At 44.0% G+C, this 69497-nt stretch overlaps 1 protein-coding gene, 2 long non-coding RNA genes and 1 pseudogene across 3 annotated transcripts; 1 reads left to right on the plus strand and 3 right to left on the minus strand.

Moving 5' to 3' along the window:
• Positions 1–948: 948 nt before the first annotated feature.
• Positions 949–8057, minus strand: LOC121133024. Its single transcript, XR_005869754.1, has 3 exons — positions 7786–8057; positions 7165–7302; positions 949–1276 (listed from the first exon to the last, which is right to left on the minus strand). It is a non-coding gene; the product is annotated as an uncharacterized LOC121133024 (long non-coding RNA).
• Positions 8058–9550: 1493 nt separating this feature from the next.
• Positions 9551–12093, minus strand: LOC121133025. Its single transcript, XR_005869755.1, has 2 exons — positions 12038–12093; positions 9551–9960 (listed from the first exon to the last, which is right to left on the minus strand). It is a non-coding gene; the product is annotated as an uncharacterized LOC121133025 (long non-coding RNA).
• A 2922-nt stretch (positions 12094–15015) lies between these two features.
• LOC121133023 lies at positions 15016–16108 on the plus strand (annotated as a pseudogene).
• An 11799-nt stretch (positions 16109–27907) lies between these two features.
• Positions 27908–58975, minus strand: Ttc26 (tetratricopeptide repeat domain 26). Its single transcript, XM_040728469.1, has 12 exons — positions 58850–58975; positions 58228–58365; positions 54404–54499; positions 52687–52782; positions 51018–51127; positions 46877–47121; positions 46730–46827; positions 45335–45404; positions 37747–37853; positions 33209–33342; positions 29233–31374; positions 27908–28029 (listed from the first exon to the last, which is right to left on the minus strand). Exons 1-11 carry the CDS (start codon positions 58850–58852, stop codon positions 31362–31364), a joined length of 1110 nt encoding a protein of 369 aa, XP_040584403.1. The 5' UTR covers positions 58853–58975; the 3' UTR covers positions 27908–28029; positions 29233–31361.
• Positions 58976–69497: the final 10522 nt, after the last annotated feature.

Below are 69497 nucleotides of genomic sequence, written 5' to 3' on the forward strand. Positions count from 1 at the left end.
TTGTACCTGGTTCACATACAGGCATGCAGCCAAAGCACTCCTATCCATAAAGTAAAGTAAGTAACTCTAAAAACATTTAGAAGAAATATGAAATGCAGAGGCATAGCTCAGGGACAGAATGCTCACCGGACATGCAGGGGCCCTGGGCTCAGCCTTGCGCTATTACTAACGTGCTACAGACGCTCTAGTTCACATACCAACGTGCTACAGACACTCTAATTACATACTAACGTGCTACAGACACTCTAGTTACATAGAACTGAAGGGCAAGTAAGATCCAGACGCACATGCCAGTCCACACATGAAAATTCTCCCCATTCTCATAGTTACTTTTTGGGTTCTATTTAAACATTTCATAATAATAACTTCCATTATACAGAAATAATCCTAACAAATATATTAAATATTCAACCATATTGGAAGGCTATTACACATGCTCTTTGTTGTATGGGTTTTTTGTTTGTTTGTTTGTTTTATAGGTTTTATACAAGTATTTTAGCTTATATGTTATAAGCAAAGTGTGAAACTGAGCACAATATTTGTCTCATTATTTAACTAACTTACAAGCTAGCAGATTTCCCGAAAGCATTTCCATTGGCTCCCCCACCTCTTCCTCTAGCCTATGTCCTGACTTCCCACTGCATACCTCTGTAAACACGCCCCCCTTCATGTATCTCCCCATCCACTTCATATTCAAGTAGAATGAGGAAGAAAAGACCATTCCAATATTTACTAAAAGCATGGCTAGTGCTGCTATCTGCCACTCATGACGTCACCCGCACAGCTGGGATCATGGGCTGCAGCCCATCACTGACCGTCCCTGCAGTGTCTATAAAATCTTACAGCAAGTATGAAATGAAGACACAAACTGGACCTGCGATGAAAGTCTTCCAGAAGCTTTCTGGATTCAGCCCACCAGTGGCATCTCCTGTCTTCCACAGTGCTTATTACAGAGAGATCCCCACAATATTACAGGTGTGCTGTCACCATTCCCCACCGCTCTCTGAATCAGCACATTAAGAAGGGTCAGTGGGGCCTTCATTAAAAGACGTAGGATTGGGGAAGACAGAGCAATTTCTTTCTTTGTACTTTGTTTTCATCTGCATTATTTCCTTCTGCTGTTACCATGAGTGCGTGCCATATAGCGTCATTTTAAACACCATGTGATTCCTTTTTCACTAACCTCCAAAGCGCTCTTGTAGTCACCCAGGTGAAAAGCACAGTATCCAATCCACAAATTAGTATCCTCTTCTTGCTCCCCAACATGGCACTTGAACTTCTCATTAAAGGTAATGAAAAAAACATGAAAAAAGATTTTAATTGTAAATATTTTTAATCATTTATTTACTTTTAAGTGCATTGGTGTTTTGTCTGCATGTATGTCTGTGTGAGTGCCAGATCTTGGAGTTACAGAAATCTGTCATTAGCTGTCTTGTAGATGCTAGGATTTGAACCCACTCCTCTGGAAGAGCAGCCCATGATCTTAACCGATAATCACTAAGCCATCTCTCCAGCTCTGTTATTTGTTTTATTTTTTTAAGCTATGCTGAGTGACTGATAAATTTCTGAATAATAGAAGTCAAACAATGTGCAGTTCAATGAAGCCTCCACTGACAGGAGTCAGCAGTCACCTAATGTCACATGCTGGATTTGTTTTTCTGTGTTTGCTAGCACCTTATTCCACAAAGTATGTGAGTTATTTAGTAACTCTGGATGATGTGCAAGAATTATGTAAAACATTTGAAGCCAGTCATGTGGTGGTGGCGCACACCTTTAATCCCAGCACTTGGGAGGCAGAGGCAGGAGGATCTCTGTGAGTTCGAGACCAGCCTGATCTACAGAGATAGTTCCACGACAGCCAGGGCTACACAGAGAGACCCTGTCTCAAAAACAAAAAATATTTAAAGCTAAATGACGGAAGGGTAGGGGCCACGCAATGGTTCTGAGATCACACGGTCAGTCCCTGTCGCTGTCGGAATAGGGATTAAAGTCACGTCTGCCTCCAAAGTCTAGGATCCCACCACTGGGTTTTGCTGCATTTAATATTACACTTAACTTTTATCCCGTTACCACACATGCATATTAATAGTTCATTACCCTCCTCTGAAGACATTCATTCTATTATCCCATGAGGCTAGCTTAAAGACTAACTGAGTTAAAGGTGTACAGAAGATAGTCTAGTTTGTGTCCACTACAAAAACTTAGGAATTCCTCGCCTGACAAAAGATAAGTTTTACTTGCGAGGAAGGATTGAGAAGGATTCTCAATTACCACTCATTCTAGTTTCATTTCCACTGTTCTGATAAATACCTGAGCAAAACAATTTAGGGAGCTGGGCATAGCGGTACATTCTTAGCTGGTTGACAACCTTAATCCCAGCACTCAGGAGGCAGAAGCAGGTGGAACTCTGTGAATGCAAGACCAGTCTGCTGTGGTGGCATCATGTTCTGCACCCAGCCTGCTCTACTGTTTAGGGCCAGCCTGGTCTACATAGAGACCTTGTCTCAGACAAATAAACCAACATACAGTGCCTCTTTGGTTGAAAAGCAAATTCCTTAGACAGAGGTAATACTGTATAGAATTGTAAGCAGGTCTGCCTTCAGATTTCTGCGCTCCCTTCCCTCAGTATGGACAGTCACTTGGAATTATGAGCTGAAAAAACCCTTTCTCCCTAAGCTTTTTTGTTTTGTATTGTTTTGATTTTGCTTTGTTTTCATCAGCCCAGGTATTTTATTTTATTTTGGTTTTTCAAGACAGGGTTTCTCTGTATTGTTTTGGAGGCTGTCCTGGAACTCGCTCTGTAGACCAGGCTGGCCTCGAACTCACAGAGATTCACCTGCCTCTGCCTCCCGAGTGCTAGGATTAAAGACGTGCGCAACCACCCAAAGAACTCTACCAGGGAACTCTTACAGCTGATTAACACCTTCAGCAAAGTGGCAGGTTACAAGATCAACTCAAGAAAGTCAGTAGCCCTACTATATACAGATGATAAAAGGGCTGAAAGAGAAATCAGAGAAACATCACCCTTTACAATTGCCACAAACAACATAAAATACCTTGGGGTAACGCTAACCAAACAAGTGAAAGACCTGTATCGTAAGAACTTTGAATCTTTAAAGAAAGAAATTAAAGAAGCCCTCAGAAAATGGAAAGATCTCCCATGCTCTTGGATAGGCAGGATCAATGTAGTAAAAACGGCAATCCTGCCAAAAGCAATCTACAGATTCAATGCTATCCCCATTAAAATCCCAGCACAATTCTTCACAGACCTTGAAAGAACAATAATCAATTTTGTATGGAAAAACAAAAGACCCAGGATAGCCAAAACAACCCTGTTCAACAAGGCAACGTCCGGAGGCATCACTATCCCTGACCTCAAGCTCTATTATAGAGCTATAGTCCTGAAAACAGCTTGGTATTGGCACAAAAATAGACAGGTAGACCAATGGAATCAAATTGAAAATCCGGGTATTAACCCACACACGTACGAACATCTGATCTTTGACAAAGAAGCTAAAAATATACAATGGAATAAAGAAAGCATCTTCAACAAATGGTGCTGGCATAATTGGAGACTGGCATGTAGAAGAATGCGGATCGATCCATGTTTATCGCCATGCACAAAACTTAAGTCCAAATGGATCAAAGACCTCAACATAAATCCAGCCACACTGAACCTCTTAGAAGAGAAAGTGGGTGGTACCCTTGAACGAATTGGTACAGGAGACAGCTTCCTGAACATAACACCAGTAGCACAGACAGTGAGATCAACAATTAATAAATGGGACCTACTGAAACTGAGAAGCTTCTGTAAGGCAAAGGACACAGTCAGCAAGACAAAAAGGCAGCCCACAGAATGGGAAAAAATATTCACTAATCCCACATCTGACAGAGGGTTGATCTCCAAAATTTACAAAGAACTCAAGAAGCAAGTCTCCAAAACAGCAAAGGACCCAATTAAGAAGTGGGCTGCAGAACTAAATAGAGAGTTTTCAATAGAGGAGTCTAAAATGGCTGAGAGGCACTTGAGAAAGTGCTCAACATCCTTAGCCATCCGGGAAATGCAAATCAAAGCAACTCTGAGATACCATCTCACTCCTGTCAGAATGGCTAAAATCAAAAACACCAATGACAATTTATGCTGGAGAGGATGCGGTGAAAGGGGGACACTCCTCCATTGCTGGTGGGAGTGCCAACTGGTTCAGCCACTTTGGAAAGCAGTATGGAGATTCCTCAGAAAAATGGGAATAAACCTACCACAAGACCCAGCAACTGCACTCTTAGGCATATATCCAAAAGATGCCCATTCATATAACAAAGATGTCTGTTCCACTATGTTCATAGCAGCTTTATTTGTAATAGCCAGAACTTGGAAGCAACCTAGATGTCCCTCACCCGAAGAGTGGATAGAGAAAATGTGGTACATCTACACAATGGAGTACTATTCAGCAGAAAAAAATAATGGAATCATGAGATTCGCAGGCAAATGGATGACACTAGAAGAAACCATCCTGAGTGAGGTAACCCAGTCACAAAAAGAGAAACATGGCATGTACTCTCTCATATATGGATTTTAGTCATAGATCTGGGGAGTGCCAGCCTACAATCCTATGGCCAGAGAGTCTGGGAAACAGAAACTTCATTTACTGGCTGGTTAAGTACTGAGCTGAACTCAAGAAAGCCAGTATCAGAGAGGGAGGACTGATGATCAAAGGGATTAAGACTGGGCTGGTTGAACCCCCAGAAACAGCTGACCAGACAAAGGTTAACTCTTGAATCCCAGGCATCAGCCTGGGAATCCAGCATGGGACTGATCAAGACCCCCTGAATCTGGGTGTCAGTGAGGAGGCCTAGGTAATCTATTGAGCCTTGGACAGCAGATCAGTACCCATCCCAAGTATACACACGGTCTCTGGACTCCCATAGAACAATGTGAGGTGCACTCTCACCCTGAACTCTTGGGGAAGGGTCTAGGCCCTGCCCTATATGAAATGACAGACTATGGACACCCCCATGGAGGGCCTCACCCTCCCTGGGGGAATGAGGGGATAACGGGGGGGGATGGGGGGAGGGCACGGGAGGAGGGGAGGGAAAGGGAGAGGGACCTCGTACTGACTTGTGAAGCAACCTTGTTTCTTATCTAAATTTAAAATGGAAAAAAATATTAATAAAAAGAAAAAGAAAAGAAAAAAACTATTTCTTAAAAGTTAAAAAAAAAAAAGACGTGCACAACCAACACCCGGCTGGTATTTTATTTTTGATTATGTGTACATGTGCTTTTGCTGCTGCTCTTCTAGAGGACCCGAGTGCAGTTCCCGAAACCCTCATAAGGCAGCACACGACTTCCTGTCACCCTAGCTGCAGGGGGTCCAGTTCTTATGGCACCTGCATCCAGGCCCACATACCCACATGCAGACACAACTCCACACGTCATTTTATGAACCCTTTTCAAAACACAGACACGTAGTCAAGTAGGTGATGCACACCTTTAATTCCAGTATTTGGGAGGCAGAGGCAGGTGGATTTCTGAGTTTGAGACCAGCCTGTCTTAAAAAACAATAGAAATGTATATGATATTCAGTCCTCTGATTTTCACTGCTAGAAGTCAACTCTCCTACTGCAAGAGATGAGTTGACACAGCAAAGCCAAACAATTGGACTCAATATCAAAGCACTAGCGAGACACTCAGGATTGGGGGGGGGCATGGAATACTGAGAAACATACATAAAGCTAATCAAAGCAACTATTATCGCCAGTTTCAGAGATGTGTAACTATAGATTTGCATTAAAGGGCGAGTGGAAAACGCAATACTGTAACAGGCTGCAGCACAGCACAACCAGACCGTGCTGTCGGGGCTCTATTCTCTGGGGCACCCTTCACAACCCCTCCCATCCGCTTTTCACGCCAGATTCCCCAAGCCCAGTCTCCCAGGGCAGCTCCTGCCAGAAGCACTCCTGACACCACCCACCCGAAATGCGCCCGCCCTCCCGAACGCCACAGCAGACCTAGGGAATTCACATAGGTAAACCACCAGCCTGGGAATACAAACATCTGAGCGTCTATCCTGGCACTCCAATAGTAAGAGGTGAGCTCTACACGCTGCGGCTGAGCTGGGGTGTAGATCTGCGGCATAATTGCTTCCTTGAGGCCCTGAGTTTGACCCCTAGCATTGGTTGTAGAAAGAGATGACCCTGACACGCAGAGCTGAAAAGCTCTACGGGTTTACAACATTTTAAAAATAAACACGGTACAATCACTTAATTTTTCAAGCAAAATACCATAAATAGAAAGAAGTTATAAATCACTCAGGAATTATGACAATGTGTGAACTGACATTTATCATGTGTAATGCTGTATTTTTAGGTTAGATCCACCATCTGTGGGACTAGAAAAAAAAGCTAGTTTTAAGTGTATGAGTGTTTTGTCTTCATCTATCTTTTTGTTTTGTTTTGTTTTTTGAGACAGGGTTTCTCTGTGTAGCTTTGGAGCCTATCCTGGAACTCACTCTGCAGACCAGGCTGGTCTTAAACTCACAGAGATCCACCTGAGTGCTGGGATTAAAGGCATGCACTATAATAATAATAATAATAATAATAATAATAATAATAATAATAAGGCATGCACTACCACCATCTGGCATCTTCATTTATTTCTATGCACCATGTGTGTTCCTGGTGTTGAAGGTGGTCAGAAGACCTTGGACCCCCTGGCACTGGAGTTACTAACGATTGTGAGCAGACATATAGGTGTTGGGAATTGAGATCATTGGGAAGAGCAGCTTTTGTTTGGGTTTGTTTTTTTGTGTTTTGTTTTTTTCAAGACAGGGTTTCTCTGTGTAACAGCTCTGGCCATCCTGCAACTCGCTTTGTAGACCAGGCTAGCCTCGAACTCGCTGAGATCCGCCTGTCTCTGCTTCCCAAGTGCTGGGATTAAAGGCATGTACACCGTCCGGCTGAGCCAGTGCTCTTAACTGTCGAGCCGTCTCTCCAGTCCAAATTTTTAAAATATTTTATCAGGTTTATAGTTAACTTGCAATCTGGAATATGTGTCTGGCTATATTTACACGGATTCCCCAGAATGTACCCATCTATACCAATAGCATAGTAACCAGCATTCACCCCGACATTCACCAGACTTAAAAGGAATCCTTCTTTGGACATTACCTCCAATAGGGTAATGGCGCCGGTGAAATCTCTTTGCGAAAGCAGATCCTCTAGTTTTGGAATTTTCCTACCTTTCTTCTTTCTTTTGTCGGTGTGCGGTGACTCGCCGCCCACGGCGGGTTTGGCCCTTGAAAGCATCTGTAAAACAAACGGCAAAGACGGTTCAACTCAAAAGTCTTTTTTTTTAATCGAGAGTAACAGCTCTGTGATCCACAAGCCAATTCCTTATCAACGAATACTAGTAAGTCTGTTCAGATACTTTTTAAAGACGCATTTTATCAAAAGGGCCATCGCCTCTGAAGGAGAACCAAATAGCTACTTCCAACTACTTGTCCACAAGACACGCACAATTTCCACAGCTCCTACCATCTCATCCTTCCCTGGCTCTTTTTACCAGTCCACAAGCGGATCTGGTGTCGGGAAATGGAGAAGCAGGAGGGAAGGGAGCATCGAGGCATTTTTCTCTGCATCCCTCGCTAGCCCCGGTGGAAACACTGGAGGAATAAGGGGATCGCCCTCTGCAGACACACTTAGGTTCTATCCAGTAGTGTGCTGGGAACTCTAAGCCCGGGGAAAAACCTATCCGAAGCCCCCCATCCCTTAATATTCAGAGCCACTAACCATATTGGCGTCGGTCCTGTGAGCCCCTGCCGCAGATAGTCCGCAAAGGCTGTGCCCGGGCGAGTTGCCACATCCACACAGCGAGCTCCGTCTCCACGGCAACGCCGCCAGGCGGCTGGTCCTCTGGTGACAAGAGCCCGGCAGAGAATCAGAGCCCTCAGCTACGTGGTTCCGTGCGTTTCCGAGGCTGGAAGAAGAGATGTTCCTCTAAATGGAGCAGATCCTCGTTTGTGCTGAGGATGAAAATGTGGTTGTGTCTCTGCTTAGGAATGCCGTTTAGGAAAAGGCGACTTAAAATTACTATTGCAATTTGGAAGTGTATTTCAGATGCAAGTTTCTTGGGACCACTTCCGTCTTGTCTAACTTGAATTCCGCAGTCCCCCGCTGTCTGGCAGTTTTCCCTCTGTTTTCTGCTGATATCCGCTGAACAGACGGATAGTTTGGAGGCAGAAGTGATACAAAAACATTTTCTCAAGACACTGTTATTCCCAAAGATGGGAGGAGAAAGACCACAGATCCAAATCATCTCGGCCAAAATAGTTAGCTCAAGCAATTAATTAAAGCAAGTTTATTCGTGTACACGGGCTATCTCTCCCTAAGGCGGGCTTCCAGAGGTCAGCATTAGATGTGAAGAAGACATATTTTTCATAGAGCTCTGGCCTATGGGTTTCCAAATGGAGGATTTGGCAGGCAAAATAGACGTGGTTACAGAAGCAGAATGTAAGCATAAAAAGTAATAACAGGTTGGTTTTACGTCCTCCTGAAACAGACATGGTTACAAGGTGGGCATAATACCAGGTAGTCATAACAAGGTGATCATATAACATTTTGAAACAAAGGTAGGATTGCAAAACAATTATAAACAACTTTTTGAAACAAAGACATGATTGCCATTCGTGGAACAGGAAGCACAAAACTTTGTAGTTAAGGTTACAAGTGGGGAATAGCCCAATCTTTGAGAAACAGAGGTATACTGACAAATCTACAATCTACTGGAGACTGAGTTTGTCTTTACTATAGGTTAGCAGGTTGGTCCTTCAACACACACACACTTAGAAACTGTAAAACTAGTCGGGCGTTGGTGGTGCACGCCTTTAATCCCAGCACTCGGGAGGCAGAGGCAGGCGGATCTCTGTGAGTTCGAGGCCAGCCAGTTCTACAGAGTGAGTTCCAGGACAGCCTCCAAAACGGATACAGAGAAACCCTGTTTCAAAAACAAACAAACAAGACCTAAATACTTATTAATAATTTGGGTGAAGTAGCATAGTCATAGCTGAATTCCTTTGCATACCACCCTGAACAGCCCTAAAGACTCACGTATAGCATGACTTCTTAGATCCCTTTGCATGGTCCTTTTGATCCAGCCTTACTTTCTGCTCTCACATCTACAACCTATTGGAGACTGAGATTGTTGTGGGAATTCCTTCCTCCAATAGCTTTGGGGGACCGGCCTTAGGGTGTGGCCTTCGGTGCTACTTGAGAACTGAAAAAGCTGGGGTAGGAAGTAAACTCGCACTTGCTCTGGCATAGTCAGCAGGATTTAAAAATGTAATGTATACTTAAGAAATACAGATTAATAGTTATCTATAATAGTCAAACAGGCAGCAGCTGAATAGTGAGCTCCAGGTTCAGGGAAAGACCCTTGTTCCAGAAAATAAGGTAGAGGATGATGGAGGAAAACACCCAACATTCACTTCTTACACACACACACACACACACACACACACACACACACAGACTATGGTTATACAAACCAAGGACTGTGTTGCTCATGATGAAAACTTGTTGAGGTAGCTGTCATTCAGGCTTAAAAACATAGTTATGTTAGTGTGCCCTCAACTGCGCTTACATTGTGTGTACGTTTATTTACTTGTAGCCAAGGGCAGTCTAAACATATGAACCTGATAACCGAGGAAATTGGTAACTCAGGAGTTTTCACATGTTGCACCTTTGTGGCTAGCTTCATGAAACAGTGTTTTGTCCATTCTCATCTGGGAATATGGGTTTATTCCTCTGTCCAGGGTTTCCATGTTGTGTCTGCTACTTCCTCTTTAGTCATTTATTTGCTGTTATGTGTTTGAGTGGTCACTTTGAGTGGTCCTATCAGACATCACATGCCTTATCACAATGTCTCTGTCACTTCTTCTCATCACATAGGCATATAATTTCACCCTCCTGTAAGAAGGAAAAGGGTTGGTTTTGTAAAATAATGTATTTTGACACAGACAGCACATTCACATAAACTTCCCTCTAGAATATTGCTGTGAGTGTCCTATTTCATTGTCAGTTAGTATTATATTACCATGTGTTATATTTGAGGAAATACAGTGTCTATTGGATTTTTTTTAAACTGGAAGTAGAGCATGGTTAGGTTTTTTGTTTTTGTTTTTGTTTTATGAAATAGGGAGAGGTAAACATTAGAAAGAAAATAATACAATATTCCCCTCATCTATCCTTCTATTCCAGCATGAGATCGTGATAACATTTACTTTTTTCTTCCTCAAATGTATATATGAACTATAACAAGTAACTCTTTATGCGTCTCCTAATAAAACACATTTTCTATTTGATTTACTTCTTATTAATTTATAGGGGTAAATTTCTTACCAAATTATAACAAAAGATACAAGATCCTACTGCAAAATAAAATTTTAATGATGATGTAGATAAATGAGGTTCCTAGTGCAGTTGAACTTAGGGCAGTCCATGTGACACTGACTTTGAAGAATTTGAATCCAATACTGGTCTTAGCCTGAAGGAGTTTGCTATATGAGACCAACTGAAGACAAATCCCACGAACTATCTTTATTTCCATCCCAAGTCCCCTCAAGTCCCATTCTTCTACAGGAGGGTTCTCTGATGCATGTGGCCCTTTAACACTTCACTTCCATGGTGGCAGTATTCCTTATCTGTGACTCGTGAATAATTCATTACCAGGATGACATCTGATATGAATGAATCTTCAAGCAACTCTTACTTTCCATTTGCTGTGATTAAACACTTGAGATCTAAACCATGCTGTTCCATAGGAAGCATTAAAAGTTGTGACTCCAAGCACCAAAACAAAGATAGCAAAGATGACGCGCACATTCTCAGAATGAAGTGGAATGCATATGTGGTGTAAACTCCAAGAGTGAGAGAATCGGGCTCCCGAAGGTATTTACTGGTATTGCAGGATCGTACATGCAATTACTTTGATAGCTGATACATATTTATGTCAACACCACATGTATTTCTTCTGTTTTACTGAGCTAGGACATCACTCTGGAGCCCAGGGTGACCTGCAGCTCGCTTTGAATTTCAGGCTCGCCGTGAACTTGGGCAATCACCTTACGTTAGTCAGCCTCTGAGTATTGAGCTTAAGTATGTGAACATCTGTGGCCAACATTGTCTCCCCTTTCCCTCTTCCTCCCCATCTTCTTGTCCTCCATCCTCTGTCTTCCTCCTTCTCTCTTCTCACCTTTCCCTTTTTCCTCTTTAATCCCTCCTGCTCCTCTTTTGATTTTTTGAGACAGTGGTTTCACTCTGTAGACCAAGTTGACCAATTGGCTTTATATTAGTAAGTTGACCTATAAGTTTTTCATTAATTATTTCTTCGTTGTTAGAGAGTTAACCCTGTTCTGGTATGTATGCATATATATATTGTTTAAATTAGAAAAAAGCTTGATTCACATGTCAATCTCAGCTCCCTCTCCCTCCCCTACTCCCTTGCCCCTCCATCAGCTCCCCAGCCCCCCACCCAATCCCCATACCGTTCCCCAGGGATGGTGAGGCCTTCCATGGGGGATCTCCAGAGTCTGTCATTTCATCCAGTGCAGGGCCTAATCCCTTCCCCGTGTATTCAGGCTTAGAGAGCATACCTCCATGTGAAATGGGCTCCCAAAGTCCATTCAAACGCCATGGTAAACACTGATCTACTACTCAAGGCCCCAGAGATTGCTGAGGCCTCCTCATTGACACTGCATTCAGGGGGTCTGGATCAGTCCCATGCTGGCCTCTCAACCATCAGTTGGAGTCCAATAGCTCCCCCTTGTCAGGTCAGCTGCCTCTGTGGATTTCGCCAGCAAGGTCTTGACCCCTTTACTCATCACTCCTCCCTCTCTGTCACTGGGTTTCAGGAGTTCAATTCAGTGTTTAGCTGTGGGTGTCTGCCTCTGCTTCCATCAGTAGCTGGATGAAGGTTTGACTGTGGCATTGTAGGCTGGGACTCCCCTGATCCATATCTAAAATCCATAGATGAGTGAGTACATACCATATTCGTCTTTTTGTGACTGGGTTACCTCACTCAGGATGGTTTCTTGATACAGGAGATTCCTTCCTGAACATAACACCAGTAGCACAGACACTGAGATTGACAAGTAATAAATGGGACCTCCTGAAACTGAGAAGCTTCTGTAAGGCAAAGGACAGTCAACAAGAGCAAAAGGCAGCCCGCAGAATAGGAAAAAATATTCACTAACCCCAGAGGGCTGATCTCCAAAATTTATAAATGACCTAAGAAGCAAGTCTCCAAAACACCAAAAAATCCAATTAAAAAGTGGGGTACAGAACTAAATAGAGAATTCTCTATGGAGTATCCTAAAATGGCTGATAGACACTTGAGAAAGTGCGGAACATCCTTAGCCATTAGAGAAATGCAAATCAAAGCAACTCTGAGATATCATCTTACTCCTTTCAGAATGGCTAAAATCAAAAACGACAAGGACAGTTTATGCTGGAGAGGATGTGGAGAGAGGGGAACACTCCTCCACTGCCGGTGGGAGTGCCAGTTGTACAGCCACTTTGGAAATCAGTACAAAGATTCCTCAGGAAAATGGGACTTAGTCTACCACAAGACCCAGCAATCCCACTCTTAAGGCATATATCCAAAAGATGCACATTCATACAACAAGGACGTCTGTTCCACTATGTGCATAGCAGCATTATTTGTAATAGCCAGATCCTTCATGCAACCTACATGCCCCACAACTGAAGAGTGGATAGAGAATATGTGGTGCATTTACCCAATGGAGTACTACTCAGCAGAAAAAAAAAAACAATGGAACCCTCTACTGGTTTTATAGGCTAAAACTCGAGAACACTTTCATTCTGTCTTTGCCACATTGCTCTAAGTAATATTTTAATAAAATAATGAAGGATACTGAATAGGTAGTGAGAACATCTAAATTCTATTCAATCACATATAAATACTATATTAGAAAAACATAGGCTTATGTATTATTAAACTCAATGTTTACTCATTCTATACCTGAGTAATACTGACTTGTAATATATATGTGGTCGGAGTAGTTTTCAGTTATTTAATTATGTCTGGGTTGGAATTCTCCAATACCATGCAGCTCTTGTTAAGAATTATAAGTTATCCTTCTTGCAAACTGAATTCTTCAGCCATTAAAAAAAAAGGTGGGCCAGGCAGTGTTGGCACAAGGCAGTGTTGGCACATGTCTTTAATCCCAACACTCAGGAGGCAGTTCTTGCTCATAGAAGAATGCTTCCCATATTTATACTTCTAGCTTGGTGCAGATCATAAGTTCACCTGTAGTAAAACCTCTGCTTTCCCATGAGCAAGGAAACCCAATGGCACATTGTACTAGGATGACCCTGCCTCACTCCAGCCAGTTACTTAGATGTTTGAAACTAAAACATAGGTGGGAGAGTTAACCATGGAAATGGTCATGCAAGGAGAGTTATCCTGAGTTTCCTGAGTCAAAGTGTCTTACCAGTTCCCACAAGGACCTGACTTTACTTCCTGTCCAGTTTGGGTTCCAGAAAAGAATGGAAGGCCTTGAGAAGTGCACATATGGAACTATAGCCAAAAGTAAGAAAAACCAAGGTCATAAAGTAATAAAGAATGGGAGTCACTGTTCTTTATCCCACCTGTTTTGGTCATACATTCAGGTAAGATCAACAACAAAAAGGCCATTGCTGTTTGTTCCCCATGTCTCCAAATCTCTTATGTCCAAGCCACTGTTGTTTTCATGTACACACATGTTCATATTCATGCACATGTGCTCACATGTGTGCACCCACCTGCACACATGCACACAGAGGCACACGCATGCTTGCAAACACACACATGCATACACACACGCTCACATGCATGTGAACACACAAGTGCATGCACACACACACACACACACACACACTCCACTGTGACACTCTCCTCCACACAATGTGGGGAAATGTGACACCAACATGCATCCAGAGTTCCAAGGGCCGAAACTAAACAATGATAAAGTTTCTCTTTCTCCCCTCATCTCCTCTCAACTGTCCCCAAAACAGAAAGAAAAGAAATAGAAGAGCAATCCTAAATTTACTATTTCTTACAGAACACCCCAGAACACCAAGGGAGAGACAGAGTAAAAGGAGTAAAACAGGTTTTAATGGGTTTGTTTTCTGTGATCCTGAGAATTGAGCTCTGAGCTCACACCTGCTGGATGGACACTCCACTATGAGCCACACCCTCAGCTTCCACAAATGACAGATTCTTAGGAGGCTATAGTGCACTTAGTATTCATTGGGACTCATAAGCCAGTACCATATCCTCAGTCCTTCTATGCTGGCGACTTGAGCTCTTGGCTTCCTGGGGTCCCTCCAGCACACCTGGCAAAGAGGTGGCCTTTCTAGTTTGTCTACTTCTAAGTGATCCTAACCATCTTCTCTTCCACTTTCTTCAGCAGCCCACTCCATATCATTTCCCAGACTTAACTGTCACCATCCCTCATCTCATTTCCCAGTGCCCACTTTGCCTCCTAGGTACCCAGCTGGCTCTGAGTGAGTGGCTGCAGCTCTTCCACCTGAAATAACCTCTGGGGGGGACATATGCTGAGCACATTGACACAGCGTGTCTGGAACTCTGGGGGTAAAAGCTGTGACTCTGTTTTGTCATTCATGACTTCTCATCTCTGCCGTCTTCTAAACTCACACTTATTTCACAACCAGGTTACCTGGGATCTGCCCTGAGCATTCTCCAGGGGCAATCACAGGGACCTTCTCTTCAGAAATGACATAATTGTTGTGGTCCAGATGGAACAGAGCCTCTCCCTCCTGTGGCAATCCCACCCCGTGCCTGTGTGTTCTAGGATGGGCTCACAACAGGAACTTAATAAAGGACAAGAACCACCTAAAATTCTAGGCAAGCAGTTGGGAACATTTGAATGACACCCATTTTTCTGGGAACGAGGAGCTCTCTGCAAGGACCCACGACATCCCAGTCTGAAGAATTGCTAAGTGAGGCACAAACTTTCTCTCGCACATGGGAACGGGGAAGCCTACCAGTTGAGGATGCTCATTGTGGGCAAATCTGGCTGTGGGAAAAGCGCCACAGGGAACAGCATCCTCTGCCGACAAGCATTCGAGTCCAGACTTGGAGCCCAGTCAGTGACCAGGACCAGCCAGGCAGAGATGGGCACATGGAAGGGAAGGAGTTTCCTAGTGGTAGACACGCCACCCATCTTTGAGTCAAAGGCCCAGAACCAAGAAAGGACATTGGAGACTGCTACCTGCTGTGTGTGCCAGGACCCCATGTACTGTTACTGGTGACCCAGCTGGGACGCTTCACAGCCCAGGACGCCATAGCCCTGAGGAGAGTGAAAGAAATGATTGGGGCAGGAGTCATGAGGCACATGATCGTCCTCTTAACCCACAAGGAAGACCTGGCAAATGAGACCTTGCATGAGTTTGTGACCCACACTGACAACCACAGCCTGAGCAGCCTGGTCCCTTATCCTTTACCACAGCATCTTAAAAACATGGTCAGAAAACCATGACATTCTGCTATGAGGATAAACCACTGTGCAAGTGTCATGGTGGTCATGTCCAGGAACAGTCTTCAGTTCTTATAACTTCATTCTGGTTTCTTTGACTGATTTTTAATGTATTACTTTATCTAAAGTACAAAAAGCAAATGCTTTATGTGAAACGATCAACCTGAGTGGTACCCTGACATCCATCTCCACCTTTAAAATGAAAGCCATTTCCCTCCCATCCAGCACTGTGAATAGAAAAAGGAAAATAATGGGAAAGAAATATGATTAAAACTCTAGGGGATGGGGACATTGGACAGCCTGTCCAGCCAATTGGTGAGCACCAGATTCAGTGAGACTTTGTTTTAATACATACTATAGAGAGACTGGGGAGATGTCTCTTAGTCACACCTGAGGAGTAGAGTTTGTATTCTCAGAACCCACGCCAGAAATGAGTATGAATGGGTTCATCTATAACCCTGGCACTGGAGGGGTGAAGTGGCAGAGAGGCAGGCAAATCCCTGGAGGTCATCTAGATCCCTCTAGCCAATCTAACCCGTTGGCGAGTGCAGTCAACCAAGTGAGATTCTGTGTCCAAAACTCAGGCGAGAGTGATAGAAGAAGACTTGAGATGTCCCCTTGCTCTCCTACAGTGATAGAGGAAGATATGAGATGTCCCTTTGCTCTCCTACAGTGATAGAAGAAGATATGAGATGTCCCCTTGCTCTTCTACAGTGATAGAGGAAGATATGAGATGTCCCTTTGCTCTCCTGCAATGATAGAGGAAGATATGAGATTTTCCTTTGCTCTCCTACAGTGATAGAGGAAGATATGCGATGTCCCCTTGCTCTCCTACAGTGATAGAGGAAGATATGAGATGTCCCTTTGCTCTCCTACAGTGATAGAAGATATGAGATGTCCCCTTGCTCTCCTACAGTGATAGAGGAAGATATGAGATGTCCCTTTGCTCTCCTGCAATGATAGAGGAAGATATGAGATTTTCCTTTGCTCTCCTACAGTGATAGAGGAAGATATGAGATGTCCCCTTGCTCTCCTACAGTGATAGAGGAAGATATGAGATGTCCCTTTGCTCTCCTACAGTGATAGAGGAAGATATGAGATGTCCCTTTGCTCTCCTGCAGTGAGGACCCAAAGCTATGGATTCAGGGCAGTTCTTACACACGGATGGGCTACTGAACCTGACTGGAGGCTGGGGTTCCTTCTGGATGACCGGTAGTGTGGACTTCAAATCACTGATGAGGTCAGTGCTTCATCTTTCTGCGCCAACACTAATTTCTCAGGCCACAGGAAGTATGGAAACCCCACTCAGAAGAGTGACTTCCCTCCAGCTGGTTCCTCTCTAGCCTCCAGACACGTAACACAGTCTGACTGGGACAGTCATGGGCAAATTTCTTTAGAAAGTTTGCCCATTCCTCTTCCTTGGAAACTCCTGGCAGGAAACAGAATCCCTAAGGGTTCCTCTTCCCCCGAGTCCCAAGTGTGGTATTAGGTTTGTCAGCTTAAGACATCAAGAGTTAATCTCTTCCTGAAAATGCAAGAGCTATGAGAGGAGAAAACAGCTCACAAAATCTGTCTGCCAGGGTAGGAAGATGGTGTTCCCGGGGGCACAGGAGAGATGTGTACAGAAAATAGTACTCAAAGGGCAACTGAGGAGCACAGCAAGAGGAAGAGGTTGATTTAAAAAAAAAAAACGCAACCAGTTCTCTTTCCTGCCCCTACCTCACTGCCTGCACTACTGAGATGATTTAGTGAAGAATGCGTTCTCTACAAGACTAAGATCCTAGAGAACTCCTGAGGCTCGGCGTCCCAAGCCTTTAGCTTCTCCCCTCTGGTCAGACAGACAGCATGTATCTATTTTCCCAGCCCCCACTATTCCAAGTGACTAAAGTGTCTCTCCAGGGCCCGCTGGGCAAACCAAGGGGCGTCATGCTTGAGACAGGTGATGGTACCCTGGCTTCTGGGGAGAATGTGGGAGGCCAATTCTTAGATTTTTCCCTCTGGGCTGGTCTCATCTCTCCAGAACCCATGGAGCTATCTACCCAAGTAATGATCTGACTTAGGCAAAACAACAAGTACCTAAAGAATCCCAGGCCCCCTCTCCTTCTGCATGTTGCCCTGCCGGGCTCAGGATTGCAAAGGGGTGGGCCAGGGCTCCTCTCTGGAGAGCCTTTCAGGTGCCCCATTTCCTTGCATGCTTGAGTTCAGATAATTGTTTTTATTCATTTGTTTCTATTTTCTGTGTATGAGAGATTTGCCTACATGTTTGCAAGTGCCCTTTACACGTGTCTAGTGCTTGTGGAAGCCGGAGAAGCTTCGGGATCCTCTGGAACTGGAGTTAACAATAGAGGAAGGCCATCCCTCGGGGCCCAAGTTTAGATAATTTAAGAAATTCTAAGCAGGAAAGTGAGACATGAGTGACTCAGGACCCCATCTGATTTTGGAGAGCAGGGTGCTCCAGTGCAGTAACACATAAAAGTAGCATTTTGCATTGAAAGTCAGTCTTGACTTCCACAAACCTTCCATAATACAACTTTAAAATTTGAGGTACTAGTGGTATTACATTGAGTGAGGTGGGGCCTTTGAACCAATACAAGGCATTTCTCCTTTTAGCTATTGAAGTGTTTATCTAACTAATCTTTATCAATAAACACTCTGGAGTTGGATATCAGGGTAAGAGCCTCAGTGATAAGAGAAGTGGCTGTGGAGTGACCAGTGACCTCTCTCCTTCTTTCCTTGATCCAAAGAGCCTAGACTCTCCTAAGTAAGCCCCTCCCTACTACTTCCTGTGTCTCTCTATATGTCCTTTGTCCTCCAAAACCTCTATGGCTAATTTTGGTCAGGTTGTAGTTAGCTCTGCCCTCTGATTCTAAGAAAACTTTATTGCCAATCTCAAGGAGTGTCATCACAGTGAGATCAGAATAACCCACAACAAGCTTCAGAACATCTTCTAGTCTCTTAATTTTGCCAATCAATAGAGATCAACTCTACAATAGTAATGATATACATGGGTGTATGTTCCCACCTGAGGACAACTTTCAAAACTGCATCTGCAGGTATTTTATAAATACTCCATACACAAGAAAGAATAGCTGCTGAAGGTTTTGGAGCTTCCACTGGGTCTCCACAGAGAAAATTCAGCAGTCTTGACACCTACAGGCTAATCCTTATGTGTCCGAGCCACAGACAGAAGCCCATGCAGCATTAGCCACAGCTGTCTGTACATTAGGGAAAAGGCACCCTGAAGGAAGCACAATAGAGCTGTCTTGAGTGCGGGCCTTCACTGCTCTCAGTACACACAGGAAATGACATCTGTTTGGAGCAGATAAATGGATACCTTTCCTATAGCATGCTCGTGTTCATAGCTTTTCCCCCCCATTGAATTACAGGTATTTTCTGGTTGGTTCCTGAAAGCCCTATGTTTTATGGGTGTAAATATCATCTGCCCCAGATCCTGCCCATCCAGTCTTCTACAGCTCCCTGTCTTCCTCTCAGTCAGAGCCTGTGGCTGTTTGCAACTCTTGGTCAGTGTTCACTGCAGAATTCTGGTGCTGGCCTTCAAAGCAAAGATATATTCTGCTGCAAAGGAGCTGTCTACAGTGTGGAACCCAAACCAGGCCCCAGCAGTCACAGGGAAAAAACAGCACAAATCTCTTCTATGAGAGCCTGGAGCTCAAAACTGTAGCTCTATGCCATGGAAACAGTCCTTGCCCCCAACCACGCTGTTGTAGGTGTTTCTTTGGCAATGTGTCCTTACATGTTTAACATAAGATTTCTAGACAAATTCCATGGGAACTGATGATTTATCCCCCTTACCATATACACATGCCTGAGAAATAATAAAGAAACATTGGATCTGGGAGATGTTGTAGTGGTTAAGAAGGCTTGCTGCTCTTCCAGAGGACCTGAAGACAGTTCCAGGAACTCCAGTACTTGCTTCTAGCCTCTTGTAACTGCACATGTTACTCAGATATATATGCATCACATACACATCACAACACACACACACACACACTCTCTCTCTCTCTCTCTCTCTCTCTCTCTCTCTCTCTCTCTGACACACACGGAGGAAGGTAGGAAGAGAGGGGGAGGGAGAGAGAATTTCAAAAACAATTAAATATAGTGAAGGAATTAAACAATTGGAAACTACTTTGTAACTGTTGTCCATGTTGTGCAAACACTGCCCCCTGCTGGTTAGCTCTTGAGTTTTCTGTGTTGCTTCCCCAGTCTGGAAAGGTTAAGCAATGTTTTGGGAGTTTTGCTTGATTTTGGTGTGTGTGTGTGTGTGTGTGTGTGTGTGTGTGTGTGGTGTGTCAGTGTGCCCATGTGCACTTATGTGCTTCTGAGTGACCACAGGGAGGGCAGAAGGCTGCTTGAAGGCAGCTTCTACCACTCTTCAACCCTTTGCTCTTGAAACAGGGTCTCTCACTGAATTGCTCTCTGTGAGATTGGCTTCCAGGAGTTCCAGGATCTGTCAGTCTTTGCTTCCTGGTGCTGGGACACAAGTGGTCTCACCAGATTTTTATTTGGGTGTTGAAGATTCAAACTCAGGTCTCCATGCTTGCACAGCAAATGTTCTTACCCATTGAGAGCTAATACCCATCTCCCCAGCTCAACATATTTATGACATGGTATTCTAGAGAGCCCCCTTTTCTCATCCCTTGCTTAATAACATGTTACTGTGCCTACACAAGAATCCAAACACAAACATCTATGTCAGTTTTGTTCACAATGTGCAAATGCAGAGGCAGCACAGGTACCTTTCAGTAAGTGGATGGATGACTGGATAAAGTGACACATCCGGACAATGGAAACTAAAAAGAGATGAGTTGTCCAGACACACAGAGCCCCAGAGGAAACCTATACTTATCCTCCTGACTTAGTCGTCTGTGTGTGGGATTGTGTGTTATGGTCTTGGCTCTGCAAACCATTTTTGACATTGTCTATAGTGTGATAGGGTGAGATAAAACCCACAGCAATTGTCCCTTTGGAATACACCATGAACCTGGGGACACTATCTCTCTGTGTGTGATCCAGGTACCCCCATACTCTCTGAAGAAGAAGGGATCAGTCAGAAACCCTGAAGTCTACAGGCTGTAATAAAAATGTTCTTCCAGTTCTCAGGTACCCCAAGCACACACACCAGTGGCTCAAGTTCCCATGGCACATCTCTATAATATGGATCTGTACCTGTGTTTAGACTCCATGCATGGAATCTCACTGGCCGTCCATTCATCTTCATGTGGACACTGCTGGAAAACACTTTCAAGATGCCTTGTGCCCTATGAGCCGCACTAAATTGTTCCTCCCCCATATCCTAAAATTTCTAAAAATTGGTGCGAATCTGATTTGGGTACTAGGAGAGATTGGCAGCTGTACTTCCAATATAGAAATTTTTTTCTCTGTGATTTTATGACTGGGTGAGGGTTCTGGCTACTACGACCCTTGGTTTAGATTTCCTTGGGAGATTCCAACTAAAGGTAAATATACAAACCGTGGTCAGAGGTGGGCTGATCATCTTGAGGTCTGAGCATATAAATACATTGCCATACACTTGAAGACAACAGGGAAGAAAGAGATGTGCTAGGTATCTATCTACATCACAGCCTGTTCTCAAGTTCATTTCAGAGATTGAAAAACAGTCAAAAATAGAGGGAAACACTCAAAATAAGGATTTATGGATAAGCCATGGAGGAAGATTGTGGGAGTTTAAATGCTATTAGTCCCCAAATTTCATAGCGAGTGTTATGAGGAGTGGCTTTGCTGGAGTGGGTATGGCCTTGTTGGAAGAAGTGTGTCACTGTGGAGGTGGACGTTAAGGTTTCCTATGCTCAGGATCCCACCCAGTTGTCAGTGGACTTCCTGTTTCCTGAAAGCTATAGGACTCTCTGCAACTCCCCCAGCACCGTGTCTGCCTGCATGCTGCCATGTTCCCTGCCATGATGGTAATGGACTGAACCTCTGAACCTGTAAGCAAGTCACCCCAATAAATGTTTTCATTTATAAGAGTTGCCATCGCCATGGTGTCTCTTCACAGCAATTGAAACGCTAGGACACAATTAAACCTTATATTTATTGAAGACTATATACATAATGGTAGGGCAGGAGATACTTGACAAAGAATATTGTAAGATGACACTGTGTTAGGTACATAAGATAAAGGCAGAGATCTATAGAAATCAGGGTATAAGTCTTGCTTCTTCTAGGTAGGCTCTGGTGACACTAAGGAGACATAAGAAACTATGTCTAGTTTCCACCAGAGTGTCAATTTCAGTGTTTTCTACTAGACATCCATATTAAAATTGTGTCTGTACTCCAGGGTCATCACATTGTTAAGTTACTTGATGTTTTTAATCATATCAAATTGAAGGTCAAGGTCAATGGAGTGGCCAAGTTGAGGGTCAAGGTCAACAGAGTGGCTAGGTCTTGAAGCCTGTGTTGGTCCTTGTGGTGGTTCCAGTTTCCTCTGAGGTGTTGGTGTTGCTAACACACATGAGATCTTCTTGTCCTGGATATCTTGAAGACCAGGTAGCAGTTGGGCAAACAATAACTCCAGGGTGCGGCCCACACACCCATCATGCCAGTGTCTGCCTGTATTGTTTCTCTTGTGTGGCCCAGATATCCAGATGGCCATGGCTTGTGCTCCTGATCCTCCAACGTAAGAAATCTCCTGGGTGTGATGAAGAGAGAATGATGCCTACAACTGTCAAAGTTAAACTTGACTCAGGCTTCTTGGTGTTAAGTTAGCCCCCAGCCCACACTGATTTTGATTGTCCTTCAGTCATCAGCTGCAGAAGCCATGTTTAAGAATCCAAGGTTTTTGATGGATGGAATGGTTGGGGCTGGGTTTCAGGTGAATCACAATGAGACCCTGTGCTATCTAATTCTTCTTGATACTATGGAGAGTGGTTCCTTGTTCCATTATAGGTCATTGCATAGTCCTTGCTCCGTTGTTGTGAGTGTAGCACTGGGTCATATGGAGACAGGGTACGGCCCACATACCCTTAAATTCTAGACCCAGGCAGTAGAAGGTACTCAGAGTATGTCATTCTTCAGACAACCCACTTATGGTGTTAAAGTGTGTTCAACCTTCTTGGAGCAGTAGGTGTGGCCTAGGTCAGACTTCACATCAGCTTCTTATCTTTGCTCTCTTAAAGTCCTCATACAGGAAGACCTGGACACAGAGGATTTGCAGGGTGCGGCCCACACACCCTTGATCCCGAGCTGTGCTATTGTTATTTGATGTTTATGTGAGGCTCAGATTACTAGAGAGCAATGAGGTCTTAATCCATCTGCTGTGAGATTGTTTGTTGGATGTGTTGGAAGAATATCAGGTACATCCCACAAACTACAGTGGTACCGCAAAGAAGAATCTAGATTAGCATCGATGACAGTTCATGGTCTATGATGTTATGTCAAACATCAGTACAATAATGGTTGTGGTTGAGTCCAAATTTCTAAGTAAAATAGCATGGATTGGTCACAAATGAGGCTATGATTTGTCCAACAAAATAAATTGATGGGAGAAAATGACTGACCTCTGGCCAGGTCAGCGTCATGGGTATGTCCATTTCCTCTGGTCATTAAAGTGAGCTTTGACCTGGGTCACAAATGAGGCTATGATTTGTCCCAAAAAAATTGAAGTGAGATAATGCCTGACCTCAGAACAGGTCGCCGGCATGGGTATGTCCATTTCCTTTGGTCATTAAGGTGATACATTGTCCCTTTAAAGACTCCCTCCTTTGTGGTGGGATCTTGTCCTGGGTTGACTAGAGGGTGTGGTCCACACACCATTTAATATTAGTCCAGTCTACTTAGGGTTCAAGGTGGTGCTGGGTTTCCTTTCAGGTCTGCTTATGGCCTTGAACCTGTGTCAATAATCATGTCATTATCAAGTTACCCTTCTTGGAGGGGATAATGCATCCAGATTTCTGTTAATCAGATCAAGTTCTGGGTTTGCCCAAGATTCTAGGTGAGCAGTCTATGGCTAGAGTCCAGTATGGGAAATTTTCTGTAAAAAAAGTCAGTCAAGATAAGGTGCAGGGTGCATTGTAACACCCTTTTTGATAAGATGCATCCATGTTACTGGATTATTGAGGTGAGCCCTTGGCACTTTATGTCAATGTTGTCATCCTTTTGAGCGTGTTGATGTCGGATTGAATGAAGTGTGTGTGTGAGAGCCACATGTCTGGTACTCAGAATGTCACTTATATCAATCATTATAGGAAGTATAGAGGGTTAGTCCAAGGCTATCCGTGACAAGCTGGCATTTGTGTGTACTCATGTCTTGGTTAGGTGTAAAATATGAACTGAAATTAAGGCCTTGATCAGAGAACCTTATGGTACATATTGCATCCACGGTATTGTTTCACTTTAGATTGGCCATGGGTTCAAGCCTCTTTGGGAGGGGATTAATCTGTGCTGATATGACATTAGTTTTCATGCCAAAATTTCCTCAGTGTTAGTGTCAGGATTGGCCTGGGCACACTTATTTAATTGGTCTGGCCTATGCCTATTTGTTTTGATTGGCCCAGGACTAATTCTCTGGAAAGCTGGGCTCAGGCTATCTTAGGATCAGGGGTTAGCCCAGGCCCACATCTCTTCTTGCTTTGGGCCCGGGCTTTTTCAGGGTCAGGATTTGCCTGGGCACACTCATTTTCTTGGTCTGGCCCAGGCCTCTCTTTTTGACTGGCCCAGGCAGAATTATCTGGTAATTGTGCTCAGGCTTCTTAAGAGTCAGGGGTTAGCACAGGCCCACATCTCTTCTTGCTTTGGGCCCGGGCTTTTTCAGGGTCAGGATTGGCCTGGGCACACTCATTTTCTTGGTCTGGCCCAGGCCTTTTTCTTTTGATTGGCCCAGGCCTAATACTCTGGATAATTGGGCTCAGGTTCCTTTAGGGTCAGGGATTAGCCCAGGCCCACATCTCTTCTTGCTTTGGGCCCGGGCTTTTTCAGGGTCAGGATTGGCCTGGGCACACTCATTTTCTTGGTCTGGCCCAGGCCTCTTTTTTTGACTGGCCCAGGCCAACTTCTCTGGATAATTCTGCTCAGGCTCCTTTAGGGTCAGCTGTTAGCCCAGGCCCACATCTCTTCTTGCTTTGGGCCCGGGCTTTTTCAGGGACAGGATTGGCCTGGGCACACTCATTTTCTTGGTCTGGCCCAGGCCTTTTTCTTTTGATTGGCCCAGGCCTAATACTCTGGATAATTGGGCTCAGGTTTTTTAGGGTCAGGGGTTAGCCCAGGCCCACATCTCTTCTTGCTTTGGGCCCGGGCTTTTTCAGGGTCAGGATTGGCCTGGGCACAATCATTTTCTTGGTCTGGCCCAGGCCTCTTTTTTTGACTGGCCCAGGCCGACTTCTCTGGATAATTGTGCTCAGGCTCCTTTAGGGTCAGGGGTTAGCCCAGGCCCACATCTCTTCTTGCTTTGGGCCCGGGCTTTTTCAGGGTCAGGATTGGCCTGGGCACACTCGTTTTCTTGGTCTGGCCCAGGCCTCTTTTTTTGACTGGCCCAGGCCAACATCTCTGGATAATTGTGCTCAGGCTCCTTTAGGGTAGGGATTGGCCCAGGCCCACATCTCTTCTTGCTTTGGGCCCGGGCTTTTTCAGGGTCAGGATTGGCCTGGGCACAATCATTTTCTTGGTCTGGCCCAGGCCTTTTTCTTTTGATTGGCCCAGGCCGAATTCTCTGGATAATTGTGCTCAGGCTTCTTAAGGGTCAGGGGTTAGCCCAGGCCCACATCTCTTCTTGTGTTTGGGCCCGGGCTGTTTCAGGGTCAGGATTGGCCTGGGCACACTCATTTTCTTGGTCTGGCCCAGGCCTCTCTTTTTGATTGTCCCAGGCAGAATTCTCTGGAAAATTGTGCTCAGGCTCCTTTAGGGTCAGGGGTTAGCCCAGGCCCACATCTCTTCTAGTGTTTGGGCCCGGGCTGTTTCAGGGTCAGGATTGGCCTGGTCACACCCATTTTCTTGGTCTGGCCCGGGCCTCTTTTTTTGACTGGCCCAGGCCGAATTCTCTGGATAATTGTGCTCAGGCTTCTTGAGGGTCAGGGGTTAGCCCAGGCCCACATCTCTTCTTGCTTTGGGCCTGGGCTTTTTCAGGGTCAGGATTGGCCTGGGCACACTCTTTTTCTTGGTCTGGCCCAGGCCTCTTTTTTTGACTGGCCCAGGCCAAATTCCCTGGATAATTGTGCTCAGGCTCCTTTAGGGTCAGGGGTTAGCCCAGGCCCATGTCTCTTCTTGCTTTGGGCCCGGGCTTTTTCAGGTCAGGATTGGCCTGATCACACTCATTTTCTTGGTCTGGCCCAGGCCTCTCTTTTTGATTGGCCCAGGCTGAATTCTCTGGATACTTGTCCTCAGGATTCTTAAGGGTCAGGTGTTAGCCCAGGCCCACATCTCTTCTTGCTTTGGGCCCGGGCTTTTTCAGGGTCAGGATTTGCCTGGGCACACTCATTTTCTTGGTCTGGCCCAGGCCTCTCTTTTTGACTGGCCCAGGCAGAATTATCTGGTAATTGTGCTCAGGCTTCTTAAGAGTCAGGGGTTAGCACAGGCCCACATCTCTTCTTGCTTTGGGCCCGGGCTTTTTCAGGGACAGGATTGGCCTGGGCACACTCATTTTCTTGGTCTGGCCCAGGCCTTTTTCTTTTGATTGGCCCAGGCCTAATACTCTGGATAATTGGGCTCAGGTTCCTTTAGGGTCAGGGATTAGCCCAGGCCCACATCTCTTCTTGCTTTGGGCCCGGGCTTTTTCAGGGTCAGGATTGGCCTGGGCACACTCATTTTCTTGGTCTGGCCCAGGCCTCTTTTTTTGACTGGCCCAGGCCAACTTCTCTGGATAATTCTGCTCAGGCTCCTTTAGGGTCAGCTGTTAGCCCAGGCCCACATCTCTTCTTGCTTTGGGCCCGGGCTTTTTCAGGGACAGGATTGGCCTGGGCACACTCATTTTCTTGGTCTGGCCCAGGCCTTTTTCTTTTGATTGGCCCAGGCCTAATACTCTGGATAATTGGGCTCAGGTTTTTTAGGGTCAGGGGTTAGCCCAGGCCCACATCTCTTCTTGCTTTGGGCCCGGGCTTTTTCAGGGTCAGGATTGGCCTGGGCACAATCATTTTCTTGGTCTGGCCCAGGCCTCTTTTTTTGACTGGCCCAGGCCGACTTCTCTGGATAATTGTGCTCAGGCTCCTTTAGGGTCAGGGGTTAGCCCAGGCCCACATCTCTTCTTGCTTTGGGCCCGGGCTTTTTCAGGGTCAGGATTGGCCTGGGCACACTCGTTTTCTTGGTCTGGCCCAGGCCTCTTTTTTTGACTGGCCCAGGCCAACATCTCTGGATAATTGTGCTCAGGCTCCTTTAGGGTAAGGGATTGGCCCAGGCCCACATCTCTTCTTGCTTTGGGCCCGGGCTTTTTCAGGGTCAGGATTGGCCTGGGCACAATCATTTTCTTGGTCTGGCCCAGGCCTTTTTCTTTTGATTGGCCCAGGCCGAATACTCTGGATAATTGTGCTCAGGCTTCTTAAGGGTCAGGGGTTAGCCCAGGCCCACATCTCTTCTTGTGTTTGGGCCCGGGCTGTTTCAGGGTCAGGATTGGCCTGGGCACACTCATTTTCTTGGTCTGGCCCAGGCCTCTCTTTTTGATTGTCCCAGGCAGAATTCTCTGGAAAATTGTGCTCAGGCTCCTTTAGGGTCAGGGGTTAGCCCAGGCCCACATCTCTTCTAGTGTTTGGGCCCGGGCTGTTTCAGGGTCAGGATTGGCCTGGTCACACCCAATTTCTTGGTCTGGCCCGGGCCTCTTTTTTTGACTGGCCCAGGCCGAATTCTCTGGATAATTGTGCTCAGGCTTCTTGAGGGTCAGGGGTTAGCCCAGGCCCACATCTCTTCTTGCTTTGGGCCTGGGCTTTTTCAGGGTCAGGATTGGCCTGGGCACACTCTTTTTCTTGGTCTGGCCCAGGCCTCTTTTTTTGACTGGCCCAGGCCAAATTCCCTGGATAATTGTGCTCAGGCTCCTTTAGGGTCAGGGGTTAGCCCAGGCCCATGTCTCTTCTTGCTTTGGGCCCGGGCTTTTTCAGGTCAGGATTGGCCTGATCACACTCATTTTCTTGGTCTGGCCCAGGCCTCTCTTTTTGATTGGCCCAGGCTGAATTCTCTGGATACTTGTCCTCAGGATTCTTAAGGGTCAGGTGTTAGCCCAGGCCCACATCTCTTCTTTCTTTGGGCCCGGGCTTTTTCAGGGTCAGGATTGGCGTGGGCACACTCATTTTCTTGGTTTGTCCCCTACTTCCTTCATTTGATTGGTCGGGCCCATATTTCCTCTCTAATGGGCCCCGGCTTTTTTAGGGTAAGGGAATTCCTTGGTTCCCCGTATCTTCTGATTTGGTGTCCAGCCTATTTCAGGGTCAGGGTACCTGTTTATCATTAGGGTGGAAGTAGTCGATCCTTTCCAGCCGATGCTTGCCCAAATCTTTGACCAAATCTTGGTCTATTTTCAGCATTTCTGAAAAATTAAAAGAAAACTCAGGTGGACTTTGATAGTGGAAAAAAGTAGCATCTTAAATGTTCTCAGAACATCACTGACCTGTCCTCGGGGAAACATGCACAGGCTCAGACACAAGTAGCCCACAGTTCACATGAAATAATTATACGTTATACAAAGATGAAATATGTAGGCGAGAAAGCTGTTTGTGTAACTCCTTCCTGTTGCACAGCTGACTGTCTATGGTGGAGGGGTGTCTGTGAGCTCAAGTGGAAAGTCTGTTGCTTCTAGGTTGTGAGATACACATAGGAGAGTCCCAACAAGACACCATGGTATATTTCCTTTCTGTGGTCTGAAGCCTTGATGGAATATCACAGTAACAAGAAACAGCAGAGGTTAGTCCTCCCATCATCTAGAGGATGCCTTGCTAAGACATACAAGTCTCTACAGATCATCAAAACATCTCTTTGCTGTGTGGGGATGGCAACCTCTCTCTGAATGTCCTACATGGCCATGTTCAGTGAGGGTATTTCTCTGATCCTTGTTTTTGTAATCCTTATGGTCATATCCGCCGTGTCAATCAAACACCCCTCAAACACCGAATCTGCCTTTGGCACCCCTTTCCAGAGAGCCCCCTGCCAAGTACACTGGTTTGAGATAACTTCTTTACCTACAGAATTTTCTGTAATCTCTTACCTGAAATAGATCTCTGCTCACCTTCTCCTGAGCTAAATCCTGGTCCACTGTAATGGGGTCTGCTGCCCTCTGAACTGGGTCACACCCGGAACTATGACAGTGACCCTCATGTGAGGTCACAGAGGTCAGGCCTCACTCTGTGAAACTCAAAGGCTGTCGATGCACACAGATGTCTTTTGGGCTGGTATCTAGGGGCAGTCCCTGAAGGCTTCTCTTAAGATCATTTCTTGGTTAGAAGCTCACATCTAGTCCTTCTCCTCCAGGGAACTTCACCCCTGGGACCAGCATGTTCAGGAGGGAAGGATCATACTCTGCCCTAATGTGCACAATTCACCTCTTGGTGTCTCCTTTCTGCTGCTCAGTTTATTAATAAGTTTCTCTTGTCAAGAGATTTTAAGTGTGCTATCTGCAGTATTTTGGGTATCCAGCTGATGGAAAATGTTGGGGTGCAACCTCTCCCATCACCACTATTAAATGTAGCTTGCAGGAGGATTGCCCAGAAATCAAGATGTCATGAAATTCCCTTACCTGGTCCTGCCATGAAACAGTCAATGACTTCTGAGAATGTCACTCTGGAGATCTGTATAGCAGCAGAGCTTCTTCCTGTCGTCATTTGGAAACTGGAGTCCCGAGGCAGGTGCTGACTCTGCCTCAGCAGCTGTCACCTTTTCTCACAAATACAGGTTGTGGTTAGTTGAAGAAATTTGACAAAATCCACTCAGACATACATACAGATTAAACCACAAATATATTAACTCAGGTCTCCTCAGTAAAAGCTTAAGTTTGAAAATAAAACGGATAGAGTATGGCATCAGTGTCTGTGGCCATTCTGGGAAGGGCCTATGAGCCGAATGTAAAGATGATTGCCAGGAAGGTTCATGTCTAGAGAAGCCCATGAGAAGCACCCCTACCTGTGAAGCATGTGCTCCCTGTGGGGATGCCACAAACAGGTGGGTGGTGCCAGTAATTATCTTTAACATTCTGGAGGCTCAAGCCTTACATCATAGACTATGCACTGAGTTGACACTCTCTTCAGAGGCCTCTCTTCATTAAATTTTACAAATAATTTAAATGTAAATGTAGATAGGTTAGGGAGATGGCTGTAGTTGTGTTTCTTATTGTGTCCCTGACTTCAGCCATGCTGGCCCCAACCGATAGTTACAAAAGATCAGGATCATGCTGTCTAGAAGGAAAGTCCCTTCAGACCCCTGCAGTAATGATTTTGACACACTCCCTACCTGTCCTGACACTGTGGGCTGCCTTAGCTGATGGTTGTCCCTGGCTTGGTCCCATTGGCAGAGTTTATTCTGCACCAGGCTGGAGCCTGAAGTCTTCTCATGTGATACAGGCTGGGTGTGAACATCCCATGGCCTCTTTCTCCAGTGAGTTGTGGGTGTTGTCTTCCTGAGTCCTTGTTACACTAGTTCTTTGTCACACATCTTACAGATACTTACTGCAGCTTTTTCTACAGCTATAGCACAGGTCCTGTTAAAGAACCACATTGTGCCTCATATCCTTTATCACCCTGCACCCAGTATAGCACAGTGAGGTTAAATTATGCCCTCCTCCCAGGAATCCTGTGTATATTTCTCCCTCCACAGAGCCTAAACATTCCTCTAAACACATCCAAGTGAAACCATGTATAAACACAGAATTAGAAGGAGAGTACTGCCACGGTGCTTCCTGTGACAGTGACATTGGATTCTGATCCCAAATTATGGCAGCTGTCTATGTCTATCTTAGTATAAATGAAAACATCGTTACCACCAGGGACCAGAATTATCAGGGAAGAACAGATATCAGTGCCAGGGATGCTTTGCCCACACTCCCTGAACAACCTGCATGTGATTGTCTAATGTGGGCATACAAACAGGAACCCTCCGTCCTTATCACCTAGGTCAGAGGCTGGAGTCCTGGTGCAGATCCACCTGTGTGGCTTCATCCCGAGGCCTCTCTCTCTGTGAGTGGAGGGGTTTCCCTCCATGTGGTCTTCAAGGGCCAGTCCCACTCGTATGAGACTTCTGACTCCTGCTGTTTCTAGCTCTTCTTAGGATGAGCTGTCCTCAGGCTGGGACATTTCAAATACCTCACTTTGTTGGGTCATTTTAAATATGTTTCATTGTCCCCATTTAAGATCTCAATAAAGAAGTGCCTCAAACCGAGTGAGTCACTCACATGATTAATTTCAGGTAGTGTCCATCCCAGAAAACAGCCCAAACTTACCCAGTCACATGCACTTGCTGTGAATCAAGCCCTCCTTCTGGACTCTGGCTTGTCCTCAGGTAAGACCCTGGCATTACTAGGGCAGGGTTCAATTGTGAGGTCACAGATGCCTCACCCACCTCATGCTGAGAATCCCTGGTCATCCAGACCTCAGTTCTCTCCCAGCCTGACCCATCCTTGTTCTTTGCCAACCTATGTGCAAACATCCTTGGAAGCACTTAACTTTGGGAAAGCAGCTAGAATTGTCTCAGGGATATTTCTGTGAGCATGCATTACATTTCTCTCCTGTCATTCCTCCATCTTCCCACAGGTACCATCACCCTTGAGAGAGCTGTTTATATAGGCACTCTGTTCTCCTTGGCCCACTTTTTCATGACCCTGATGATATACTCCACTTGGGTGTTTCCTGTGCTTCTGAGCAAGTGCAGCACTTCTCAGAGGGTCTCTCTGAGGAAGGGGTTTGAGAGAGCACACTGTCTCAATAGGGAAGGAAACCACCAATCTCACACTGCTGTACTGTATCCAATGAGACTCATGAGTCACCCAGTGAGCATAAGCCAGTTACAAAGTTGCTAGTTTTCTAAGCCACAGCAATGGGTGGCTTCTTTAAAAGGGTTGAAATGTACTAAGAATATAGATGAGAATAGTGCTAAGGGCTAAAATTTGGTGAATACCCATCATTTACATTTGAATTAAAAAATGTTTTAACTTGAAAACTCAATTTGTGTATTTGCGCGTGTATGCAGGTGCCCGAGGAGGACAGAAGAGGTGTCAGATCCCTGGGAGCTGAAGTTAAAGGTGTTTGGTAGCCACCTGACATGTATGCTGGGATTCAAACTCCAGGCCTCATGACTGAGCAGCAGTGTTCTTAACCCTGAGCCATCTCTAGCCCCAAATTCACATTCATTATAATTAAGGCCTGGATTTTAGTTGCAGTGGGCTGAAGCTTCCCTGCAGTCTCATCAGAACTCTGGCAACTGCCCGCGGGTCCACCCCCTTATAGTTTTGTATTCTATTCCTTTTTCTCTGAGGAACCTCCTGCACCTGACTAAGTGCTTTTATTTGGCATTGTAGACAGACACAAGGCAGGAGGTAAATTCTGATAATTTGCTTGCAAAATTGTTATATTTTTTTACCCCTATGTATTAAGCAATAAATATATTACATAGAGTTTTTATACTAAATTAATGAATGAATTTTAGCCAAGGCTGGCCTTTCTGGACTTGAGCTCACAATTCTGCTTCAGGACCCCAAGTATTAGGAATTCTTTTTTTTTTTTTTTTTTTTTTTTTGGTTTTTTCGAGACAGGGTTTCTCTGTATTGTTTTGGAGGCTGTCCTGGAATCGGCTCTGTAGACCACGTTGGCCTTGAACTCACAGAGATCCACCTGCCTCTGCCTGCCGAGTGCTGGGATTAAAGGCGTGCGCCACCAACACCTGGCTAGGAATTCATTTTTAAGTATTTTAATTTTTATTCACATAGACCTATAAGCCTCTTAGTTTTACATAATCAAATACCTCAGCATTTCCTGTAATATGAAAAGGCAGAAGCAAAAAAGAATTATCAACCATGGCTACTGTATTCCTGTTACTTTGAGGCTTAAATTAGACAGCTTATCAGAAATGCAAATAGCATTTGTTTATGGAATTGGCTGTTCATCAGAACCAGATGTACACTCTGCCCTTGATTTGGAGGCTTTTATATGCTTAGTGTCCAGAGCATGTATGATGTTGCTGAAGATTCTGACCCACCTGGTCCCGTGGCCCTTGAACCCCAAACAAGCACATGGACACTATACTAGTTATTAAACTGTTGGCCGATGACTAGGGCTTCCCATTCACTAGCTCTGTCTCAACCATCAACCCATTTCTATCAGTCTATGTATTGCCACGAGGTTGTGGCTTACCCAGCAATGCCTTAGCATGTTGCTACTCCTTCAGCAGCATGGCAACTCCTTCTGGCTGGCTTTCTCTGCCTACTTTTCCCAGAATTCTCCTTGTCTCCTAGACCTGCCTATCTTCCTGCCTCATTGGCCAAACAGTGTTTTATTCATTAACCAATAAGAGAAACATGTATACAGAAGGACAACCCTTATCAGTAGGACTAATAGTCATTTGAGTTCATAAAATAAGATAAATAAGACATTTCCGGAAGAAATGATCTTCCAGAAAATATCTCAATGTTTCAGAAAATAGTAACATCTCAATGTTTCTATCTTTACAGTTACCACAGGCATCCTCTCACGGGTGGAGGGGGAGGCTCTGTCCTTTTGTTTACTTACTTGGGTTCTCTCCCAGCTAAAATCATCTGGAAAATGCCCACACAGGCACCCCTTTTGCCTTCCCAGTATTCAGGATTGGGATCCAGCCTCTCTAGGACATCAAAAGCTTTGGATGAATAGTAGAACTGGCCCATCTGCACAAAAGAAAGCATGATGGTAGCATTGACATTTAGTCAAGAGACAGAATGGAATGAAATATACAGAACAGGATGAAACAAATGCACGAAAAATATTTTGAGGTAGTAACTTAGGTCCATTTCAATTCCTAGCCAAAATCAGAACCACAGAACCACAGTTTAAGTGAATAGGATCCTTTCAAGCCATACACCCTTACTTTATGTGATAGAACATTTTGTCTACATACTGGTGAATTATGCTGCCATCAAGACATTTCTTATTTCTTCTAATTCTATTCCCCTCTTGTGAGAAACTGAAGGTATTTTTCAAGTCTCCTCAATACATTACCCCAACCTGGTCATCTTTTCCCAATTATCCTAAATGCTTAGAATGCCCAGGCAGTGACAATTCTAAGCACAAAATCTCCTACGTCGTTTCGGCAGATATGTCCCAGCGACAGGACACATTCCCTGGGCCTCACAACACGTGCTGAGCACACCCGAGATGGCTGTGACGGCTCCTGACTGCAGGGTGATCCTCTTCACTCTCTGATGTGGTTACTCTTCCTGTCTACCTCTCAGCCATTGGCCAGTTCCTTAAATCTACACTGCATTCTCAGCTTTATACTGCAGAGAAAGCACAGATAATACCCTTCCCTTGTCCCGTTCTTTCTTCCTATCTCACAAAGTAAGTGTTCCTCTTCTCAGGGTTAACCTATCTGTCGTCACATTTCTTCCAAATATGTAACGTAACATACATGTAGAGCAGTGTGTGAAACATGTACAGCTTTCCCGTGGATGAATACAAGAGGATCAGCTGCCCAGGTTCACATGATGTCAGAAGCAAGACCCTTAGCGTATATATTACTTCCCAGTGACCCTGCTTCTTCCTCGTCCGGCACCAACTGTTATTCCCACATCTGTGCTCAATACTTACTTTCTTTATGCTTTTATCTTCTACCTCTACATCTTTTTAAGTTACTTTTACATTTTGTGTTGGGGGGAGTAATGTGTGCTGTGGCATGTGCGGAGGTCAGAGGAAAACTTGTGGTATTCGGTTCTGTCCTTCCATTTGGGTTCCAGGGACCAAACTAAGGTTTGCTGCGCTTAGAGGCAAGTACCTTTACCTGCGGAGACATCTCGCTGCCCCTCTTTGCTTTTAAATGATGTGATCAACAAGTTTTGCCTCTCAGAATTTTATCTATATGAAATACGTTTTTATTGTGTCTTGAGTTTGAGTCCAAGTTTTAACATTCATCTATATTATTATATATAGCACTAATTAGTTTTTTGTTTAAGGTTTTTTCTTTTTGTGTTTTTATTTCATTGTCAGGGCAAACATGGGGAGGTCAGGTTCTGTCCTTCCGCCATGTGGATTTCAGGGACCACACTCAGGCTGTCAGGTTTAGCAGCAGGTGTCTTGTCCACAGAAGGGTCCCATTGGCCAAGTTATTGATTTAATGTCTAGAGGTGTTTTGTCCACATTCATCTCTGTCGGGGCCACATAACATTTTGGAAATACGTTCTACCCAGCCACAAGTTCTAAGAACTCAGAACTTCTATTGTCGTTTAGGTATCTACTGATTACGACAGATGCCTGGCCTCGGTGGCGAATGGCTCCTATTCTGTATAATAAAAGACTTGGGCCAGGGTGAGTCTACACCCACCCTGAGGGTTAGTGAGACATGCTTGTGTGTGGGGGGGGGGGTTAAGGACTTGAATACGTGCTACTTAGGAGTGTCTCTAGGATTAAAGGAAATATTTCCTATTGGCCCTTTATAGGTGATAATAGATGTCTTCTGCCATTACCCCCCCACTTTTGGATGGTTACTTAAGATGATAATTCTTATTTACTGGGAGCCTTCCTGATATGACCAGATGTCTCTGTCTCATCCTTAGGGCTGTTGGATAGTTAGGCCTTACCTCATCCATACTCGCCCATTCAGGGTCAGACCTGGGATCATTCAACTGGACCTGATCGCACCCCTAAAGACATCAGTGTGGAACAGATGGGCCCTGCTGTGTAGGGCTAATACAGACCAGACCACAGCACATCTCTGTGGATGCCTGATGTCCATGAATGTCAGAAGGAGGTATCAAATCCTGAGACTGAAGTTATAAATGTGGTTGCTAAAAATCAGATGCGGCTCCTCTGGAAGAACATCAAGTGCCATTAACTGCTGAGCCATCTCTAGCCAGCAGCACCCCCAGTTTTATCTTTATATGTAGCTTTTAAGTCTGACCTGGAACTCTCTCTGTAGACCAGGCTGGCCTCGAACTCACAGAGATCCGCCTGCCTTTGCCTCCTGAGTGCTGGGATTAAAGGCATGTGCCACCACCAGCCAGCTCCCAGTTTTATTTTTAAATAATTACAGATCTATAGGAAGTTGCAAAGACAGGATGATGTCTCCTGTACCTCTCACAATTTCTTCCAATGGTTATAGCTTCTATAACTATAGTAAAAAAAATATTAAAATCAGGAAGTTTACATCGGCCTTGTTGAGATGGCAATCCTGAGTAGAATGCTAAGTCACTCCACTACCAAGATCCAGATTCCTCCACAGCCAGAGATTTCCCTTTTCCCTCTCTCATGGGACTTCAAGCCCTTCCCTGAATACTCAGCATCCTAATACCCACCCATCTTTTCTTGGTAATATTGTCTTTGATAATGTTATCATTGCAAGGATGTTTTTGTTTTATTTTTTGAGACAGGGTTTCTCTGTGTAACAGGCTGTCCTGGAACTAGTTTTGTAGACCAGGCTGGCCTCAAACTTTCAGAAATCCACCTGCCTCGGCCTCCAGAGTGCTGGGATTAAAGGTGTGTGCCACCACTGCTTCAGCTCAAGGATGTTTTTTATATAAGTCATAAAAAAGAAAACTGTTTTCTTGGCTGGCCATTGGTGGCGCACACCTTGGGAGGCAGAGGCAGGAGGATCTCTGTGAGTTCAAGACCAGCCTGGTCTACAGAGCGACTTCCAGGACAGGCTCCAAAGCAATACAGAGAAACCCTGTCTCGAAAAACAAAAACAAACAAACAAAAAAAAACAAAAAACCTGGTTTCTTTACTCAGCATAATGATATTCCTTATCAATTTGGGTATCAATTTGTTTTCACTATAATCACCCTGCAAAAGTAGAGATCCCCAAAATTAGCCTTGGATATTGAGATTGATGATACCCTCCCCATAAGGAGTATGAAAATACTCATCTGTAGAATTGAGATCAATACATTTATTTGTTGTGGCACTGTAAGTTGAACTCAGAGTCTTGAGCATGGTAGGCAAACACTCCACCATGTACCTATATTCACAGCTTCACAACTATGGGAGAGGAAGGGAGGGAGGGGGAAGGGAGGGAGGGAGAGAGGGAGGGAGGGAGGGAGACTGAGAAAGCAGGAAAAGTGTGTGTGTCTGTCTGTCTGTCTGTGTGCCACAGTGTTCTTTTTTTTTTTTTTTTTTTTGGTTTTTTCATGACAGGGTTTCTCTGTGGCTTTGGAGGCTGTCCTGGAACTAGCTCTTGTAGACCAGGGTGGTCTCGAACTCACAGAGATCCTCCTGCCTCTGCCTCTCGAGTGCTGGGATTAAATGCATGCACCACCAACGCCCGGCACCACAGTGTTCTTATGAAAGTCAGAGGACAACTCTCAGGAATTGGTTCTCTCCTTCTACCTTGTGGGTTTCAGGGACTGAACTCACATCATCAGGAGTCTTGGTGGCAGGTGTCATTATTCCCTAAGTCATCTTGCCAGCCCTTAACCTCAGTTTCTGAGGGCTTCATTTTTCTTTTTCTAGGAAACAGGATCTTTCTATGTAGATGTGGTTGGTTTTGAAATCACTACATGGCCCAAGCTGGCTCCAAACTTGTAGTGATCCTCCTGCCTCTGCTTTCCAAGTTCTGAGATCAGAGGCATGCTCCACCACACCCAGCTAATCAATACTTAAATGTTGATGGTATTTCCTAATCTGTTTCCAGATGACGTTTCTCAAGTTTCAGAATCAAATTTCTGTCGTCTGCTGAATATTTCTAGATTGCAGCTGAGATTTCATGGCCTTAGAAATCAGAAGCCTATTTCTAAATCATTGTTTATATGTAGATGAGATTCTGAAATACTAACCTATCCCTGAGTTCATATAGTTAGTAAAAAGGGTGACAATCTAGCTGGGTGTTGGTGGCACACACCTTTGATCTCAGCACTCTGGAGGCAGAGGCAGGCAGATCTCTGTGAGTTCGAGGCCAGCCTGGTCTACAGAGTGAGTTCCAGGACAGCCAGGGTTGTTACACAGAGAAACTATGTCTCAAACCCCCACAAAAAGGCAGGGGTGGCAATCTTCTCACCAATAGCTAGTCAAATGTCTAGGATTAATATTTAGCCGATGAAATGTGACGCTGATCCTGTTTTCCCTTTCCTGTCATCCAAACTCACCTTGTAACAGTCATTAGCAATGAGCTGTAAGAGGCTGAAGGACTCGCCGGAAGTTTCCATCTTGAGATAAAGTTCCCAAGCTAGTCTTGGTTTTTTATTCATGATATCTACAAAAGGAAACAATTATATTATTTATTGTTTACTTATGACAGTGTCTCAAGATATTACCTAAGCTGTAGTTCAACACAAGCCTCCAGCCTCGAACCTCTCAAGTGATGAAATTATAGGAGTGTGCCACCATTTTTAAATTAATTTGTGTGTGTGTGTGTGTGTGTGTGTGTGTGTGTGTGTGTGTGTGTACGTATACCCTTGGAGGCCAGAAGAGGGCACTGGATTCCCTGGAGCTGGAGTAACAGAATGTTGTTAGCTGACTGGGTGCTGGGACTTGAGTTCTGTTCTTCTGCAATAACAACACTCACTCTTAACCATCACTTCAACCCCCAGATTTAAGCTTTTTAAATGTTTAAGAAAGAACTCCTTTATGGTGCCATTCTGTGGACTTGGATTTATACACCCAAATACAAAATGGTGATTGTTGCCATGTAATAGGCTCCTTACCAGAATTACATCAAACTTAAATTATTTAAGACTTACAAAATTATCTTTTAGACTGAGTTGATTTCTAGAAGTTTTTACTTTGCTAAAGAGTATAGTCATTATTCATTCAATCCTGCTCACAATTTCACCGTCATAGAATCAGATTGCTAGCCAGGTGTGGTAGTTTATGCTTGTAATTCCAGCTTCCAAGGGATTAGGAAGTTCAAGGCCAGCCTGGGATATAGAGTGAGACTTTGTACCACCAACAAAAAGAGTATCTAATTGCTAAAAATTTCATGTGACTACAAAAAATTACTGAACATTTTAAGTATAGTTTTTTTGCTTGTTGTTTTTTGTTTGGTTTTTCAAGACAGGGTTTCCCTGTGTAGCATTGGAGGTTGTCCAGAAACTAGCTCTTGTAGACCATCCTGGTCTCGAACTCACAGAGATCCGCCTGCCTCTGACTGCCAAGTGCTGGGATTAAAGGTGTGTGCCACCACGACCTGGCGTTTTAAGTATAGTTTTAAGGTGCTTATTATCATGTGTGTGATGCTTGTGTTTGGGACTGAGGGGCATGTACAGGGTACCTGTATGTTGGTCAGAAGACAAATCTGTCAGTTCTCTTCTTCCATCTTTATGTGGTTCCAGGAGACAAGCATTTACCACTGAGCCATGTCAGTGGCCCCTGGTGCACATTTTAAATCCGACTGAATGGCGACAATGGCTATGCAAGGGACTATACAGATACGGGTCTGGCACTTGTACCCAGATAAGGCCCCATATGCAGACTCCGGACTCCCACTGAGCTCTCCTCCCTTCACTTCTACGCTTCCCCTAACTAATGCTTCATTTTAACTCAGTGGACCACCTCTGTTGTGTCCTGTTGTCTTTATTTCTTGTGTTTTTTTAAAATAAATTTTGGTTGGTTTTTATTTTTATTTTAAAGATTTATGTTGTATTCACAGAACTGGAGTTATAAGCCCCTTGTGAACTGTCTGATGTAGATGCTGGGATCCAGTCAAGTCCTCTGGGAGAGCAGTGAGCACCCTTGACTACCAAACCATCTCTCTAGCCCAGATTAGCTATTAAAAAAAAAAGATTGCAGGGCGTTGGTGGCACATGCCTTTAATCCCAGCACTCGAGAGGCAGAGGCAGGAGGATCTCTGTGAGTTCGAGACCAGCCTGGTCTACAAGAGCTAGTTCCAGGACAATCTCCAAAGCCACAGAGAAACCTTGTCTCGAAAAACCAAAAAAAAAAAAAAAAAAGATTTCACTCTGTAGCCCTAGATGGCCTAGAACTCAATATGTAACCCAGGATGGCTGTGAACTCACAGAGATCTGTGTCCCATCTGGTTTTATTTAGTTTATTTTTTAGACAAGGGCTGCTATATCCCAGGCTGACCACAAACTCCTCATGTATCCAAAACTCATCACCATGTGGCCAAGGATGACCTTGAACTTTTGAACTTCTGAATTTTCTGATTCCCCCTCAAGTGGTGCTGTTTTTTTTGGTTTGGTTTTGTTGTTGTTGTTGTTGTTGTTGTTGTTTAAATTGGCACTCTCAAAGAATATAAGTAGACCTATAATTTTGTTCTCCTGGTCTCAGCCCCCTGAATGCTAGTATTGTTTAGGTTATCTGGTATAATGTCATTCTCCCTTCAGCTGGAGATGACTCAGCTTCTCTCTTTTCTATTTACTTTTCTCCCTTACATTTTTTTCTGTTGCTCAAACTAATTACCAGTCTTATGCAGTTTATTTCCCGTCTATCCTTACCATTAATAACTAATATCATAGCACACAATGTACTACTCTTGTTCCTTTATTCCCCTAAAACTACTGGAATCGAAGCGGCAGTTGCTTTTAATTGACTGTTGCTGCATTTTCATGGTAGGCACATCTGTTGGTTAGAGGTGTTTCTTCAATTAGTCTACTCTCAGAGCAGAGCTGCATAATGGGCCTGGTGCTCTGAGCACGTGGACTGATGTTTTAGCTGCTGAGCTACACTCTAGGATCAGAAAGGAAGAAACAACATTGACACTGAAAATAGTCTCATTGAAAGAATACAGTGATTGAAAAACAAAATCCAACCAAAAACATAATCACAGATGTGCAAGTCCCAATGCAAAGGCAGGTGTGGTAACACACACCTTTAGTCCAGCACTTGGGAGGTAGAGGCAGATGGATCTCTATGGATTTGAGGACAGCTTGGTCCATATAGTGAGTTACATGACAGCCAGAGCCATGTGGTGGGGCTCTGTCTTGAAAAACAACGCGTAAAAAAATTAAAAAAACAAGTCCCAATGGAAAAACATAAAAATCTTGAAAAATCAAGACAATATAACTACTCTTAAAAATTAATAATTTCACAGTAATGAAATCTGGTGAGAGGAAAATAAGTTAGATGAAATCTGGGATAAAAAATTCCAAAGAATGAATGTGAGAACATTCATTGAAATCATTGCTAGCACAGTGGTTAAGAGCACTGGCTGCTCTTCAAAGGACTCAGGTTCCATTCCTGAACCCACAAGGAGCTCCATAGCTGTCTATAACTCAGTTCCAGGGAATCCAATGCTCTCTTCTGTCCTCCACAAACATTTAGTGTACACACCCATGCACATAAAAGAAAAAAGGTGTTTTGTTTTTGTTTTTTGTTTTTTTGCTTTTTCGAGACAGGGTTTCTCTGTATTGCTTTGGAGCCTGTCCTGGAACTCAATAGACCAGGCTGGCTTCAAATTCACAGACATCCACCTGCCTCTGTCTCCCGAGTGCTTGGATTAAGGATGTGGGCCACCAACACCCAGCAAGAAAAAAGATTTTTAAAAAGACCGAAATTGTTAAAATGACATCAAATTTAAAAGTCAAAACAAGATATGAAAGATGAATTCATGGGAAGAAATACTGGAAAACTTAACTTGAAATTTTGTAGGTGACAAATTCAGTGGAATGGAGCAAGTGGAAGACAGTATCAGGACTGGGGGAAAGCACATGGATGTGATGGCTGTTCTTGGTTATCAAGTTGACTGCATCTGGAATCAACTAAAACCCAAGATTCTGGACATGACCGTCAGGGGTTTCCTTAATTGCTTATTTGAGGCCAGAAGACCCACCCTAAATGTGAGCCACACCTTAGGGTAGCAGCCTATACAGAAACCCTTGGGAAAAGGAAGCTTTTGTTTCTTACCTGCTTGCCCTCACGCTCTCTGACAAGTGCCTCTACACTTTGGCTGATGCAGTCAGCCTTTTGCCTATCCTAGAACTAACCTCTTTGGGATTCCAGCATAGACTGAAGCTCAGCAGCTCTCCAGGAATCCTCTAGGACTCCAGTGACAGACTGGAGATTGGTAAAATATCCAGCCTCGGGGACTGAATAGCTATCAGAGTCTCAGCCTTTCCATCATGAGATAGCCATTGTTGGACTATCTGGACCCTAGTCTGTAAGCCAGTATAGCAAATTATATATATATATATGTGTGTTCATTAAGTGTGGGTGTGTGTGTACACATTCTCTCAGTTTTGTTCCTTTAGAGAAAAATGATTAATACCATGAATCAGAGCAGTCATATAACAATAAAAATAAAGTACTAATGGAAGATGAAGAAATGAGATATATGGGACATGATTAAAAGATTAAATATATATGATTCATGGAAATGTAACAGAAACAATGAAGACAATGGCACAGACATATATTCAAATAGATCAAAGCAGGAAAAATGTGAAAATCTAGGGAAAGAGATGTCCATCCAGGTATAGTGGCCAAGAAGATAGTTCCAGAAGAGATCCTCCTATGCCATAGTTAAATACTAAACACACACGGCCCAAAAGAACATTAGAAACTTCATGGGAGAAGTATGAAGTCATATGTAAAGACAACTCCATCAAACAAGAGTAAATTTTGCCACCGAAATTCTAAAAGTCAGGAATTCATGGAATGATATATTTCAAATTCTTATAGACAGTAATCGCCAACCCAGATTATTATTTTCAGCAAAGTTATGCTTCATAACTGAAGAAAGAAACTTGCCATTATAAATATAAACTAAAAAGAAATTATGTTCACTAACACAAAACTATAAAAGAGGATGGAAGGAATCACACAAATAGAAAAGAGACAAACACATCCATGAAGGCACAGGAAAGGACAAACCACAGCAGAATGGTAAATAAGCAAAAAAGAAAACCTATAGCAAAAATTATACTAAATGGGGAATACTCAGACTTGCCACTCAAAACCAGGAATGATACAAAGGTGTCCATTTTCTCCACCCTTTAAAATATTCTCATATTTTAAAATGTTTTCTACTCTTATTCAACATAGTCCTTGAATAATTGCTAGAGCAATAAGACAAGAGAAACAAATAAAACAATAGTAATAAGAAAGAAGTCAAATTATCCCTACTCACAGATGCTATGATCTTACACATTGGAAACCCTAAAAATTCTACAAGAAAACTTTCAAAACTGATGAACCCTTTCTACAATGTACCAGTATACATGGAAAAAACAGTAGCTTTTCTATATATACCAATAGCAAACCTGCCAAGAAAGAAATCAGGGAAACAATCCACTTACAATAGTTTTAAATACAACACAACAGCAACTGGAAATAAACCTAACCAAGGAAGGAAGAGACCCACACAATGAAAATTTAAACACTAAAGAAATAAAGACACTAGAAAAATGAAAGCGCCCCTAAGATATTAAGTCAGCAAAATAAAAATGGCTATATTACCGAAAGCAATATACAATTTCAACGTATTTGCCATAAAAAATTTGAATGACATTCCTCACAATAACAGAAAAAATGCTAAAATTCACATGAAAACAAAAGAGGTGTAGGCACAAAAGCAGACATATAACTCAATAGAACAGAAAAAAGGAACCACAATTAAATCTATACAGTATGGCCACCTGAGTTTGACAAGGGTTTCAAAACAAATTGGGGAAGATATAGCCTTTTCAACAAATGGTGCTGGACAAGTGGACATCCACATACAGAAGAATGAAATCAGATCCCTATCTGATGGGGGTTGTCCTCCTGTATGCTGTGAATATATGTTTCTCTTATTGGTTGATGAACAAAGCTGTTTCGGCCAATGGACGGGCAGGATGTAGGCAGTCAGGAAGTATAGGTGAGGCTACTGGACTGGGAGAATTCTGAGAAGAGGAACAGACAGTGAATCACCAGACAGACACCATGTAGCTGCAGAGAAAGCAAGAGACTCAGGCATCACCAGTAAGCCAAGACCATGTGGAGATACATAGATTAATAGAAATGGGTTAGTAATTAAGACAGAGCTAGTCAATAGGCCTGAGCCATAGGCCAGCTTATAATTGATATAAGCCTCTGTGTGTTTATTTGGGACTAAACAGCTGTGGGACCTGGCAGGATGATACTTCAGTCCACACCTATCTCTCACTCTACTTAAAATAGGGATCAGAGACCTTAAGGGTTGAAACTCTAAAACTGTTAGAGGAAATCACAGGGAAAATGCCACAAGATAGAGGCATAGGCAAGGCCTTTCTTAAAAGCATCGAACAGCTTAATAACCGAGGCCAAGACTTAACAAATGGGATTCCACGAGTTAACAAGCTTCTGTGTGGCCTAAGACACATCTGAATGAAGAAGCATTCTACCAAAAGGGCAAAACTATCTTTAAGCTATGTATCTGATGGAGGATTACTGTCTAGGATATGTAAACAACAAGCAACAAATGAGCTAAGAAAATTAGCAGTTCTGAAAATACAAAGTATAATCGCCAATAAGCATGTGAAAAATGCCCAGCAACCTTAGCAGTCAGAGCAGTGAAAATGAAAACCACATGAGATTCCACCTCTTCCAGTCAGAATGGCCACCAAGTAAATCAAGTACAGAGACTGGAGAGAAAGGGATAAAACGCCGTTGGTGGGGATTCAATTAGTCCAATGGTACAAAAGTCAGTTCTCTAAGTTCCTCAAAATCTTACAAGAGTGGGGTTGGGTTAGAGGGGTGCAGCACTGGCCTGCCACACACGAGGCCCGGGCTTGCTCCCTAGCACCACAAAACAACAGAGAAGACTGCCTGAAGCAGCTACACTTCATCCCTAGCACCACAACACAACAGAGAAGACTGCCTGAAGCAGCTACACTTCATCCCTAGCACCACAACACAACAGAGAAGACTGCCTGAAGCAGCTACACTGACACCAGGTCTTCACACCACAGACACCTGACTCCGTGTTATCTCTGCACTATTCATAACAGTCATGCTCGGGAAATAGCCCAGGTGCCCACCAACAGATAAGGGGGGAGACAGAGTGAGGGAGAAAGAGGAGAGAGGAGAGAGAGAAGAGAGGAGAGAGGAGAGAGGGAGGAGAGAGAGAGGAGAGAGGGAGGAGAGAGAGGAGAGAGAGAGGAGACAGAGAGACAGAGAGAGCACAGCACACTGGATATAAAGAACAATGAAATTATATAATGTTTTAGAAAATATGTACAACTTGAGAGTATCTTATTAACATATGAAAACTCAGACAAATGTCTTTTCTTGTTTGTGAATCTTAGGTTTTATACAGATCCACAGGACCCTTTCTCCATAGGGAGATGGGGAGGAGGAAACTATGGGAGGATTTGTAGGTGGATACAGTCAGAGTATGATATACTTGAGATTGTCTTGATGGAACCTGACACTATGTATAGTGACTATATGCAAAAATCTGAGAAGAGGAAAAGATACGAGGGACAAAAACTACATTTTGACATGTTGCTACTTTTCCGGCTTGAAAAATGAAAAGCTAAAACCTGTGTGACAGCACCATGTCTCTAATGGCACTGAACAGAGTCCAAAAGCTTTCCTAAAGCCAAAGGAACCTGACATCCTGCAGCAGTAGCAGTGGTGTGTCAGGTGGAATCGAATTCACATGGCAGCTCTTACTGAGGAGCATAGATAACCCGTAATTTCAGTGTCTACTCATTCTACAGACACAAGGATGGCGAGAAAATGCTTAATGGGATTTCCAAACATTACATAACAGAAAAAAAAGGGATCCTTGTAATGTTGAGAAAGAAAACTTACAGCAGCGAGCTAACCAACTGAGGTAGATGTAATCATTTTTCAGCTTCTCACTTTGGATCAAGAGGAAAACCTATGAGAGAAAAGAAAGGGAGCTGACATGAGGCCGGGTAAACAATAAAAACAGATATTATCAACTAGACCAGGCTGCTGATATGATAGCCTTATATTTAATAGCAAAACTGAAGTTAAAGGAGAACATTACTAGCCGGGCGTTGGTGGCCCTCGCCTTTAATCCCAGCACTCGGGAGGCAGAGACGGGTGGATCTCTGTGAGTTCGAGGCCAGCCTGGTATACAAAGCGAGTTCCAGGACAGATTCCAAGACAATACAGAGAAACCCTGTCTCGAAAAACCAAAAAAAAAAAAAAAAAAAAAAAGGAGAACATTACTGTAAAATCTGTCTGTTGATTGACACTGTGATTTTAAAGATTTATTAATTTTGCGTATGCACATGAGCCTGCTTGAGTTTTTGCACACCACAGAAGACAGAAGAAGATGTCAGCTCTCCTGGAATTTGGATTACAGGCAATTGTAAGCCACCATATGGGTTCTGGGAACTAAACCCTGGCCTTCTGTAAAAGCAGTAAGTGCTCTTAATGGTTGAGCCATAACATACTTTTTAATGTAAACCATAGTGAAACAAATTAAAATTATTCATTTACTCTGTGTGCACGTGCATGCGTGTGTGCATGCGTGTGTGCATGCGTGTGTGCGTGTGCACATAGGAATATATGGTAGGTGTGTAATGCGATGACACACAGAGAACAACTTTCAGAAGTTGATTCTTGCCTCCACCTTGCTGAAATAGGGCTGTTCATTTTGCTGCTCCAAGTGCTGCATACTCCAGGCTAGCTGGCCCACAAGCTTCCAGGTCGTTCTGTTTCTGCCTCCCCTCTACAAGAATGCTACCACAGCCAGCTTTTTTATGTGGGTCTTAGAGATGCACTTGGGTCACCAGGCTTGCAAAGCTAGTTCCTTAACCCACTAAGCCATTTCTATGGACTGTTTTGGTTTTTTGAGGCTGGGTCTTGCTATATGTAGTTTAGAATCCTGTGCTACTAAGTGCTGGCTGCGTTTACAGCAATGGGGTACCAGTCCCTAGTAAATCAACCTATAATAGTCCTTTATCCTTTTATCTTAGTGAAAAGAAGTTAAGGATGCCTTTAGATATGATCATTCAAATGCCTTTACAAGCAGGCACCTTAATTAAGTGTCATCATTTTTTGTTTTTGTTTTTTGTTGAGACCGGGTTTTTCTGTGTAGCCCTGCATGTCCTGGAACTCACTCCATAGACCAGGCTGGCCCCAAACTTACAGTCACTCACCTCCCTCTGTCTTCTGATTAAAGGTATGCGCCACCCGGACAATTTCAAAGAGAGAACAAACGCATGGACTCACCTCTTCCCCCTCACTGGTGTTGCCAGTAGCAGCTTTGGCTTGGGCATAATTAAAGTTAAAAAACACTACTACCGAGTCATGGGCCCCAGAGTTTATGGCTAATTTGGGAACTGTTACAAAGTAACTCCCATTAGAACAGAACTAATTAGAAACACGTGTACATGTCTACCTCAGCTGCTTTGCCGTTGTAAAGGCGAAAGTGATTGCAAGCCTTAAGGTTGAGTGCGATGGTACTATCAGGAATTTGCTGAAGGTAAACAGCCAGGACTTCTTGGGACACATCATAGTAATCCAATTTGTAGTAGCAGAGGGCCACGTAAACATTGAGGGCCAGGTACTCCCTGTTAGCAGAAAGATTCAAGCTGCCCTTTCTGGATGAAGATGGAGGAGAGCTGAGGGAGAGAGGGTAGATGGTAGTCTAGGGAAGGAGCGGGGGGGGGGCCGGGACGTGGGGGTTTTGCTTACAAGTATGTGTACCATATGTGTGTCTGGTATCTGTGGAGGCCAAAAGAGGGCATCACCTTCCTTAGAGGAGGAGTTACATATGTTATGAGCTCCCATATGGTGGTGAGACTTGAACTTGGGTACTCTGGAAAAGGAGCCAGTACTCTTTTTTTTTTTTTTTTGGTTTTACGATTTTACGAGACAGGGTTTCTCTGTATTGTTTTGGAGGTTGTCGGTCCAGCCCGGCCTCGAACTCAGAGATCTGCCTGTCTCTGCCTCCTGAGTGCTGGGATTTAAGGTGTGTGCCACCAACGCCCGGCTACCATGCCTTCTTTGTAAGGAGCCTTTTTTTACTTTTCCTCCCAATTTTCCAGAAAATTTATATACTGACATGTTTACTGATAACTCTTTGTGTGTTTATTTAAAATGAGTATGATTTTATATAAGTTGAGTATTTTTTCACCTTCTCGTAAGAGTCAATTTTTTATCCATTGGAGATGATATTATCCTTATTGAGGCCGGGCTGGACTGACAGCCTCCAAAACAATACAGAGAAACCCTGTCTCATAAAACCAAAAAAAAAAAGTTGAATTCTCACAGCCTAAAACAAAAATCACACCTGTGGTAACTGAAGAGAAGATAAAACACCCAGAACAGGAAATTTAAAACTCACAGAGATCTGCCTGCCTCTGCCTCCCGAGTGCTGGGATTAAAGGCGTGCGCCACCACCACCCGGCGAGAATTCAACTTTTATGTTTATTTTATTAGAAGTATGGGGTAGTTATGAGGGGGTAGTCTACTGAGTGAGTTCCATGACAGTCAAAGCTACACAGAGAAACTCTGTCCCAAGATGGAAAAAAGGTGTTATAAATAGCAACTGCCTTTGTTTATACGTGGGATTGAACTGACATATTTTGTGTGTAACTCCTGATATATAGACTATTCACCCCTTCCTGGTGTTTCAAATCTTTTTTTATTTTTAAAAGGTTCATTTGTGTTACTTTTGTATGTAAGGGTGTTTCCCAGCATGTATGCATGTTAATTTTATATGTAAGGGTGTTTCCTAGCATGTATGCATGTTATATATGTATGGGTGTTTCCCAGCATGTATGCATGTTAGTTTTATATGTATGGGTGTTTCCCAGCATGTATGCATGTTAGTTTTATATGTAAGGGTGTTTCCCAGCATGTATGTATGTGCATTCGGTGCCCATGGAGGACAAAGGAGGACACTGGACCCTCAGGAACTAGAGTACAGACTTTAGTTCTCGGGTGCTGGGAACTAAAGGCAGCAGGTGTTCTTACCAGCGGTACCTTCTCTCCTGCCTCCTGAAATCTTCTTTTAGAGGAACTGTTTCAAAGACCAGGGACTAAAAGAGAACCGCCTTCAGTGGGCGTGGTGGCTCATGTCTGAATGCTCAGTCCTCACTCACTGAAACTGATTGGGAAGGATTCAGAGGTGTGGCCTTGTTGGAGTAGGTGTGGCTTTGGAATGGATGAGACACTAGAGGTGAGCTTTGAGGTTTCACAAACCCAAGCCGGGACTTTGTCTGCCTGCTGCCACGGATCAGGATGTAAAGCTCTCAGCTACTGGTCGCAGTGCCATGCCTGCCTGCCTTCCCCATGATGACCACAAACTCACTGGGAACCTGCAGGAAACCCCCAACAAAATGCTGTATTTTCCAAAATTGCCTTGGCTGTGGTATCTCTTCACAGCAGTAGATCAGTGACTAAGACAGTAGGGTGCAAGAAGCAGGGCCCTGCTCCTCTTCAAGGAGATAAACCCCTGTGTCCCACCTTCTAAAGAAAGACTGGGTCTTCAGCTCCAGGGATGGCTACCCTAAGCTGCTACCTAAGACCCCGGATCAAAACATTACCCTAATATGTCAGATAAGCGTCCAGATGCCCAGCAACTCTTAATGCGACACACGAACACATTAACTTTCTTTCCAAGGCTTTGTTTTCTGCCTTAGTCAGTAACCCAGAACTCCTTTCTAGACAAAGCTGGGTACTAACCAGTGTTAAAGGGAATACCCAAAACCAAAGGAATATTTTTGTTAGCCCTGTCATGGGATTTAGCCTACATACAAGAATATAAAATACAATTCCTAGAGCCTCCCCCTAAAGGTCTCAAGCTAGACCAATTAATTAAGATAGGTGGGATACTTAAAAACATTAACAACTTGTTTTTTGTTTTTTTTTTTGTTTTTTGTTTTTACGAGACAGGGTTTCTCTGTTTTGGAGGCTGTCGGTCCAGCTTGGCCTCAAACTCACAGAGATCCGCCTGCCTCTGCCTCCCGAGTGCTGGGATTTAAGGCGTGCGCCACCAACGCCTGGCAACAACTTGTTTTAGTTACTGTTCCATTGCTGGCAAAAGACACCAGGACCAAGTCAGCTCTTGTAAAAGAAAGCATTTAATTGGAGGCTAGCTTATAGTTTCAGAGGTTTAATTCATTATCATCATGATAAGAAGCATGGCAGTGTGTAGGCAGACATAGTAATGGACAATTAGCTAAAAGCTACATCCTAATATTGTGCCTGGCAATACTGAAACCTCAGAGCCCACTCCCGGTGGCAGACTTCCTTCCACAAGGCCCCATGAATTCCAATACCTCCTAATCCCTTTCACATAGCGCCACTCCCTGATGACTAGGCACCCAAATATATAAGCCTACACTAATGCTTTGAAATTATAGGCAGGCTGTTTTAATACCTATATCCTAGACTTACGTTTAAGCTCATTTTATTAACAAAGAAGTGGGTCACTCCACAAGTATATACCCTAACTAAAAATGACTAATAAATTTAAGAAAAAAAAAGGTTCTGTTGTGTCCTTACTTATATTTTGGTTCGCTCCATTGTTTGGATAATGTACATTAATGATTGTAACTTCCCATCATTTTCCTCTTAATTTCTTCCATCATTGGATTTTTTTCTAAATTGTGCTTTGTTTTGCCATAGTATCAACATGTAACTATCAGTGTTGGTCTTTTGTTTTTGTTTTTGCTTTTTTTGTTTGTTTGTTTGTTTTTTGAGACAGGGTTTCTCTGTGTAACCTTGGCTGTCCTGGAACTCACTCTCTAGATCAGCCTGCCCTTGAAGAGATCCTCCAAGTGCTGGGATTAAAGGCATGTGCCAACACTGCCCGGCCCTGGGTTTAATTCTTAACACTGTAAAGTTATTGTAATAATCCAGGCAGACCTGGCCACGCCCCTTGGGAACTTGGCACAGTGCCTCTGCGCATGACAAGTTCTATATGCAGGTGCAGAGGTCTCTATCAGGTAAAACTCCACCTACTCTCTCTCTCCTCTCTTCTCTGAGGAGGCAGCTCTCTCTCTCTCTCTTTCTCTGTGTCTCTGTCTCTCTCTCTCTCTTCTCTGAGGAGGCAGCTCTCTCAAGTTCTATATGCAGGTGCAGAGGTCTCTATCAGGTAAAACTCCACCTACTCTCTCTCTCCTCTCTTCTCTGAGGAGGCAGCTCTCTGTCTCTGTCTCTCTCTGTCTCTCTCTTTCTCTCTTGTCTCTTTTGTCTATCCACTAATAAATCTCCACACAAGTTTTGTCTGTAGGTCTACATCTGTCCATGGCCCTCTCCCACTGCAGGACCTGCTAAAGGTCGCACCTCGTGCCATATTACTAACGGTGAATAATAATTACATTGTAAAAGTTTTAAATGCACTAAGTATACTTTTATATGCTGCCTGTTTGTGACTTGACTAACTTTCTGTAAAACAATTTAGTAACATGAACAGAAAAGTCTAGAGAAATGCTTTCCTCATTGCTGGCAAGAGGAAGAAGAGGAAACGGATTCTAAAGCAAGCCATGCGGGATGAGAACATGAGTACCTTGTGAGCCAGATGGAACAGCAGGCGGTTCTGCAGCCGGCTCTTTGGAGCTGAAAGAAAAAGAACCATGTTCTTGATAAAGAATTCAACAGTTGGTCTGGAGAGCTGGCTCAGAGGTTAAGAGCACTTGCTGCTCTTGCAGAGGACCCGGGTTCAGTTCCAAACACTCACAAGCTCACAACCGTCCATGAGTCCTGATCCAGGAGATCTGGTGCCCTCTTCTGGCCTCCAAGAGCACATGCAGGCAAAGCACTCACATAAAATAAAAAAAATAAATCAATAGTCTATGAAAGCTGGTACATTGCCAGAGTAAGATGAGACTCTGGTGGGTGGCCCCAAACCCTTATCCACCTGGATGTGTGTGTTTGCTAGAATAAAGTCTGTCCCCACCCGCAGGAGCAGCGGTGACAGGAGGCAGACGGGGTTGTTCTAACGCTCTGCTCTGCACACTTCTACTGGACACTACCATGGTGTCCGTCCCACAGCACAACGCTCCACACACACGGTGCAGCCAACGCTCCCACACACACGCAGCCCACGCTCCCAACGCACGGTGCAGCCCACGCTCCCCACCCACGTTGCAGCCCGCCTCTGTGCTGCTCACACGCGGAACTGCATGTCACCTTGCAGCCCACCTGCAGACACTTCAGTCACTTCAGTGCTCTTTCTCAATCCCTCCCACAACCTCCTTTTCCAGAGTTAGACTCCCACACTGCTAATCCCAGAATCACAGCGTCATGTTTTCCTAAACACCAGTCCACTATTTCCCAGGGATCGTCTTCCACAAGTGCCACCCTTAAACAGGCACCCAAGAAAAGAAGGCTAACACCTCTCAAGTTCCAGTGTTTGTTCCGGACAACCAATTCTGTATCCCTTTCACAGACCCAAATCATACTTCAGTGTACGAAAAAGATGTGTGTATGTGTGTGTGTATGTATTATGTATATGTGTGTGTATGTATGTGTGTATTATATATGTGTGTATGTATGTATGTATATGTGTGTATGAATGTGTGTATGTATGCATGTGTGTATTATATATGTGTGTATGTATGTATGTGTGTACGTATGTATGTGTGTATGTATGTATATGTTTGTATGTGTGTATGTATGTATGTATGTATGGAAACGAAGCTGGCTGCTGTGAGACCTTTCTGTGCCTAACAGTCTTCTCAATACAAACTCTTAGAAACAGACAGTACTCTAAAGGACATGGTGATCACATACGGAAAAATACACTAGCATATATGAAAAAATGTGGTACAAAATAAGAATGGTTTCAAGTTCCCCAGTTTCTTTTTTAAATGGGGTAAGTCTTATAAATAGGAATATAATTCTACCCATAATTCATTTTCCCTAACAATCTATTTTGATGGGGGTGTAGCCCTGGCGATCCTGGAACTTATTATGTAGACCAAGCTGGACTTGAACTCAGAGATCTACAGAGTGAGTTACAGGACAGGCTCCAAAACTACACAGAAACACCCTGTTGTGAAAAACCAAAAAAAGAAAGAAAGAAAGAAAAGATATATATTATAAGACACCCACTTTAGAAGCAAAGATTAAAAACAGGTACAAAAGCAAAAACTGATTATAAAAGAATAGGAGTTATACAGTGGACAGAGACATTACAGCAAAAATAATATATAAAAAGCCCGTTTTACCTTTCAACCCAGCATCTTCAACCCAAGAAAAAAGTAGGTGCAGGCCAAGTTTACCCACATGTCTGGGTTGCAGTTTTCCTCCTTTGTTGCATTTTCATATTCCTGAAACAGACAATAATTGAGGGCCTCGACTGACAGTAAGCAATTGTTGATTGTCTACCGTGGAAGATGAACGCTCACTGATAGAGCAGGCTACACTTTGAGAATCCTGCATCTCCTCCGCCACTCTCTGCCAGAATCGGTTAGGCTCACATGTAATTATACCCAGACAGGGTTCTTGTACACAGAATTTACATTTTGTTTCCCCCTCATTTTTAATATGTTTTTGAAACCTTCAGAAATTAAAACAACTAAAATATTTCTTGCTAACTTAAAAAAGGCAGAGAGATGGGGCTTCTGAAGAGATGGCTCTAAGAGCACTGACTGTTCTTGCAGAGGACACAGGTTCGAATCCCAGCACCCACGGGATGGCTTACAATCATCTGTAACTCCAGGTCCAGGAGACCCGATGTCCTCTTCTGGACCCTGCAGCTTCCAGGTTTGTACCTGGTTCACATACAGGCATGCAGGCAAAGCACTCCTATCCATAAAGTAAAGTAAGTAACCCTAAAAACATTTAGAAGAAATATGAAATGCAGAGGCATAGCTCAGGGACAGAATGCTCACCGGACATGCAGGGGCCCTGGGCTCAGCCTTGCGCTAATACTAACGTGCTACAGACACTCTAGTTACATACTAACGTGCTACAGACGCTCTAGTTCACATACTAACGTGCTACAGACACTCTAGTTACATAGAACTGAAGGGCAAGTAAGATTCAGACGCACATGCCAGTCCACACATGAAAATTCTCCCCATTCTCATAGTTACTTTTTGGGTTCTATTTACACATTTCATAATAATAACTTCCATTATACAAAAATAATCCTAACAAACATATTAAATATTCAACCATATTGGAAGGCTATTACACATGCTCTTTGTTCTATGGGGTTTTTTATTTGTTTGTTTTATGGGTTTTATACAAGTATTTTAGCTTATGTTATACAGCAAAGTGTGAAACTGAGCACAATATTTGTCTCATTATTTTTCTAACTAACTTACAAGCTAGCAGATTTCCCGAAAGCATTTCCATTGGCTCCCCCACCTCTTCCTCTAGCCTACGTCCTGACTTCCCACTGCATACCTCTGTAAACACGCCCCCCTTCATGTATCTCCCCATCCACTTCATATTCAAGTAGAATGAGGAAGAAAAGACCATTCCAATATTTACTTAAAGCATGGCTAGTGCTGCTATCTGCCACTTATGACGTCACCCGCACAGCTGGGATCATGGGCTGCAGCCCATCACTGGCCGTCGCTGCAGTGTCTATAAAATCTTACAGCGAGTATGAAATGAAGACACAAACTGGACCTGCGATGAAAGTCTTCCAGAAGCTTTCTGGCTTCAGCCCACCAGTGGCATCTCCTGTCTTCCACAGTGCTTACTCCAGAGAGATCCCCACAATATTACAGGTGTGCTGCCACCATTCCCCACCGCTCTCTGAATCAGCACATTAAGAAGGGTCAGTGGGGCCTTCATTAAAAGACGTAGGATTGGGGAAGACAGAGCAATTTCTTTCTTTGTACTTTGTTTTCATCTGCATTATTTCCTTCTGCTGTTACCATGAGTGCGTGCCATATAATGTCATTTTAAACACCATGTGATTCCTTTTTCACTAACCTCCAAAGCGCTCTTGTAGTCACCCAGGTGAAAAGCACAGTATCCAATCCACAAATTAGTATCCTCTTCTTGCTCCCCAACATGGCGCTTGAACTTCTTATTAAATGTCATGAAAAAAAAAACAACACGAAAAAAGATTTTAATAGTAAATATTTTTAATAATTTATTTACTTTTTTTTTTTTTTTTTTTTTTTGGTTTTTCGAGACAGGGTTTCTCTGTATTGTTTTGGAGCCTGTCCTGGAACTCACTCAGTAGACCAGGCTGGTCTCGAACTCACAGTGATCTGCCTGTCTCTGCCTCCCAAGTGCTGGGATTAAAGGTGTGTGCCACCAACGCCCGGCCAATAATTTATTTATTTTTAAGTGCATTGGTGTTTTGTCTGTATGTATGTCTGTGTGAGAGTGCCAGATCTTGGAGTTACAGAAAGCTGTCATTAGCTGTCTTGTAGATGCTAGGATTTGAACCCACTCCTCTGGAAGAGCAGCCCATGATCTTAACCGCTAATCACTAAGCCATCTCTCCAGCTCTGTTATTCGTTTTATTTTTTTTAAGCTATGCTGAGTGACTGATAAACTTCTGAATAAAAAAAGTCAAACAATGTGCAGTTCAATGAAGCCTCCACTGACAGGAGTCAGCAGTTACCTAATGTCACATGCTGGATTTGTTTTTCTGTGTTTGCTAGCACCTTATTCCACAAAGTATGTGAGTTATTTAGTAACTCTGGATGATGTGCAAGAATTATGTAAAACATTTGAAGCCAGTCATGTGGTGGTGGTGGTGGCGGTGGTGGTGGCGCACACCTTTAATCCCAGCACTTGGGAGGCAGAGGCAGGAGGATCTCTGTGAGTTCGAGACCAGCCTGATCTACAGAGATAGTTCCACGACAGCCAGGGCTACACAGAGAGACCCTGTCTCAAAAACAAAAAATATTTAAAGCTAAATGACGGAAGGGTAGGGGCCACGCAATGGTTCTGAGATCACACGGTCAGTCCCTGTCGCTGTCGGAATAGGGATTAAAGTCACGTCTGCCTCCAAAGTCTAGGATCCCACCACTGGGTTTTGCTGCATTTAATATTACACTTAACTTTTATCCCGTTACCACACATGCATATTAATAGTTCATTACCCTCCTCTGAAGACATTCATTCTATTATCCCATGAGGCTAGCTTAAAGACTAACTGAGTTAAAGGTGTACAGAAGATAGTCTAGTTTGTGTCCACTACAAAAACTTAGGAATTCCTCGCCTGACAAAAGATAAGTTTTACTTGCGAGGAAGGATTGAGAAGGATTCTCAATTACCACTCATTCTAGTTTCATTTCCACTGTTCTGATAAATACCTGAGCAAAACAATTTAGGGAGCTGGGCATAGCGGTACATTCTTAGCTGGGTGACAACCTTAATCCCAGCACTCAGGAGGCAGAAGCAGGTGGAACTCTGTGAATTCAAGACCAGTCTGCTGTGGTGGCATCATGTTCTGCACCCAGCCTGCTCTACTGTTTAAGGCCAGCCTGGTCTACATAGAGACCTTGTCTCAAACAAATAAACCAACATACAGTGCCTCTTTGGTTGAAAAGCAAATTCCTTAGACAGAAGTAATACTGTATAGAATTGTAAGCAGGTCTGCCTTCAGATTTCTGCGCTCCCTTCCCTCAGTATGGATAGTCACTTGGAATTATGAGCTGAAAAAACCCTTTCTCCCTAAGCTTTTTTGTTTTGTATTGTTTTGATTTTGCTTTGTTTTCATCAGCCCAGGTATTTTATTTTATTTTGGTTTTTCAAGACAGGGTTTCTCTGTATTGTTTTGGAGGCTGTCCTGGAACTCGCTCTGTAGACCAGGCTGGCCTCGAACTCACAGAGATTCACCTGCCTCTGCCTCCCGAGTGCTAGGATTAAAGACGTGCGCAACCAACACCCGGCTGGTATTTTATTTTTGATTATGTGTACATGTGCTTTTGCTGCTGCTCTTCTAGAGGACCCGAGTGCAGTTCCCGAAACCCTCATAAGGCAGCACACGACTTCCTGTCACCCTAGCTGCAGGGGGTCCAGTTCTTATGGCACCTGCATCCAGGCCCACATACCCACATGCAGACACAACTCCACACGTCATTTTATGAACCCTTTTCAAAACACAGACACGTAGTCAAGTAGGTGATGCACACCTTTAATTCCAGTATTTGGGAGGCAGAGGCAGGTGGATTTCTGAGTTTGAGACCAGCCTGTCTTAAAAAACAATAGAAATGTATATGATATTCAGTCCTCTGATTTTCACTGCCAGAAGTCAGCTCTCCTACTGCAAGAGATGAGTTGACACAGCAAAGCCAAACAATTGGACTCAATATCAAAGCACTAGCGAGACACTCAGGATTGGGGGGCATGGAATACTGAGCAACATACATAAAGCTAATCAAAGCAACTATTATCGACAGTTTCAGAGATGTGTAACTATAGATTTGCATTAAAGGGCGAGTGGAAAACGCAATACTGTAACAGGCTGCAGCACAGCACAACCAGACCGTGCTGTCGGGGCTCTATTCTCTGGGGCACCCTTCACAACCCCTCCCATCCGCTTTTCATGCCAGCGTCCCCAGCCCAGTCTCCCAGGGCAGCTTCTGCCAGAGGCACTCCTGAAACCACCCACCCGAAATGTGCCCGCCCTCCCGAACGCCACAGCAGACCTAGGGAATTCACATAGGTAAACCACTAGCCTGGGAATACAAACATCTGAGCGACTATCCTGGCACTCCAATAGTAAGAGGTGAGCTCTACACGCTGCGGCTGAGCTGGGGTGTAGATCTGCGGCATAATTGCTTCCTTGATGCCCTGAGCTTGACCCCCAGCCCTAGAAAGAGATGACCCTGACACGCAGAGCTGAAAAGCTCTACGGGTTTACAACATTTTAAAAATAAACACGGTACAATCACTTAATTTTTCAAGCAAAATACCATAAATAGAAAGAAGTTATAAATCACTCAGGAATTATGACAATGTGTGAACTGACATTTATCATGTGTAATGCTGTATTTTTAGGTTAGATCCACCGTCTGTGGGACCAGAAAAAAAAGCTAGTTTTAAGTGTATGAGTGTTTTGTCTTCATCTATCTTTTTGTTTTGTTTTGTTTTTTGAGACTGGGTTTATCTGTGTAGCTTTGGAGCCTATCCTGGAACTCACTCTGCAGACCAGGCTGGTCTTAAACTCAAAGAGATCCACCTGAGTGCTGGGATTAAAGGCATGCACTATAAAAATAATAATAATAATAATAATAATAATAATAAGGCATGCACTACCACCATCTGGCATCTTCATTTATTTCTATGCACCATGTGTGTTCCTGGTGTTGAAGGAGGTCAGAAGACCTTGGACCCCCTGGCACTGGAGTTACTAACGATTGTGAGCAGACATATAGGTATTGGGAATCGAGATCCTCGGGAAGAGCAGGTTTTGTTTGGGTTTGTTTTTTTGTTTTTTGTTTTTTTCAAGACAGGGTTTCTCTGTGTAACAGCTCTGGCCGTCCTGCAACTCGCTTTGTAGACCAGGCTAGCCTCGAACTCGCTGAGATCCGCCTGTCTCTGCTTCCCAAGTGCTGGGATTAAAGGCATGTACACCGTCCGGCTGAGCCAGTGCTCTTAACTGTGGAGCCGTCTCTCCAGTCCAAATTTTTAAAATATTTTATCAGGTTTATAGTTAACTTGCAATCTGGAATATGTGTCTGGCTATATTTACACGGATTCCCCAGAATGTACCCACCTATACCAATAGCATAGTAACCAGCATTCACCCCGACATTCACCAGACTTAAAAGGAACCCTTCTTTGGACATTACCTCCAATAGGGTAATGGCGCCGGTGAAATCTCTTTGCGAAAGCAGATCCTCTAGTTTTGGAATTTTCCTACCTTTCTTCTTTCTTTTGTCGGTGTGCGGTGACTCGCCGCCCACGGCGGGTTTGGCCCTTGAAAGCATCTGTAAAACAAACGGCAAAGACGGTTCAACTCAAAAGTCTTTTTTTTTTAATCGAGAGTAACAGCTCTGTGATCCACAAGCCAATTCCTTATCAACGAATACTAGTAAGTCTGTTCAGATACTTTTTAAAGACGCGTTTTATCAAAAGGGCCATCGCCTCTGAAGGAGAACCAAATAGCTACTTCCAACTACTTGTCCACAAGACACGAACAATTCCCGCAGCTCCTACCATCTCATCCTTCCCTGGCTCTTGTTACCAGTCCACAAGCGGATCTGGTGTCGGGAAATGGAGAAGCAGGAGGGAAGGGAGCATCGAGGCATTTTTCTCTGCATCCCTCGCTAGCCCCGGTGGAAACACTGGAGGAATAAGGGGATCGCCCTCTGCAGACACACTTAGGTTCTATCCAGTAGTGTGCTGGGAACTCTAAGCCCGGGGAAAAACCTATCCGAAGCCCCCCATCCCTTAATATTCAGAGCCACTAACCATATTGGCGTCGGTCCTGTGAGCCCCTGCAGCAGACCGTCAGCAAAGGCTGTGCCCAGGCGAGTTGCCACATCCACACTGCCAGCTCCGTCTCCACGGCAACGCCGCCAGGCGGCTGGTCCTCTGGTGACAAGAGCCCGGCAGAGAATCAGAGCCCTCAGCTACGTGGTTCCGTGCGTTTCCGGGGCTGGAAGAAGAGATGTTCCTCTAAATGGAGCAGATCCTCGTTTGTGCTGAGGATGAAAATGTGGTTGTGTCTCTGCTTAGGAATGCCGTTTAGGAAAAGGCGACTTAAAATTACTATTGCAATTTGGAAGTGTATTTCAGATGCAAGTTTCTTGTGACCACTTCCGTCTTGTCTAACTGGAATTCCGCAGTCCCCCGCTGTCTGGCAGTTTTCCCTCTGTTTTCTGCTGATATCCTCTGAACAGACGGATAGTTTGGAGGCAGAAGTGATACAAAAACATTTTCTCAAGACACTGTTATTCCCAAAGATGGGAGGAGAAAGACCACAGATCCAAATCATCTCTGCCTAATTAGTTAAAGCAAGCAATTAATTAAAGCAAGTTTGTTCGTGTACACGGGCTATCTCTCCCTAAGGCGGGCTTCCAGAGCATTAGATGTGAAGAAAACATATTTTTCATAGAGCTCTGGCCTATGGGTTTCCAAATGGAGGATTTGGCAGGCAAAATAGACGTGGTTACAGAAGCAGAATGTAAGCATAAAAAGGAATAACAAGTTGGTTTTACCACCTGAAACAGACATGGTTGCAAGGTGGGCATAATAACAGGTAGTCATAACAAGGTGATCATATAACCTTTTAGGTAGGATTGCAAAACAATAATAAACAACTTTTTGAAACAAAGACATGATTGCCATTCCTGGAACAGGAAGCACAAAACTGTTTGTAGTTAAGGTTACAAGTGGGGAATAGCCCAATCTTTGAGAAACAGAGGTATACTGACAAATCTACAATCTACTGGAGACTGAGTTTGTCTTTACTATAGGATAGCAGGTTGATCCTTCAACACACACACAATTAGAAACTGTAAAATTAGTCGGGCATTGGTGGTGCACGCCTTTAATCCCAGCACTCGGGCGGCAGAGGCAGGCGGAGCTCTGTGAGTTCGAGACCAGCCAGTTCTACAGAGTGAGTTCCAGGACAGCCTCCAAAACGGATACAGAGAAACCCTGTTTCAAAAAACAAACAAGACCTAAATTCTTATTAATAATTTGGGTGAAGTAGCATAGTCATAGCTGAATTCCTTTGCATACCACCCTGAACAGCCCTAAAGACTCACGTATACCATAAATGTATATAGCATGAATTCTTAGATCCCTTTGCATGGTCCTTTTGATCCAGCCTTTCTGCTCTCACATCTACAACCTATTGGAGACTGAGATTGTTGTGGGAATTCCTTCCTCCAATAGCTTTGGGGGACCGGCCTTAGGGTGTGGCCTGGGGTGCTACTTGAGAACCGAAAAAGCTGGAGTAGGAAGTAAACTCACATTTGCTCTGGTGTAGTCAGCAGGATTTAAAAATGTAATGTATACTTAAGAAATACAGATTAATAGTTATCTATAATAGTCAAACTTATAGTCATATTAGTTAGGTTTTCTAGATATACAGAGATATATTTCAGATGGATAAATCTGCAAACACTTCAAAGACATTTAAAATGGTTTAAAAACTTAGGCTTCTCAGCCGGGTAGTGGTGGCACACACCTTTAATTCCAGCCTGGTCTACAAGAGCGAGTTCCAGGACAGCCTCCAAATCCACAGAGAAACCCTGTCTGGAAAAAAAAACAAAAAAAACAAACACTTAGGCTTCTCATGAAAATGAGATGTCTGCTCCTGGTAACACCGATCTACTTCAGAGAAGATGATGGGCATTGAAGAAACTCAATGTGGAGTTTGTTTTCTTTATGGTAAAAGCTAACCAAGTGGGCAAGAAACTGCTGTTGCCTGGAATGATTCACTGTATGGTGTATAAACTGGACATGTAGGACCCACAAGAACATGACTGCTCAACAAGACAGGAGAGTCCTTCAGGGTGTCTGCTTCACAGAGGAAACTGCCAGGCATTCTGCAGGACACAGAAGAAAGCAACTGACGTAAATTCCCTGCTTCACTGAGAAGTCTGTCAGACACTCTAGGCCTATAGACTACAGATGAATGCACCAACATTGCAGAGGAACTTTAGGTGGCTGTCCAGGCATCCAGATGTCTCTGTCATTTATAGGATTTTGGAAGCTGCTTACAATGTATTTCCTCTTTACTTAGGTAATATATCTTTCTGGGGTCTTTGATGGAGTTAAAGACAGTTACAGTTTTATAGTTTTCCTTAGTTATTATAAAAGGTAAATTAGATATAAAACTTTAGACTCACAAAGACAGGATAGATGATAGAGTATTTTCTTAAATGCAAACAGACTAAATATTGTAACTTAATTATTGCTTGATAATTATTTTGTTACATGTAATTTTACTATGTTAAAATTAAAGACTTCCAACTCCACTCTTAGGCATATATCCAAAAGATGCCCATTCATACAACAAGGATATCTGTTCCACTATGTTCATAGCAGCATTATTTGTAATAGCCAGAACTTGGAAGCAACCTAGATGTCCCTCACCCGAAGAGTGGATAGAGAAAATGTGGTACATTTACACAGTGAAGTACTATTCAGCAGAAAAAAACAATGGAATCCTGAGATTTGCAGGCAAATGGATGACACTAGAAGAAACCATCCTGAGTGAGGTAACCCAGTCACAAAAAGAGAAACATGGCATGTACTCTATCATATATGGATTTTAGACATAGATCTGGGGAGTGCCAGCCTACAATCCCATGGCCAGAGAGTCTGGGAAACAGAACCTTCATTCAGTGGCTGATGGAAGAAGAGGCAGACTCCCATGGCAAAGCACTGAGCTGAACTCAAGAAAGCCAGTAACAGAGAGGGAGGACTGATGACCAAAGGGATTAAGACTGGGCTGGTTTAACCCCCAGAAACAGCTGACCTGACAAGGGTTAGCTCTTGAATCCCAGGCTGATGCCTCGGAATCCAGCATGGGACTGATCAAGACCCCCTGAATGTGGGTGTCAGTGAGGAGGCCTTGGCAATCTATTGAGCCTTGGGCAGTGATCAGTATTTATCCTGGGTATACAAATGGACTTCGGACTCCCATCCAACAATGTGAGATGAACTCTCACCCTGAACTCTTGGGAGAGGGTCTAGGCCCTGCCCTGGATGAAATGACAGACTATGGACACCCCCATGGAGGGCCTCACCCTCCCTGGGGAAATGAGGGGATATGGGGGGGGTGTGGGGGAGGGCATGGGAGGAGGGGGAGGGAAACAGAGAGGGACCTGGAACTGAGTTGCGAAGCAACCTTGTTTTTAATTTAAATTTAAATTTAAAAATAAATAATAATAAAAAAGAAAATGAATAAAATTAAAGACTTCCTTTCCAATGAGACAGAGAAGGGAAGATGATATGGGATGTCCTTCTGTAGGCTTTGAGTATGTGTTGCCTTTATTGGTTGATAAAGAAAAGCTGTTTTCACTAATGACCAGGCAGAATATAGCTAGGCAGGAAATCCAAAATGTACACATACAGACAAAAGTTACTCTCTGTGGTTGTTTTTCTCTGTCTTGTTCTGTCTACTGGAGAAAAACTTCTAAATACAGTATACACATTTGTATAAACCAATTGGCATACAGAGATACATACCAAAAGGCACATATATATACATTTCAAAGGGGCACAGATTTACCAGCACTCCACTTAAAATTCCCTTGTTTACAAATTTCAGAAATACTCCTATTTTCAGAAATTCAAAAAAATTTGTTTTAGCTACTTTTGTGGTGTGATATAAATGACAGATACTTTAGTTGCAATTATCAAATAATTATAAAATTCATCTTTAAAAAGTACAACTCAGGGCTGAAAAGATGGCTCAGAGGTTAAGAACATTAGCTGCTCTTCCAGAGGTCCTGAGTTCAATTCCCACATGGTGCTCACAACGACCCATAATGAGATCTGGCGCCCTCTTCTGGCATATAGGCATACATGCAGGCAGAACACTGCATAACAAATAAAATGTTTCAAAAAGTACACCTTAGCCTTTAATCCCAGAACTCAGGAAGCAGAGACAGGCAGATCTCTGTAAGTTAGAGGCCAGCCTGGTCTACAGAGCAAGTGCCAGGATAGGCTCCAAAGCTACCAGAGAAACCCTGTCTCGAAACAAAACAAAAGTACAACTCAGGCTCTCTTTCTGCCATGCCTCTGGGAGGCAACTCTCTCTCTCTCTCTCCCTCTCTCTCTCCCTCTCTCTCTCCCTCTCTCTCTCTCTCTCTCTCTCTCTCTCTCTCTCTCTCTCTCTCTCTCTCTCTCTCTCTCTCTCTCTCTCTCTCTCTCTCTCTCTCTCTCTCCCTCTCCCTCTCCTCTCCTCTCCCTCTCTCTTCCCTCCCCTTCCCTTCCCTCAATAAAGCTTCCCAAGTTAAAAAAAAAAAAGTACAACTCAGTAGACTTTAGTGATTCATAACACTGTGTATCCTTTCTCTGGGTACCGCTCTTTAGATCATCTGGGGAAGGAACCCTACAACGCACGGCAGTCATTCATCATTTTGCTCTCTCTTTACCCTTGGTCAACCAATTTTCTGTCCCTAAGGATTTGTCTATTCTGAACATTTGTTTATTTATTTATTTGGTTGGTTTTTTTTTTTTTTTCTGAGACAGGGTTTCTCTGTGTAACAGCCCTGGCTATCCTGGAACTCCCTTTGTAAACTACCTGCCTCCCAAATGCTGGGATTAAAGGCATGTGCCAGCACTGCCTAACAAGGATTCTTGGGATTTTTTGAAGGCTATAGCAGTGCACAAGATCTAGCCTGAATTCCCAACCTTCAGCCATTCTTTTTTTGTTTGTTTTAAGATTTATTTATTTATTTATTACATATACAGTGTCCTGCCTACATGGCAGAACCGGGCATCAGAAAGATTGAATTGTAGATGGTTGTAAACCACCATGTGGTTGCTGGGAATTGAACTCAGGACCTCTGGAAGAACAGTCAGTGCTCTTAACCCTGAGCCATCTCTCCAGCCCCCCTTCAGCCATTCTTGGACCCCAGACTGATGACTGAGAGGCCATCATGGGACTGATCCAGACCTCCTGAATGTGGGTGTCAGTGAGGAGGCCTCAGAAATCTTTGGGGCCTTGGGTACTAGATCAGTATTTATCCCTGGCATGCGAATGAACTTTAGGAGCCCATTCTACATGGAGGGATGCTCTCTCAGCCTGGACACATGAGGGAGGGCCTAGGCCCTGCCCAGGATGATATGACAGACTTTGGAGATCCCCATGAAGGGTCTCACCCTCCCTGGAGAGTCAGTGGGGATTGGGTAGGAGTTGGGGGGAGGAAGGGAGGGAGAGGGAGCTGGGATTGACATGTGAAGCAAGCTTGTTTCTAATTTAAATTTAAAAAAAACATTAAAAATAGGATAAACAGACATAATAAAAAGAGTTTTAATGAGGCCTGGAAGGGAGAGGAAACCTAGCTCAGCATTACAGTATGTGCTGAGCATGTGTGAGTTCCTGAGTTCCATCCCCAGCACAGAAAAAAGCAAGTCTGAGCAATTTCTCAGTAAGGTTGGTTTTCTTTAAAGGGAAAAAGAAAATCTCTTGGAAAAAAGAAAAGCCCTCCATCCCGATAGACCTCAGTAATTCTATTGAAGTGTTGTTAGCTTTTCATTTTGTTCACTAGATTTATAAATATTCATCAGAAAGAATGTTTTGGGGCTGGGAAAATGGCTCGGTTATTAAAGTCCTTGGCCCACAAAACTGAGGACCTGAGTTTGGATCCCCAGCACCTAGGTAACGGCCTTGGTGTAGTGGCTCACCTCTGTAATCCAAGCGCTGAGGAGGCAGAGAAAGGCAGATTGCTAAACCGAAATGGTGAGCTCCAGGTGTTGTCCTTTTGTTTAAATTAGGTAGCGGGATCGCGATGGAACAGGAACCAGGAGATATTCTAACTGTGGGCTTTATTACAGGGGAGAGGGTGAAGAGCGAGAGGGGGCGGGGAGAGAGCAAGAGAAGAGAGTAAGAGAGCCTTAAGTGGGCAGGGGGCGGGGTCTGTCTTTTAAAGGGTCCTTTGCACCTGCGTGCAGACTTAGGACTCACTGAACCCTGGGCTGACCAGGGGACTGCCTGAGTGCATTCTGCAGGTGAAGGGGCAGCCCGGCATAATGCCCGGATCCTTCCACCAGGTTCGGGAGCAGACAACATGTGTGCTGAGGTCAGGAGACAGCTTTGAGGAGTCGATTCTCTCCTTTCATCTTTATGTAGGCTCTAGTGACTACGCTCAGGCTGCTAGAGCGTCCTTCCTTTTTCTGGGTGAGTAATAGCCCGTTTTAGGAGTAGGCACCTTTTGCTTAAGTCTTATATTATTTAAAGCAGCCGATGCCTAGTGAGTTTTCAGAGCTTGGTGTTCCCATTAGCCTCACACTTAAGTGTCCTGGAGTCTGCAGCACAGCAGGTTCAACGAAGAAGCCAAACCATAAACAACTTCCTAGATCAGCGGTTCTCAACCTGTGGATTGCAACCATCAGAATACGCTTATTTCGGATGATCTTAGGAACTAAGATACCACTCAGCAGCAAAATTACAGTTATGAAGTAGCAATGAAAATCAACGTATGGTTGGGGGTCACCACAGCATAAGGAACTGTAGTAAAGGGTGGAGGAATTAGGAAGGCCGAGAACCGATGTCCTAGATGCAGGATGCTACTGGCCCTGTCTTGGCCTGCAAGGCTCATTCTTATTACGGCTTTTTTTTTTAAAGATTTATTTATTAGCCTGGTGTTGGTGGCACACGCCTTTAATCCCAGCACTCAGAAGGCAGAGGCAGGCAGATCTCTGTGAGTTCGAGACCAGCTGGTCTACAGAGCTAGTTCCAAGACAGCCTCCAAAACAATACAGAAAAACCCTGTCTCAAAAAAAAAGATTTATTTTGTGTACAGTGTTCTTCCTGCATGTGTGTATCCCTGTAGGCCAGAAGAGGGCACCAGATCTCATTATGGATGGTTATGAGCCACCATGTGGTTGCTGAGAATTGAACTCAGGACCTATGGAAGAGCAGTCGGTGCTCTTAACCACTGAGCCATCTCTCCAGCCCCTTATTATGACTTTTTATATATTGGTTTTTATCTTATGCCCTGGCCAGCAGGGCACAACGAAGGTCTTGCCCACGGGAACCTGGAATGACTGGACAAGAGATAGGAGAAATGGGAGCAAGACAGCATGGCTGATCAAGCTCCGCTTATTGAGGATTTTTTTGTACAAGCGGATGTAGGGGACTGAGGTAGGGGGATGGGGCAGAGGAATGCAGGACAATGAGGGAGGGATCACTGCCTAGTAACCAGGCCGCAGAATGTTCTTATTCAGGGTCACTTGAAGATGGGTGGTATATGTTCCAAGGACTCAAGTCTGCAGCTGGGGGAAATCTGGACTGCAGGCCTTGAAAATATGCTGTACAGGAAGATAAGCAGACACAGAGACATAGAAACTTGACTAAGTGTTAGTCTCTAAGAATACAGTAGGAATATAAAGATGGCTTTTATTATGCTATCCTTGTTTAGGGTCCTCCACAGCTGGCAATATTTATAAGAGGTCCTATATACCAATGATCGCTCACGGCAATTTCATCTCTGTTTTATCACATGAAAATCACTGGTTTTATGAGTAATCAAGAAAACATGCGGCCAGGCGTTGGTGGCGCACGCCTTTAATCCCAGCACTCGGGAGGCAGAGGCAGGCGGATCTCTGTGAGTTGGAGGCCATCCTGGTCTACAGAGCGAGTTCCAGGAAAGCCTCCAAAACAATACAGAGAAACCCTGCCTCGAGGCATCTTGTCTCAGGCTGAAAATCAGTTACAATGGTTTAGCCAATGACTCAGGCTTCTTACTCCCTTAATTATTAACCCATTTCTATTAATCTGTGAATCTCCATGTGTCCTGGTTTACCTACAATGCGTTGGTCTCTTGACTCCCCATGATCTCATAGGGAGTGGCACTTTTGGGAGGTGTAGCCTTGTTGAAGTAGGTGTGGCATTTTTGGAGGAAGTGTGTCGCTGGGAGGACTGGCTTTGAGGTCTCCTATGCTCAAGGTACCACCCACTGTCACAGTTCACTTCCTGTTGCCTGTGGATCAAAGATGTAGAATTCTCCTTCCAGCGCCATGTCTGCCTGCATGCCACCACGTTCCTCACCGTGATGATAATGGACTAAACCTCTGAAACTGTTAAGTTGTAGAGTGTAGTCTTCCTTGCCAGTCGTCTGGGCCCTGCCGCACTGCCTGAACCTCCAAATAACACATAGGAGGCTATATTAATTATGAAGCTGTTGGCTGTTTGCTTGGTTTCTTACTGGCTATCTCTGACTTAAGTATTTAACCCATAATTGTTAATCTAAGTATTTCTCTTACTGGAGAAAAAGGTCGGGACCTCTTACTCTGGTGGTCTACCTGGTGTCTGACTCTGCTTCTCATTCCCAGAATCTTCCTTGACTCCTAGTCCCACCTATCTTGCTTCCCTATTAGCCAACAATGCTTTATTCAAGAACCAATAAGAGACAGATTTACAGAATGACATCTCCCATCAGTAAGTTGCCACTTTAATTAAATGTTTGTTTGTTTGTTTTTACAAAGTTGCTGTGTCTCTTCACAGAAATGGAAACCCTAACTAAGACAGAGGGCCTACTGTCTCAAATTCCTCATTTCAACTCCAGCAACAAAGTTTATGTATACTGATGGAATGACTACCCTTTCTGTCCTCTGTGGCTAGATCTTACTTCTCTATTTAACAACTTCATCCTTACCTACTTCACTTCTTCCCAGGAATCTGGCCCTTGTACAGATTCAAGCTAGGGAAAATCCCTGGCTGTCCCCTGCTATCTAATCGAATGACCAATGCCTTTCCCCACCCATATCTCGGTGGAACACCTGTTTGGTATGGACTTTGTACATTCCATCTGACTCAACTCAGTATACATGTACTTTTGACTTCTGTGACTTAGCATAGCTGACCCATTATAGTCACTGTGTTGCTTCCTTCTGATTGGCAGTTAGCTGATTCCTGTTGTTTGCTGTACTCCTGTGACCTTACAACTCCAGCTTTGTGCTCGCCACAGACTTTTGTCTTTGAGACTCTCAACTATGCCAAGATCTTCAAATAAAACAATACCAAACAATGAAGAAAAACAACCAAAACCCCAAGAATAATACACAAAACCCAAAAGCAATGAAACAGCAAATTCTTCGTTTGATGATCTGAAAAATGTTTTCCTTTCCTCTCCCCGCCCCTGTCAGTCCTCTGGAATGAGTGATTTATACTCAGTAATTCTCAGCCTCTTTCTTCCTTCCTTCCTTCTTTCTCTCTTTCTTTCTTTTTTCTTTTTTTTTTTTTTGAGACAGGGTTTCTCTGCATAGCCCCAGCTGTCCTGGAACTGGTTCTGTAGATCAGGCTGGCCTCAAACTCAGAGATCCACCTGCTTCTGTCTTCCAAGTACTGGGATTAAAGGTGTGCACCCCTACCTAGCTCTCTTTCTAGATTTTTCATCTTACCCCTCCAAGAAAACTCTGCACCAAGCTGGCACATAATGCTGAACATAGGATTATTTGCTGACTTAAGGACACACGGTTCAGTGTCCGTCCTAGCAAGGACTACTTCGAGGATAGCTCCCTAAAGCCCCAACAAGTGATGACACAAAGTGATACTGAAATTCCTAAATTGCTATTCAGACCCAAGAGGAGAGAAACAAAAAGTAGCTGTGGAATGATTGCAAACAAAAATAGAGCCAGGCGGTGGTGCCCACGCCTTTAATCCCAGCACTGGAGAGGCAGAAGCAGGTGGATCTCAGAGTTCGAGACCAAGCTGGGCTACAGAGTGAGAGTTCTAGGACAGCCAGAGCTGTTACACAGAGAAACACAGAGAAACCCTGTCTCAACCCCCACCCCTAGAAGAAAATAGATACACCACATCAGCCCAGGATAACTATCAGAGGGTTAGACCCTACAATGTGGCTCAGAGGACCACATTCATCGAGGCTGTTGAAAGGACACTTGGGAGAGGTAAACCAGGGTCCCTAAGTTCAGTAAGACAGCCTGATGGCACAATTCCAGCTAGTCTGAATAAGGAAGGAGTGATTAGGAGTTTGAAGCCAGTTTGGGCAACACAGTAAAAATCAAGAGAACACACGGGTTTTCTCAATGGGATGTAACTGATGGGGAGTGGATCCGTCTTCAGAGTTGGCTCCCTGGCAGCAATGGGGATTCTAGGACCTCTAGGATTGCAGCTGAGTCTCATCACTGTCCTTGTTGCTTCTACTGAAGTGTCTCTGGGAGTGGATTATCTGGTCCTAAGTAGGCACAATTTGTTTATCATCTCTGACAAGATGCCTTTGGGGACATGCGTATTGTATAGGAGGGCCCTATCAGTGGCATCTGAAGTCTGAAGTCTCCTGTCTTTGTCAGTGGTAAAAAACAAATCAGACCCCAAGAAGAGGAGCCTCCTCCCTCTCCTACACTCTCCTGTGGCATGGTAATTCCTTATCTCAGAACAATGCAAGGCCAGGGGAAGAGGAATGTAGATGTT

This window comes from Mesocricetus auratus, unplaced genomic scaffold, assembly GCF_017639785.1.
Source record: "Mesocricetus auratus isolate SY011 unplaced genomic scaffold, BCM_Maur_2.0 Super-Scaffold_100019, whole genome shotgun sequence".
NCBI classification, from domain to species: Eukaryota; Metazoa; Chordata; class Mammalia; order Rodentia; family Cricetidae; genus Mesocricetus; species Mesocricetus auratus.

What these genes read in the sequence shown, in the direction of transcription:
- Ttc26 (XM_040728469.1), bottom strand. An exon ending in TTGGGTTGAAGATGCTGGGT is followed by an intron (nt 51,128 to 52,686) that starts TGAAAGGTAAAA and finishes CTTAACCTCTGA; the next exon opens with GCCAGCTCTCCAGACCAACT. An exon ending in TTGCTAATGACTGTTACAAG is followed by an intron (nt 33,343 to 37,746) that starts GTGAGTTTGGAT and finishes TCTTTTGTGCAG; the next exon opens with ATGGGCCAGTTCTACTATTC.